This window comes from Lampetra fluviatilis, chromosome 3 (genome assembly GCF_964198595.1).
Source record: "Lampetra fluviatilis chromosome 3, kcLamFluv1.1, whole genome shotgun sequence".
Taxonomy (NCBI): Eukaryota; Metazoa; Chordata; class Hyperoartia; order Petromyzontiformes; family Petromyzontidae; genus Lampetra; species Lampetra fluviatilis.
In genome coordinates, this window is record NC_136277.1 from 14,132,326 (window position 1) to 14,203,637 (window position 71,312).

At 52.6% G+C, this 71,312-nt stretch overlaps 3 protein-coding genes across 4 annotated transcripts; 2 read left to right on the forward strand and 1 right to left on the reverse strand.

The window, feature by feature from the left end:
* The first annotated feature begins 7,451 nt into the window (after positions 1 to 7,451).
* LOC144953125 (uncharacterized) lies at positions 7,452 to 15,016 on the forward strand. Its single transcript, XM_078883682.1, has 3 exons — positions 7,452 to 7,612; positions 12,517 to 12,925; positions 14,875 to 15,016. The coding sequence occupies exon 2, from the start codon at positions 12,549 to 12,551 to the stop codon at positions 12,906 to 12,908; it is 360 nt and encodes a 119-aa protein (XP_078739808.1). The 5' UTR covers positions 7,452 to 7,612; positions 12,517 to 12,548; the 3' UTR covers positions 12,909 to 12,925; positions 14,875 to 15,016.
* On the forward strand, positions 14,168 to 23,424 carry LOC144948448 (uncharacterized). Its single transcript, XM_078877935.1, has 4 exons — positions 14,168 to 14,181; positions 14,875 to 15,120; positions 16,455 to 16,608; positions 17,704 to 23,424. Exons 1-4 carry the CDS (start codon positions 14,168 to 14,170, stop codon positions 17,974 to 17,976), a joined length of 687 nt encoding a protein of 228 aa, XP_078734061.1. The 3' UTR covers positions 17,977 to 23,424.
* Positions 23,425 to 24,973: 1,549 nt separating this feature from the next.
* On the reverse strand, positions 24,974 to 52,301 carry CLCC1 (chloride channel CLIC like 1). Of its 2 annotated transcripts, none has more exons than XM_078883695.1 (12): positions 52,266 to 52,301; positions 49,616 to 49,820; positions 48,842 to 48,958; positions 47,384 to 47,491; positions 45,513 to 45,764; positions 40,938 to 41,078; positions 40,048 to 40,144; positions 39,442 to 39,539; positions 37,680 to 37,826; positions 35,725 to 36,012; positions 34,822 to 35,307; positions 24,974 to 27,252 (listed from the first exon to the last, which is right to left on the reverse strand). In XM_078883695.1, the coding sequence occupies exons 2-12, from the start codon at positions 49,814 to 49,816 to the stop codon at positions 27,091 to 27,093; spliced, it is 2,097 nt and encodes a 698-aa protein (XP_078739821.1). In that variant the 5' UTR covers positions 49,817 to 49,820; positions 52,266 to 52,301; the 3' UTR covers positions 24,974 to 27,090. The 2 variants fall into 2 exon arrangements, with proteins under 2 accessions (XP_078739821.1, XP_078739830.1); XM_078883704.1 differs by having other exon boundaries at positions 27,091 to 27,252; positions 34,872 to 35,307.
* Between the last annotated feature and the right edge of the window lie 19,011 nt (positions 52,302 to 71,312).

Consider the following 71,312-nt stretch of genomic DNA (forward strand, 5'->3'; position numbering starts at 1 on the left):
GGCGTTTGAACATCTTAACCCCTCCTGTTTTATTGCCACAAAGGGTAAACACCTATTCTGATTTTGCTCATGCCTGCTTTATATTTGGAGTTTCCGTCTCTATCTTTCTCTCTCTCTCTGCGGTCGCTTGGATTTTTCTCCGTGTCCTTCCGATTGTCACCCCTCCACATTTTAGCAATCAACGCGCTCGGCTTTTCCGCCGTCACGGTGACGATTCACCGACCGCTTCGCCCAACGATCGTTTGCGATGGGCACGAACGCGAACTCGGGTGGGACACTCGGAGGTTCCTTTATTGTTTCTACCACCACCTCTACGTAACAAAAGGCTCAGTCCCATTTACACGCACCTTTACATCAGCCGCACCTTAACAACTCTTGGAACCTCCGAGTTCAACCAGTCTACACAACAAAGGCTCATTCCTAACAGCGTGCTTCAGCCGCACCGAACCTCACAAAAAATTAACCCGTAAAAACAAAGTTTCTCACTCTAAATCCTTTATATGCGTGGCGGCTAGAGTCCTCTCATCCTCTGGCTTGAGATGGCTGCCACCTATGGGTCAGATGATTGTCTGCCAGCATTAAGCAATTGGTAATTAAATATTTTAAAAAAATTCCCTAAACAGTGTAAAATTTTGGAAAAAAATTTTCACGAAAATTAATTGTCACACACAACGAGTCTGTGTGTAAAATGTCAGCTCGATTGGATCACGGGAAGTGGGTTAAAAAACGACCGAAAGATTTACACGGTCGTAAGCAAGCAAGCACGCAAGCAAGCAAGCGAACTTAATATAAAGGATTTAAAAATAATATCCAGGGCCTACCTTGGCTCCTTCCACCCTCAACCAGTATATATACAAGGACTGTTTTCTTGGAATTTCTCTCACTTGATACAGCAATCGTGCTGTGACGGTTCCACCTGAAGACGGAAGCTTGTGTTGCCTCCGAAACGTCGTGATTTTTATTTTATTTTACTTTTATTAATTTTAATTTTATACCTACGTGACTTTACCGAAAAAAACTAAGAATATGAATCCTTTATTGTTGTTCATCGGCATCCACTGCGCAGGGGATCTAAAGAGTGTGGGGGGGGGGGTGACCCGTGCAGTGGCGGACGGACGAACCCAGACCACCCACGGTCCACCGGTCATTTAGTTCGCGGGGTAGTAAAACTAAAACATCCGAGCTGAGCCAGCGGATCCGGATTCCGTTGAGCAAGAGGGGCGGGGAGTGGGGGAAGAAAATAAATCTGTTCACGAGCAGACCGGACAAACAACACGGTCAAAGTTGTGACTGATCAGCTGTTCCCAGCCATTTGGTGGCGATGCTGCTGCTGCTGATGGTCAAACAACAAAAAAAACATTTTTTTCTGGCCTGGACTTTTGCAGCTGTTTTAGACTAATTTCAGGGTGCCGATTCCAAATCTGATCTCAGATTTGCTCTATCACATCTCATTTTTATGCTATCGGCATACCCCGTTTTCATTGATTTTACCCGAAATTAACTCTGTCACTTATGATTGCAAGTTGTTGCGAGTCAGTGACTGCTTTAGTGTTAAAATATGGTGCTGTATTTTTTAGGATAGTGTGTTTATAATATCATTTTATGTAGATATCCACATTTATTTAATATTTTTCTTCTGCAGTTTTTATTGAAAATGCAATATTTGATATCTCAACAACCTGATGTGATAGACAAAAACTGATGCCAGATTTGGAATCAGCACCCCAAAAAGAATCCATCCGACTGCCCCTTCACCACCGCTTGTTTTCTTATTTTGCCACGTGCAAGGGCTCCGCTTGAGCTGCTACGTCGCTCAATTTCTTTCAGACGCTCAACCAAGTTGGGGCTTAGCAGCATCATCGTCGTCGTCGTCGCGGCCAAATAGCTCTACTGACACGCCGTGATGTTGATTAGAAATGTGGAGGGGGCGGGGGGGGGGAAACCGGAGGAGCCGGAGAAAAATGCATGCGACCACATGTAGAGAGAGAGACGCAAACTCCAAAGATCCAACAGGAATTGTCAGGGCCGGGATCGGACCTACGATCACCTGTATACCAGGCGAGGTAGTTAACATCTCGCCTCTACGCGACCACAGGGAGAGACTTGACTTTTAAACAACTTTTATTGCCGCCAGCAGCAACAGCACTGGAGGCGATTTCGATATGAAACACACAAAGTCACCAGCAACACAAATAAACAAACACGATACATCCACGCGCTGTGGCGCTAAATGCACCGCGCACAACACGAAAGGAAAGTCACGTGGTGGTGGTGGTGGTTGTGGTGGTGGTGGTGATGATTGTGGTGGTGGTTGTGGTGGTGGTGGTGGTTGTGGTGGTGGTGGTGGTCATCGCACACGCCACGGTGACGAGCGAGCGCTTCAGAAGGTGAACATGAGGGTGCCGTCCACGCTGGTACAGAGGACCACAGGGAGAGAGAGACACGCAAACTCCAAAGATACAACAGGCATTGTCAGGGCCGGGATCGGACCTACGATCAGCTGTATACCAGGCGAGGTCGTTAACATCTCGCCTCCACGCGACCACAGGGAGTGAGAGACACGCAAACTCCAAAGATACAACAGGCATTGTCAGGGCCGTGATCGGACCTACGATCACCTGTATACCAGGCGAGGTCGTTAACATCTCGCGTCCACGCGACCACAGGGAGGGAGAGAGAGACGCAAACTCCAAAGATACAACAGGCATTCTCAGGGTCGGGATCGGACCTACGATTACCTGTATACCAGGCGAGGTAGTTAACATCTCGCCTCTACGCGACCACAGGGAGAGAGAGTTCAAAGTTAATTTATTAGGTATAGCCCTGTGAGCCATTCGGCTCTTGAATCGGGTGCAACCGCAACAAACAAAGAGAGAGACACAAACTCCAAAGATACAACAGGCATTGTCAGGGCCGTGATCGGACCTACGACCTCCTCCATACCACGAGGGAAACAAAGGCGGTCGGGCGTGGTGCTGGCCACTCGCTCAGAGCACTTGCCCCCAAACGTATATGAAGGCTATACGGAGGAATATTTGCCTTTGTCTTTGGCCTGATTGATTGTTATGAACAATATTATGAACAATCAATCACAATTATGCTGTCACTACACTCGACGGGTAACGAACGTGCAGTATTTTTGTTCTCAACAAAGTCAAAGATCTTGGTTCTTTCGGTAAAGTCACGTAGAATGGAAATAATAAAATAATAAAATTAAACATAATAAAATTATTCTCACGACGTTTTGGCCACAACGCAAGCAGCCGTCCTCAGGTGAAGACCACCTGAGGAAAGAACCAAGAAGATGAATCCCAGGTCTTCACCTGAGGAAAGAACCAAGAAGATGAATCCCAGGTCTTCACCTGAGGAAAGAACCAAGAAGATGAATCCCTGCAGTCACGAAAGCTTTAAATCGAAAGTCAAAGATCGCCCGTATAGCCTTAGCAGACCCCGGTGTTGATGTTCACGCACGGCACCAGGTATTCATTGGTGGCTGAGTCGCCGGGTGTTGGTGGTGGCCGTGAGCGGGAATCGAACTCGGGTCGCCGGGTTCGCGGCGCGACGCGCTAACCGCCGCGCCACCGCTCCCCCTGTTTACCGCACAGACAGACGCACGCGCCCACACACACGACTCTTCACCTCCGTGTAATCAAGCGAGCCATAGAGGGCAAATGTGTAAACCGGTGCAATGGACCCGTGACTTCAGTGCTTAAGCTCGATAAACAAAGGCACGCGTGGGTGACGTGATGGTGGGGTTGGGTGGGGTGAGGTGGAGGGGGGTAAGGAAGGAGGAGGAGGGGGGGGGATTCGTTTCGCTGAGTAAGGGGGGCATTTTTATACCGTGAAGTTTGCCAGAACCACAAGGAAGGGGCTGTACCAACTCGAGTTGGATGGGGCGGGGGTTATCTCGTGATGTTGTTAGTAGCAGCAGCAGCCGGACTGTACCAACTCGGCTTGGAGGGAGAGAAAATAGTTGAACTCGTGAAGTTTGCCAGAACAACAAGGGCTGTACCAACTCGAGTTGGAGAGGGGGGGGGTTTGATCTCGTGTTGTTTGTCAGTCACATCAGTAGCAGCAGTAGCCGGACTGTACCAACTCGACTTGGAGGGAGGGAGAAGAGTTGATATCGTGAAGTTTGCAAGAACAAGGGTTGTACTAATTCGAGTTGGATGGGGGGTGGATCTCGTGAAGTTTGCCAGAACAAGGGCTGTACCAAGTCGAGTTGGAGGGGGGGTGGAGTTGATATCGTGAAGTTTGTCCGTCACCTCCTCAGCAGCAGCCGGACTGTACCAACTCGAAGTCGGGAGGGGGGGGTTGGTCTCGTGATTTTTGCCATAACCACGTGCGCTTAACCAACTCGAGTGGGGAGGGGTGAGGGGTTCAGGATAGATCTCGTGATGTTTGTCAGTCTCCGTAGCAACAGTTAAAATATTTTATTTAATTAAAAACATTTTTTTTAATAGATTGTGGTGGGTGGGACACCAAGAGGCTGTTTTGTGGCACGAAGGGAGGGAGTCAAATGGGTTCGGTCGCGTTGTTGGGGCGGGCAGGGGAGAGGAGGCGGCGGGGGGGTGGGGGGGCAGAGCGGGTTGGACTCGTCCAAGTGATGAACCACAAACAGGGGGGGGGGGGTTGTGGATGGTGGCCTCAGTCGAACGCGTGGGAGGGTTTCGTGACCAAATTGTCACGCGTAATAATAGAGGGTTTTTTTTTGGGGGGGGGGGTTAGATCGCGTAAATATTTTAATGTTGCACCCTATGAAGGCCGGCATAGGGTGCCAGCAAACACGCACCGACCGCCTTTGTCTCCCCCCCCCCACCAGTGGCGATGTTTACTACATAGGTTAACTCATTTGAGGCTGAGTCGACCTAGGGGGGAGGCCCGCGACCGATTCAAATAATCGTCACCGGCGTTGGCCGTGAGCGTGTAATCGAACTCGGGTCATCGCCGGGTTCGTAGCGCAGTGCGCTAACCACTACACCCCCCCCCCGTCCCACACACACCTTCTTAGCAACTACGACACGTCGCATCAGGTTTACTCATTTGAGGCTGAGTCGACCTAGGGGAGGGCCCAGGAACCGCGTCAGATGAATCGCTGTCACTGGTGTTGGTGGTGGGCGTGAGCGAGAATTGGAACTCCAGTTGAGCAATCGTGATTTGTTCGCGCAGCGCTAACCGCTGCACCACCACTCCCCCGACAGCAGCAGCAACAACAACACACGCGCGTGCACACACATTCATCACATCCGCAGATGTAACACGCACCACACACGCATACATATCTCACACACACACATGCCTCACACACACGTACACATTGCAACACACACATCACTCACACACACAGGCATAAAAAAAGACAAAGATCGCCTGTATAGCCTTCACATACTCTTGGGGCAAGTGCTGTTAGCGAGCGCCGGTTCTGTGCTGGGGTTTGTAGTTAGCGTAGCGCAGCGCTAACCGCTGCACCACCGTTCCTCCACCCCACTCGTCCGTCCCACGTTCTCCCCAACGCCCCCCCACCAAGATAAATAGACTGTCCCACACATCTCCCACTCTCATAGAGAGGGAGGGAGATCCCCCCCCCTCCAAGATAAATAGACTGTCCCACACATCTCCCACTCTTAGAGAGAGAGAGGGAGGGAGCTTCCCCCCCCCCAAGTTAAATAGACTGCCCCAAACATCTCCCACTCTTAGAGAGATAGATGGAGGGAGATACCCCCCAAGATAAATAGACTGCCCCACACATCTCCCACTCTCATAGAGAGAGAGGGAGGGAGATTCCCCCTCCCCCTGCCGAGATAGACTGCCCCAAACATCTCCCACTCTCATAGAGAGAGAGGGGGAGGGAGATCCCCCCCAAGATAAATAGACTGCCCCAAACATCTCCCACTCTCATAGAGAGAGAGAGGTAGATTCCCCCCCCAAGATAAATAGACTGCCCCAAACATCTCCCACTCTCACAGAGAGAGGGAGGGAGATTCTCCCCCCAAGATAAATAGACTGCCCCAAACATCTCCCACTCTCATAGAGAGAGAGGGGGGGAGGGAGATCTACCCCCCAAGATAAATAGACTGCCCCACACATCTCCCACTCCCATAGAGAGAGAGAGGGGGAGGGAGATTTCCCCCCCCCAAGATAAATAGACTGCCCCAAACATCTCCCACCATCATAGAGAGAGGCAGGGAGGGAGGGAGATACCCCCCCCCCCCAAGATAAATAGACTGCCCCAAACATCTCCCACTCTCATAGAGAGAGAGGGAGGGAGATTTCCCCGCCCAAGATAAATAGACTGCCCCACACATCTCCCACTCTCATAGAGAGAGAGGGAGGGAGATTCCCCCTCCCCCTGCCGAGATAGACTGCCCCAAACATCTCCCACTCTCATAGAGAGAGAGGGGGAGGGAGATCCCCCCCAAGATAAATAGACTGCCCCAAACATCTCCCACTCTCATAGAGAGAGAGAGGTAGATTCCCCCCCCAAGATAAATAGACTGCCCCAAACATCTCCCACTCTCACAGAGAGAGGGAGGGAGATTCTCCCCCCAAGATAAATAGACTGCCCCAAACATCTCCCACTCTCATAGAGAGAGAGGGGGGGAGGGAGATCTACCCCCCAAGATAAATAGACTGCCCCACACATCTCCCACTCCCATAGAGAGAGAGAGGGGGAGGGAGATTTCCCCCCCCCAAGATAAATAGACTGCCCCAAACATCTCCCACCATCATAGAGAGAGGCAGGGAGGGAGGGAGATACCCCCCCCCCCCCCAAGATAAATAGACTGCCCCAAACATCTCCCACTCTCATAGAGAGAGAGGGAGGGAGATTTCCCCGCCCAAGATAAATAGACTGCCCCACACATCTCCCACTCTCATAGAGAGAGAGGGAGGGAGATTCCCCCTCCCCCTGCCGAGATAGACTGCCCCAAACATCTCCCACTCTCATAGAGAGAGAGGGGGAGGGAGATCCCCCCCAAGATAAATAGACTGCCCCAAACATCTCCCACTCTCAGAGAGAGATAGGGAGGGAGATTCCCCCCCCCCCAAGATAAATAGACTGCCCCAAACATCTCCCACTCTAAGAGAGAGAGGGGGAGGGAGATTCCCCCCCAAGATAAATAGACTGCCCCAAACATCTCCCACTCTTAGAGAGAGAGAGAGGGAGGGAGATTTCCACCCCCCAAGTTAAATAGACTGCCCCAAACATCTCCCACTCTCATAGAGAGAGGGAGGGAGATTCCCCCCCCCAAGATAAATAGACTGCCCCAAACATCTCCCACTCTCATAGAGAGAGAGGGGGAGGGAGATCCCCCCCCAAGATAAATAGACTGCCCCAAACATCTCCCACTCCCATAGAGAGAGAGGGGGAGGGAGATCCCCCCCCCAAGATAAATAGACTGCCCCAAACATCTCCCACTCTCATAGAGAGGGCGGGAGATTCCCCCCCCACCAAGATAAATAGACTGCCCAGACAGCTCCCACACTCAGACAGGCAGAGAGAGTGGAGAGAGTGAGTGGGAAATCCCCACGTCTCTCTCTCTCTTTGATTTTTGTTTTTCTCTAAAGAGAGTGAGGACACGAACAGCCGTGCTGAAGTCGCCCTCGCTTGCGGGTGAGTTGAAAAAAGGGGCCCGAAACGTCGACGATTATTATTGTGGTTGTTGTAGAATGTTCGCGTTGTTTGAGTGGTTTGCGTATGTTGATCTTCTTTCGCACCGTACGTAGCTATCCGTACTCTTCGGAGGAGCAGTGTTGAGTCTGTGGGCAGTGTTGAGTCTGTGGGCAGTGTGGAGTCTATGGGCAGTGTTGAGTCTATGGGCAGTGTTGAGTCTATGGGCAGTGTTGAGTCTGTGGGCAGTGTGGAGTCTATAGGCAGTGTTGAGTCTATGGGCAGTGTTGAGTCTGTGGGGCAGTGTGGAGTCTATGGGCAGTGTTGAGTCTATGGGCAGTGTTGAGTCTGTGGGCAGTGTTGAGTCTATGGGCAGTGTTGAGTCTATGGGCAGTGTTGAGTCTGTGGGGCAGTGTTGAGTCTATGGGCAGTGTTGAGTCTGTGGGCAGTGTTGAGTCTGTGGGCAGTGTTGAGTCTATGGGCAGTGTTGAGTCTGTGGGGCAGTGTTGAGTCTATGGGCAGTGTTGAGTCTGTGGGCAGTGTTGAGTCTATGGGCAGTGTTAGTCTATGGGCAGTGTTGAGTCTGTGGAGCAGTGTTGAGTCGATGGGCAGTGTTGAGTCTGTGGGGCAGTGTTGAGTCTATGGGCAGTGTTGAGTCTATGGGAGGTGTTGAGTCTATGGGCAGTACTCTTAGGTTTTTTCAAATCTAGAATCTATGGGCAGTGTTGAGTCTATGGGCAGTGTTGAGTCTATGGGCAGTGTTGAGTATATGGGAGGTGTTGAGTCTATGGGCAGTACTCTTAGGTTTTTTCAAATCTAGAATCTATGGGCAGTGTTGAGTCTATGGGCTGTGTTGAGTCTATAGTGCAGTGTTGAGTCTATGGGCAGTGTTGAGTCTGTGGGCAGTGTTGAGTCTATGGTGCAGTGTTGAGTCTATGGGCAGTGTTGAGTCTATGGGCAGTGTTGAGTCTATGGTGCAGTGTTGAGTCTATGGGCAGTGTTGAGTCTCATGGGGCAGTGTTGAGTCTATGGGCAGTGTTGAGTCTGTGGGCAGTGTTGAGTCTGTGGGCAGTGTTGAGTCTATGGGGCAGTGTTGAGTATATGGGCAGTGTTGAGTCTGTGGGCAGTGTTGAGTCTATGGTGCAGTGTTGAGTCTATGGTGCAGTGTTGAGTCTATGGTGCAGTGTTGAGTCTATGGTGCAGTGTTGAGTCTGTGGGCAGTGTTGAGTCTGTGGGCAGTGTTGAGTCTGTGGTCCCTTGACTGGCCCACACTGGGGCAAGCGTGAAGGAATCGGACAAATAGGGGGGGGGGTGGTTGGTGGTGTCACTCCGCCAACTCTGCCAACCAGGATGCACAACACAACAGGATGCACAACACACACGACATCTCTGTGCGTGTGTGGGCATGTGAGTGTGTATGTAGCGTGTGTGTGCATGTGTGTATGTAGCGTGAGTGTGTGCAGTGTGTGTGTGTAGTGTATGTGCAGTGTGTGTGTGTGTGCATGTGAGTGTGTGTTTGTGGTAGTGTATGTGCAGTGTGTGTGTGTAGAGTGTGTGTGCAAGTGTGTGTGTATGTAGCGTGTGTGTGTGTGCAGTGTGGGTGTATGTAGTGTATGTGCAGTGTGTATGTAGTGTGTGTGTGCAGTGTGTGTGTATGTAGTGCATGTGAGTGTGTATGTAGTGTATGTGTGCAGAGTGTGTGTGCAGAGTGTATGTGCAGTGTGTGTGTGCAGTGTGTGTGTATGTAGCGTGTGTGTGTGTGCAATGTGTGTGTATGTAGCGTGTGTGTGTGTGCAGTGTGTGTGTGCATGTGAGTGTGTGTGTGTGCATGTGAGTGTGTGTGTGTGTGCATGTGAGTGTGTGTTTGTGGTAGTGTAGCGGTTAGCGCTACGTTGCGCTATGAACCTGGCGAGCCGAGTTCGATTCCCGCTCACGGCCAACACCGGTGGCGATTATCTAAACCGGTCCTGGGCCTCCCCTAGGTCGACTCAGCCTCAAACGAGTACCTGGTGCGGTGTGTAAACACCGCCACTGGGGAGACAAAGGCGGCCGGGTGTGGGTGTTGGCCACCCATCCCCTCGTGTGCCGTGCCGGCCTTCATAGGTGCTCGCAAACAGCACTTGCCCCAACAGTGTTACAGGCTATACGGGGGATCTTTGTATTTGCGGTATTTGCATTTAATGTGGCCTTACAGCTTTTAAGATTATAAATAAATAAAAATACAACTGCAAAGTACATTGAAAACCGATGTGTACGTGTGTTGTCAACCGCTCCAACAATTACTGATGTTAACTACCTCGCCTGGTGTACAGGAGGTCGTGGGTTCAATCCCGACCCTGACGCCTGCTGCTGTATATTTGGAGTTTGCGTGTCTCTCTCTCTCATCATCATCACGGTGGCTAGGAGATGTTAACTACCTCGCCTGGTGTACAGGAGGTCGTGGGTTCGATCCCGACCCTGACGCCTGCTGCTGTATATCTGGAGTTTGCGTGTCTCTCCCCTCCACCAACTCCCCCCGTGGTCGCGTGGATCTTTGTCCGGGGTCGTCCGGTTTCTTCCCCTCTTCACATTCAGAATCAACATCACGCGTGTTAGAGCGTTGTTTGGTGACTGTTATAAATGTCAACACGACGACGATGACGATGATGATGCTAAGAGCTCACATCGCCAAGCTCTCACTTGCGATGGCGAGGCCGCTTCTGAAAAAAAAAGAGCAAACTGTCCGACAAGCCCAGTGGGGCTTTCCCTGGCACTAGAATAAAAAAACATGTTTTTGTTGTAAAAAAAATGTTTCGTTGTAAAAAAAATTGATAAATAAAGGGTGACTGTGAAGCATCGCTTCCTCAACTCACCGGCGAAGCTGAAACAACCGTCCGTGGGGTGACATCGTCACACACTGTGGCGGAGGGGGAGATCCAGAGGTGTGGACTCGAGTCATGTGACTTGGACTCGAGTCAGACTCGAGTCATGAATTTGATGACTTGCGACTCGACTTGGACTTGCATAACAATGACTTTGTCCCACCTATGAGATGTGGACTCGAGTCATGTGACTTGGACTCGAGTCAGACTCGAGTCATGAATTTGATGACTTGCGACTCGACTTGGACTTGCATAACAATGACTTTGTCCCACCTATGAGATGTGGACTCGAGTCATGTGACTTGGACTCGAGTCAGACTCGAGTCATGAATTTGATGACTTGCGACTCGACTTGGACTTGCATAACAATGACTTTGTCCCACCTATGAGATGTGGACTCGAGTCATGTGACTTGGACTCGAGTCAGACTCGAGTCATGAATTTGATGACTTGCGACTCGACTTGGACTTGCATAACAATGACTTTGTCCCACCTCTGGGGAGATCCTCACGACCGCAGATTTGTCCCATAGCTCAAATGTCGCGTGCGTGGCCTGTGACCCCGTAACCCCCTGACCCCAGCGGCCCCCAACATTTTTGGCACCAGGGACCGGTTTCGTGGAAGACAATTTTTTTCACGGATCAGGGGGGTGGGGGGGGCGGTGTCATCATTGGGTCTTTCCAGCGACGTTTGTTTTTGACTCACCGCTCACACCTCCTGCTGCTACCGTGCGGCCCGGGTCCTAACAGGCCACGGACCGGTACTGTGGCCCGGAGGTTGGGGACCCCCTGCTCTAACCCCAACAACAACAACACAAGTGGTGGAGAAGGAACAGCAGGGGCCACACGAACGCTCTCTCTCTCTCTCTGCTGCTGATCCTGAAGCCCTCAGTAGCATCAGCAGCAACAGCAGCATCATCAGCAGCAGCATCAGCATCATCAGCAGCAGCATCAGCAGCATCAGCAGCAGCATCAGCATCAGCAGCAGCATCATCAGCAGCAGCATCAGCAGCATCAGTAGCAGCAGCAGCATCAGTAGCATCAGCAGCAGCATCAGCATCATCAGCAGCAGCATCAGCAGCAGCATCAGTAGCATCAGCAGCAGCATCAGCAGCAGCATCAGCATCATCAGCAGCAGCATCAGCAGCATCAGCATCAGCAGCAGCATCATCAGCAGCAGCATCAGCAGCAGCATCAGTAGCATCAGCAGCAGCATCAGCAGCAGCATCAGCATCATCAGCAGCAGCATCAGCAGCATCAGTAGCAGCAGCAGCATCAGTAGCATCAGCAGCATCATCAGCAGCAGCATCAGCAGCAGCAGCATCAGCAGCAGTATCAGCAGCATCAGCATCAGTAGCAGCAGCAAAATCTGGACATCCACATTGAGCAGCATCGAGTTCCTGAGCCGCCTTGCCGCTGCTGCTGTTGCTGCCCGTCACGTGGCCAGGGTTTAGAACAGAAGCACCGTCTCCACCCCCCCACCACCACCAAAAAAAATGTTCAATGACGAATTCAAAAAGATCGGCCCCGTTAATCCAAGCGTCCACCATCAATCACCGATGTCTCTTCATCTCTCTTCATCTCTCTGTCGCACGGCCAAGGTTTAGAACAGAAGCTCCCTCCCTGGCCGCCCTCCCACAAAAAAACTAAATCCAATCGCCTCAATCCTCGTGTCGGCATCCACCACCAAACACATTCCTCCTGCGGAGGGAGCTGGTAGGAACGTTGGGTTGCTCGGTCAATGGCCAGGGTCAACGGCGGCGTGGTGTATTCCGCAAATATGCCCGACTGTGAGGGCGGGCACAAGCCGGCGTGAGTAGGTGAAACGTTGAGTTTTATAAGGGCACCACGGGGTGACCAGCCCCTCCCCTCCCCACCCAGCCCCACCCCTCCCACCCCCCACCCAGCCCCTCCCCACCCTCCCCTCCCCACCCAGCCCCTCCCTGCACGACGGACACAATAATCCCCAGTGGGCTGGTGTAACCAGGAGGTTCCTACCAGTATAATCACCCATGTCTCTCTCATCTCTCTTCTCTCTCTCCGGCAGCGCGTTGAGGCGCCAGGCCTCCCGGCGGGGCCATGGGGCCTCAGCCGTGGGGCAAACCCCCGGGGCGACCGCCACCGCCACCGTCATCACCGCCACCACGGGCGGTGACGGTGACGGTGGCGGTCGCGTTCCTGGCCCTGTTGGCCGGAGCCGCGTCCACGCTGGCGGCTAGACCTCGGCACGCCGCAGCCGCGGCGCTGGCGTCTGTCCCGGCCGGGGGAGGAGGAGGAGGAGGAGGGGACGAGGTGGGGAGGGTGGACGAGGCGAAGGACACCCTCGCGCTCTGCCGACCGGCGCCCCTCTGGAGGGACGCGGACGGCGTCGACCCGATGGCTGAGCACGCGGGCTGCGTGCGCGTGCTGGCGCTGCTGGCCGGGGGCTGCCGCCTCTGACGATCGCAGGCCACGGAGTGAGTGGTGGTGGTGGTCGCCTTAACAGAATGTAGGGGGCAAGTGCTGTGGTGGTGGGTGGTAGTGTTGGGTGGGTGGGTGGTGGTGGTGGTGGGTGGTAAGGGACATTTGTTACATTCGCACCATCCCATCAGCACTGGTTGGCTATGTACGGTGCAAAAAAATGTCATCGTACGTACAAACGTACCACCACCAAAGATCCCCCCGTGGAACCTAAACAGACTGTCGGGGCAAGTGCTGTTAGCGAGCTCCTGTGAAGGCCGGCACGGCACACGAGGGGGGTGGGTGGGCAGCATCCCCACGCCCGGCCGCCTTTGTCTCCCCGGTGGCGATGTTTACACACCGCACCGGGTACTCATTTGAGGCTGAGTCGAGCTAGGGGAGGCCCAGGACCGGTTCAGATATTCGTCACCGGTGTTGGCCGTGAGCGGGAATTGAACCCGGGTCGCCGGGTTCGTAGTTCAGCGTAGCGATAACCGTTACCACTACCGTTCCCCACAGTCGGGGACACACACACTCGTACACACGCACACGTACACACACACGCACGTACACACACACGTATACACACACGTACACACACACATATACACACACACGTACACACACGTACACACACACACACGTACACACACACACACACTCGTATACACACACACGTACACACACACACACACGTATACACACACGTACACACACACGCACACACACACGTACACACACACACGTACACACACACACACGTACACACACACTTACACACACACGCACACACACACGTACACACACACGTACACACACACACGTACACACACACACACGTACACACACACTTACACACACACACACGTACACACACACTTACACACACACGCACACACACACGTACACACACACGTACACACACACACGTACACACACACACACGTACACACACACGTACACACACACACACGTACACACACACTTACACACACACGCACACACACACGTACACACACACGTACACACACACACGTACACACACACACACGTACACACACACTTACACACACACGCACACGTACACACACTCGTATACACACTCGTATACACACACACACACACGTACACACACACGTACACGTACACACACACATGTACACACACACACGTACACACACGCGCGCACGCGTGTGGGTCAGGTTGCGGTGTTGAGACGTCGTGGAGCTTTGGGGGCAATTGTCGGCGCACATTCTCGGATGCGAACGCTTCTGTATTTTAGACCTTTCATAGTTGCCACCGCATTCACTCGCGATGGCCGTGGCGAGGATTCCCACTCACGAATTGGCCCCCTACTCAGCCATTCCAGGCGTCACAACCTCCCCCGACAGTTGACCCCGCAAGGCGCTAAAACGAATTGTTACCCGAGACACACAGGCCTCCATCATTATGAATTGTTATTGTCGTGCATTTATCGCACACACGCAAACCCACACATTCACACCTACACACGTGTACACACACACACACCTACACACACACCTACACACACATTCACACCTACACACACGCAAACCCACACATTCACACCTACACACGTGTACACACACACGCACATCCACCCACGTACACCTACACACACACACCAACACGCACATCCACCCACGTACACCTACACACACGCACATCCACCCACGTACACCTACACACACACACCAACACGCACATCCACCCACGTACACCTACACACACACACACACATCCACCCACGTACACACGTACACGTACGCACACACGCACATCCACCCACGTACACCTACACACACACACCCACACGTACACCTACACACCCACACGTACACCTACACACCAACACGCCCACCCACATACACCTACACACACACACGCCCACACCTACACACACGCGCCCACACCTACACACGCGCGCGCACGCACGCACACGCAGGCTGGACAGGCTGCGCGCACGCCTGGACGCGCGCGGCTTGAGCGACGTGGCCTACGCGCTGCTCAGCGAGCGCGGCCCTCACTCGCGCTCCTCCGCCCGCCGCCTGGCACGACGCCTCCCCACCCCATCCTCCACCTCCTCCTCCTCGTCGTCGTCCGCAGTGACGGTCCACGCGCAGGCCTCGTCCGGCCCCGACCTGTGGACCTTCTTGGGCGGGCAGCGCAACGACATCTTCGTCTACGACAGGTCGAGGGGCCGGGGGTGGGGGGGAGGGGGGGGAGAGGGGGGGCTCTCGATGGGCACACCGCGTCCAGTAATTGCCGTGCACGTGCGCTGGTTGATCTGTGGGTGCTGCGGTGATGGTGATGGTGGTGATGGTGGTGGTGATGGTGGTGGGGTGGTGATGGTGGTGGGGTGGTGATGGTGGTGGTGGTGGTGATGGTGGTGGTGGTGGTGATGGTGGTGGTGGTGATGGTGGTGGTGGTGATGGTGGTGGTGGTGGTGATGGTGGTGGTGGTGATGGTGGTGGTGGTGGTGGTGATGGTGGTGGTGGTGGTGATGTTGGTGATGGTGGTGATGGTGGTGGGGTGGTGATGGTGGTGGTGATGGTGGTGGGGTGGTGATGGTGGTGGTAGTGATGGTGGTGATGGTGGTGGGGTGGTGATGGTGGTGGTGGTGGTGATGGTGGTGGTGGTGATGGTGGTGGGGTGGTGGTGGTGGTGATGGTGGTGATGGTGGTGGTGGTGATGGTGGTGGTGATGCACCAGCCGTGCCCCAGTCATCCTCAGTTCATCAACCCATGGCACCACCTGGATCTGTCCCGTGAACCTCCTACTCCTGCACCTAGCCTGGCACAGCAGTACAACCCATGGCATCACCTGGGTCTGTCCCGTGACCTCCTCCTCCTGCACCTAGCCTGGCACAGCAGTACAACCCATTGCATCACCTGAGTCTGGTCCCGTCACCTCCTCCTGCACCTAGCCTGGCACAGCAGTCAACCCATGGCACCACCTGGGTCTGCCCCATGACCGCCTCCTGCACCTATCGGGGCCTTTATCCTGGTAGTTAAAAAACAAAAGGTGTCAGTTTTGTTGCCAGGTAAAAGGGTAAAAAAACAATTATCATATTTTTACTGGCAAATGAGGTTCCAATGGTGAAAGTTTAAATAGTTCAGAGTTGCATCATGGGACCTCCTTTGCCAGTACCAAAATATACGAATAGGGTTTTTTTCCCCTTTTTTTTGTGTGCGCCTTTTGTGTGCGCCTTTTGGCGTCATCTGGTCGAACGCCATATGAGACTAGGCTCTAAAGAAAGCTGTCTCTGGTGTGGACCAATCAGTTTCAAGGACAATGCATACATTATCAGAGTATTGTTTTTTGTTTGCATTTGACTGCAAGTATTGTGGTTAATGTAAACATGATTCCTTGCGAAAGGTGTCCGTTTTGTTGCCAGAAAAAAGGGGAAAAACCCCCTATTAGTTCAGAGTTGCTTTTATCTTGAGCGGCTCCGTCAAATTGTCTCCCCCCTCGTGTGTCTCCTCCTCATTTTCCTCCTCCTCATCCTCCTCCTCCCCGGTGCAGGTGCGGTCGCCTAACGGTGCGCCTTTCGCTGCCCTACTCCTTCCTGGACTTCCCCTACGTGGAGTCGGCGATCGTGGCCACCCACGCCAAGGAGGTGTGCGGGGCCTGCCCGCCCAGCGGCGAGGCCCCCGCCACCGCCACCGTCGCCACCGCCGTGAGTGCAGTGACCAGCGCGGCCGTCACCGCGATCGTTCCAGCCGAACGATTTTTATATAAAAAATAAATTGTTTTTACCTGCAGCCTGCTCGCAAATTATGATATTTTTACTCGCAGTTTCAGTAGTAGGAGACGCCTTTTGGCGTCATCTGGTCCAACACCACGTGAGACTAGGCTCTAAGGAAAGCTGGCTCGGGTGTGGACCCATCAACTTCAAGGACAGTGCATACATTATCAGAGTTGTGTTGTTTGTTTGCATTCCGACCGCAGGCAGGTATTGTGGTCTATGCAAACATGACTCCTTGTAAAAAAGGTGTCAGTTTTGTTGCCAGATAAAAGGGTAAAAAAAACAATTATAGTAGGAGACTCGTTTGTGAAAAAGTGCCGCGTGAAAGGAATGACGCCACCACGATCGTTCCAGTGATCTATGTATACGTTTTAAAATTGTTATTGGTTTTGCCTGTAGCCCGCGCGTTCCCCGCCGCGCACGTGGCAACCGTCGTAGTAGAAGACGCGTTCGTGAAAAGCGCAGCGCCCCGAGCCGAAACGACGTGTCTGTAAACAACGTAGCAACGCTAAAGTTCGCCCAGATGCCATGTCACTGTGACCACTGCGATGACCGCCACCACCACCGCCCTCGCCAGCACGTCACCGTGTCGTTCCGCGCGCGCCGTACGAAGAAATCGGTTTGTTGTCGAGCGCTCAGAAGCGGCGTTATCACGGTGCCGCACGTCCCGAGTCGTGTCAAAAGTATCTCCCCGACGTGACGGATTTCACCGCGTGAACGTTCACGTGTCGTTCAACCCGCCACCGCCCACCGGGGCCAGTTTAGCGAGGCGGTTGGGCCGCGTGAACAAAACGTGGCCCAAACTCGTTGCTGGTTGGGCACTGAGCGTTTGTCGCGCGTCGGAGAGAGTTAAACCGGCAGCGACATCTACGGTCCGAGTGACCGTGACGTTTCGCCGGTGATCACGACCACCGGCACCGTCGTCGTCGTCGGAAGAAGGAGGACCTCAGCGCGGAACGCGTCGCGAGCTCTTTACCGCTCGCTCGCCACAAACCCTCCCGCCCGCTCTGCCCCGGCCCCCCGCAGGACGTCGCGAAGGTTCGCCCTGACGGCATCGTCGGAGGAGGTGGGGAGGAGGAGGAGCGGCCGGCGATCGTGGACTACGACTGCAGAGACGACGACGACGACGACGACAAGAGAACCGAGGCGCACGGAGAAGAAGACGCGGAGACACGCGGCAAGATCAACGCGCTGCGACGGCAGCTCAAGAAGTCGCCTCCAAACCACCACGGCCACCACGGCCACCAGCACCACGGCCACCACCACGGGGACGGCGGCGCCGGCAGCGGTAGCCGGTGACCGCTGCCGCCCGGTCGCGTTCGTTTCGGCTACCGGTGAGCGATGGAGCGCGCGGGCGGCGGTGGCGGTGACGGTGACGGCGGTGACGGCGGTGACGGTGACGGTGACGGCGTCGCGTGACGGTGACACTGACGGACGCTCGGCCCTGCGGCCAAAGCGACGCCGGCCGCGGTCGTCGTCGCGACCGTCGGCTGACGGTGCCGTGGGGCGACGCGGCTGCCGGCGTCGTGCGCCTGACGGGGCGGTGACGTCGGCGGCGACGTCACCGGTGACGTCACGGAGGGGGAGGAGACGTGACAGTGACGGCCCCGGGCGACGGTCGCTGACTGACGCCGGACGGGCAAGCGGCAGCAGTCGTGACGCTGAGAGGTGGCGGCGGCGGTTGCCGCGGGGCGGAGCTCCGTGTGACGGTGAGCGGCGGCGGGGGGCTGTCGGGAGGAATGAAAGGCGGCGACGAAGGACTGACGGTGACTGACGAGCGAATGAAAGGAGGGAGTGAAGGGATGAAAGTGACTCACCGCTGAGTGAACGGCGGGGACGAGTGGATGAAAGTGACTCACCGCTGAGTGACAGGGAGGAGTGAAGGAATGAAAGTGACTCAGCAGTGAATGAAAGGTAGGAGTGAAGGAATGAAAGTGACTGACGAGTGAATGACAGGAAGGAGTGAAGGAATGAAAGTGACTCAGCAGTGAATGAAAGGAAGGAGTGAAGGAATGAAAATGACTCAGCAGTGAATGACAGGAGGGAGTCAAGGGATGAAAGTGATTCACGAGTGAATGACAGGAAGGATTGAAGGAATGAAAGTGACTGACAAGTGAATGACGGGAAGGAGTGAAGGAATGAAAATGACTGACGAGTGAATGAAAGGAAGGAGTGAGTGAATGAAAGTGACTCACCGCTGAATGACAGGAAGGAGTGAAGGAATGAAAGTGACTCACGAGTGATTGAAAGGATGGAGTGAAGGAATGAAAGTGACTCACGAGTGAATGAAAGGAAGGAGTGAAGGAATGAAAGTGACTCAGCAGTCAATGACAGGAAGGAGTGAAGGAATGAAAGTGACTCAGCAGTGAATGACAGGAAGGAGTGAAGGAATGAAAGTGACTCAGCAGTGAATGAAAGGAAGGAGTGAAGGAATGAAAGTGACTCAGCAGTGAATGACAGGAAGGAGTGAAGGAATGAAAGTGACTCACGAGTGAATGACAGGAAGGAGTGAAGGAATGAAAGGAAGGGACGAGTGAATGAAAGGCAGGAGTGAAGGAATGAAAGTGACTCAGCAGTGAATGAAAGGAGGGAGTGAAGGAATGAAAGTGACTTAGCAGTGAATGACAGGAAGGAGTGAAGGAATGAAAGTGACTCAGCAGTGAATGACAGGAAGGAGTGAAGGAATGAAAGTGACTCACGAGTGAATGAAAGGATGGAGTGAAGGAATGAAAGTGACTGACAAGTGAATGACAGGAAGGAGTGAAGGAATGAAAATGACTCAGCAGTGAATGACAGGAAGGAGTGAAGGAATGAAAGTGACTCACTAGTGAATGACAGGAAGGAGTGAAGGAATGAAAGGAGGGGACGAGTGAATGAAAGGAAGGAGTGAAGGAATGAAAGTGACTCACGAGTGAATGACAGGAAGGAATGAAGGAATGCAAGTGACTCACCGCTGAATGACAGGAAGGAGTGAAGGAATGAAAGGCGGGGACGAGTGAATGAAAGGAAGGAGTGAAGGAATGAAAGTGACTCAGCAGTGAATGACAGGAAGGAGTGAAGGAATGAAAGTGACTCACTAGTGAATGACAGGAAGGAGTGAAGGAATGAAAGGAGGGGACGAGTGAATGAAAGGAAGGAGTGAAGGAATGAAAGTGACTCACGAGTGAATGACAGGAAGGAGTGAAGGAATGAAAGGAGGGGACGAGTGAATGAAAGGAAGGAGTGAATGAATGAAAGTGACTGACCGCTGAATGACAGGAAGGAGTGAAGGAATGAAAGGAGGGGACGAGTGAATGAAAGGAAGGAGTGAAGGATTGAAAGTGATTAACTAGTGAATGAAAGGAAGGAGTGAAGGAATGAAAGTGACTCAGCAGCGAATGAAAGGCAGGAGTGAACGAGTGAAAGTGACTCAGCAGTGAATGAAAGGAAGGAGTGAAGGAATGAAAGTGACTGACGAGTGAATGACAGGCAGGAGTGACGGAATGAAAGTGAATGACGAGTGAATGAGAGCGAGGAGGGGTCGCGGCTGAGGCCGGGAGAGGGGGGGGCTCGCCTCTGACCTCTGACCCCGCCAACTAAGCCGCCCCTCCTCCTCCTCTGAATCTCGCGAGATGTTGACTCCCTCGCCTGGCACGCAGGAGGTCGTGAGTTCGACCCCGACCCCTCACGACGGACGCCTGCTGTATGTGTGGGAGTTTGCGGGTCTCTCTCTCTCTCCCCACGCGGTCGCGTGGATTCTTCTACCGGGGTCTCCGCGCTTAAAGAGTATTTGTCGGCTGTGAATTTGTCGGCGGGCTTTCATTTATTTGACCCGGGGAAGGCCCCCCCCCCCCCCCGACCCCAACTCGATTTTCAGAAGCGAACTTGCCCACCGCGAACGATCGCCCGGCGGAGCGGGCTCCCATCGCTCCCATCGTTCAAATTCGTTGCGACCCGCCGAACACTGTCAACGCAACGTGGGCCGTCGATTCGTGCCGTGGAAGGGGGGAAGGCACCGGACGAATCCACGCGTCCCACGGGCAGAGAGAGCGGGAGCCACGCAGACCCCCAAATATACAGCGGGCAACGTCAGGACGGGTCGGTCGGTCGTGATCGAACCCACGGAGACCTCCTGCGCACCAGGCGAGGTAGTTAACATCTCGAGCAAATGAACGAATGGGTGGGTGGGAACGGAGCGGATGACGGTCGGACGAATGGACGGACCACTCAGAAGTTTGGGTGAAGTTTTGGGATTTTTTTATTATTTTGCTGCCCCCCCATTTGGTTACTCGGGGTTAGCCCCCCCCACCTTCATCCCTACCCCCCCGCGGGGGTCGCGCACATGAAGGGGGGAGCAGAAACTACGCCGTAGGGGCTCTTGCTGGAACGAGGAGCGGTCACGGCGGGGGTTGGTCTGTTGGGGGGGGGGGGCGCCTTGGGTTATGGGCAGAGTGGTCGAGTCGGGCCACGCACACTCACACGTACACACACATGTACACACACACGCACACTTACACATACACGCACACTCACACACACATGTACACACACACGCACACTTACACATACACGCACACTCACACACACATGTACACACACACGCACACATACACGCACACTCACACGTACACACACGCACACACTTACACATACACACTCACACGTACACACACGCACACACACACATGTACACACACATGCACACTTACACATACAAGCACACACGCACACATACACACACACACACTTACACATACACACACACGTACACACACATACACACATACGCACGCACTTAAACACACACTTACACATACACACACTCACAAGCACATGTACACACACACACGCACACACTTACACATACACACACACGCATGTACACACACGCACACGTACACACACACACTTACACATACACACACACTTACACATACACACACACTCACACGCATGTACACACACGCACTCACACACGCGTACACACGCACGTACACACACGCACACACTTACACACGTACACACACACACCCATACACGCACGCACACGCGCACACACACACGCACACATACACACACGCACACTTGCACATACACGCACGTGCGCACACACACGCACGTACACACACGTACACACGCACACACACGCACACAGGCACACGCACGCACATACACGCACGCACATACGCGCATGCACACACGCGTACAACGGACACGCACACGCAGTATGTGACCGAAGGTCGATGTTTTTTTCTTTCTTAATGTTGATCTTGTTTCCTAGATGTAGTTCGCGCTGTCGGATGTGAACCGTTACTCGTGTTGTGAGAGGCTGTCGTGGGGATTGTGTACACACACGCACGTGCACACACGCACACACACGCGTACACACACACGCACACGCGTACACACACGCGTACACACACACGCACGCACACACGTACACACACACGCACGCACACACGCACACACGCGTACACACACACGCACACACACACGTACACACACACGTACACACACACGCATACACACACGTACACACACACGCACGCACACGCGTACACACACGCACACACACAAACCACAACGCACACACAAACTTGCCAGTGTCACGCGTACACACACACACACAAACCCGCACGTGTCACACACACATGTACACACACACAAACCCACGTGTCACACACACATGTACACACACACACGTGTAGACACACACGCGTACACACACACGCGTACACACACACGCGTCACACTCGCGTCACACACACATGTAGACACACACACACAAACCCGCACGCGTCACACACACATGTACACACACACACATGTACACACACACACACGCGTACACACACACACACATGTACACACGCACGCGTAGACACACACACACAAACCCGCACGCGTCACACACACATGTACACACACACACATGTACACACACACGTGTACACACACACACATGTACACACACACATGTACACACACACACACATGTACACACACGCGCACGACCGCTCCCCACGACATCCCAGCGGACGACGCGTACAACTTGTTCTTAATTCTCTCTCTCTAGTCCATGAAGTGGTTTAAACATTTAAAAACAAAATAAAAAGTTAGTGGGCGACAGCGACGGCTTTCTTCTCGCCCCCCCTCCCCCCCATCGTGGGGGTGCGGAGCGGGGGAGGGGGTCACACCAAAATCGTGCGCGAGCCACAGCGGCGAGGAAATGTTAACTCCCTCGCCTGGAGTGCAGGAGGTCCGTGGCTTCGACGCTCGATTCCTGACCCTCCCCCCCCGCTCCCCCACGAGACGTTGACCGCCCGTTTCCAGCCTGGGTTCGATTCCCGGCGGGCAGGAGGGGGGCAGGCGAGAGGGAACCGGTGAAAGGTAGCGTCGACACACGTCGCGATCACGCGTGCCGAGGATGAACCTCCGAGCGGTCGGACGGGACGGGACGCGACGGGACGCGACGGATCGACTGAACTTGACGGATTCGACCGTTCGAGTCGCGGACGCGGCGGCACCGGCGACCTCCCCACGTGCATGAAGGGCTCCCGGGAAAAGCGCGACCACGTTACCGGGACTCCGGATGGCGAGCGAGTGAGTCGCGATGGGCTCGCCGTGCCGCCGTGTCCGTGGTGGTGGTGGTGGGAGGGCGGCGATGAAGAGACGCGTGTTAGAGACTCCCACACCGCCGTGCGGTTGTGTGTGCGGGTGGTTGTTCGGACTGTGTCGGGGGGCCTCAATAAAATCTTGAGACGCTGAGCGTTTGGTGAGCGCGTGTTTATTTCGCGACGCGTTGGCGTTGTTTGTTGGTGTTGTTGGTTGTGGTTTGTTGTTGTTGTGTGTCCCAGTGCTACGCTGCGCGACGAACCTGGCGAGACGGGTTCGATTCCTGATCACGGCCAACATCGGTGACGATTATCCGAACGGGTCCTGGGCCTCCGCTAGGTCGACGCAGCCTCAAATGAATACCTGGGGCGGTGCGCGAACATCGCCACTTGGTATAGCCATGGAAAGCGTCTCGAACTACGTGGTCAAAGATGATGTTAAGAAGTGTGGGAGCCGGAGGACATCCCTGTCGCATCCCGAAGGTGTACAGGGAATGGCTCCGACTCCTGGCCACGTAGATCTACCCGGACCTGCCGTGCCCACCATCACGAAGGCCCTTTAATGATTGCGAGCAGAGAGTCAGGGACTCCGAAATCACGAAGAATTGCCCACAATTGTGGCCTGTTGATGGTATCATAGGCCTTGACCAGGTCGATAAAGCAGAGGTGTAGGTCTTGTTGGAATTCCCTACACCTCTGCTGGAGCAGATGGAGAGTGAACGTGGCTTTTGTGGTCTGAAACCGCATTGGGGCTCCGCAAGCCTCTCCTCAGCGTGCCTGGCAAGGCGATGTTGAATAATCCTTGCCAGGACCTTTCCCGGCACAAGACAAGACACACACACATATAAAAAACATTTCACTCAAGCTCGCCGTTAATCAGTGGGCCAACGCGGCAGCGAAAATGAATCGGGGTTCAAGTTCATTTATTAGGTATAGCCCTGTGAGCCATTCGGCTCTTGAATCGGGTGCAACCGCAACAAACAAAAAACAAAAACATGAACAAGAAAACATCTTAAAGTGAATATGTGACTGAGTGCAAACAGAAAATCCAAGAAAAGACAGCAAAATGTTGCAGAAAAAATCACCGTACACCAACGCTGTGTGCACAAATCCCAGTGGGATGCAAGTCAAACAACAACAACCACAAGGCATCTTCTTGGTTCTTTCGGTAAAGTCACGTAGAAGGGAAGTAATAAAATAATAAAAATAAAACATAATAAAAGAATTATTTTATTATGTTTTATTTTTATTATTTTATTTTATTACTTCCCTTCTACGTGACTTTACCGAAAGAACCAAGAAGATGAATCCCTGCAGTCACGAAAGCTTTAAATCGAAATTTAACCACAAGACAACTTGGATTAAGGCCATCAGTCTAACTCCGTACTACAACAAACAAACGTGGCCAAACCAGTAAACTTTTGGGGTTGGTGGACCACACAAACTCATGAAACTCTCTTGCCATAGGAGTCGAGGTAGCCATCCCCTGGCTTGCCCGGGGGTATGATGGCGGTACAGTGAGTGGATTCATACTGGTAGGAACCTCCTGGTTACACCAGCCCACAGGGGATTATTGTGTCCGTCGTGCAGGGAGGGGCTGGGTGGGGAGGGTGGGGCTGGGTGGGGAGGGGAGGGTGGGGAGGGGCTGGGTGGAGAGGGGAGGGTGGGGAGGGGCTGGGTGGGGAGGGGCTGGGTGGGGAGGGGCTGGTCACCCCGTGGTGCCCTTATAAAACTCAACGTTTAACCTACTCACGCCGGCTTGTGCCCGCCCTCACAGTCGGGCATATTTGCGGAATACACCACGCCGCCGTTGACCCTGCAGGCCATTGACCGAGCAACCCAACGTTCCTACCAGCTCCCTCCGCAGGAATGTGTTTTTCATCTTTTCGGGGATTGTTTGGAACTCACCACCTTAACATCTGTGGGGCGTCCATGGGTACCGCTGTTTCCCAAACGTTCGTGAATGCAGCTGACCAAACATCCCAATAATATAGGACCACAGAACTTGGGAAATTGCTGGCGCCGGTTCTGGCTGCCTTCCCGGCTTCTCTGTGGTTTCCCACAACCGTGAATCATTCTCTGCTTCTGCGAGTGAATGATTACACAATTGTGAATTATTTTGTATTATTTTGGTTTAACGCGTACTCCGATTGTAAATGTTGTGGCTTGGCTCTCCAACGCACCGGTGTGCTGTACTCGTACACTACACTATACACTACACTGCTATACACAATACACTATACTATACACTACTATACAGAATACACTACACGCCGTCTTTCCGACAGACCTGTTCTTCACCTGAGGACGGCTGATTGCCTTGTGGCCGAAACGTCGCGAGAATTGTATTTTATGTTTTATTTTATTTATGTTATTATTTTCCTTCTACGTGACTTTACCGAAAGAACCAAGAAGATGAATCCCTGCAGTCACGAAAGCTTTAAATCGAAGCGTAAATGTGAGTCGCTAAACCCCGCCGCCACCACCACCACCCGACGCAGCCAATTGCTAAGGGGTTTGCGACACATAAACAAAACTTGCCAATTCGTTATCTTCATGTGTGGCCTCTGAAAAAGAGTTGATAGTTCAGTGGGCCTCACTTGGCAAAATAAAAGCTTCAAGCGTTGCCTCCGAAACGTCGTGATTTTTGTTTTATTTTATTTTAATTAATTTTGATGTTTTACCTACGTGACTTTACCGAAAAAACCTAAGAATATTTCAAGCGGTCTCTCGTTTTAAAATTCCTGTTGCATCTGTCCGTGGCCCTTCGCTGCGCTTTCAAAAACGATCGCAACTTCGCACCGCACGGACACTCACACGCCGTCATTTTAGCTCATTATTATTTATTTAACACACACGATACATATACAATCGGACACATTTACAAAGATTACAGCTCTTCATTTTACTCTTTTTTTAGAAAATATCGCAGAGCCACGGTCGTGTAAAAAAAATGAAAGAAACGCCGGGCGGACCCAACGCCGTTCCTCCCAAAGTCCGCGGAGTGCCGTCGCGCGCCCAAAGTCCACCCCCCCCCCCCGCCGGGCGCTGCTCGTTATCGGCTGACGGGTTTTCACGACCGCGCCCGGCTCAAAGTACAAAATATGTAACGCTTTGAAGTTTCGCGTCGGCAGGCTTTCAAAGCTGTAGGTTACGGTCGCTCGCTCGCCCGCCCGCCCGCACGCGTCTTTGCGGGTTCGTTTCACGGGATACTTTGCGAGTTACACACTCGCCGCTTCTCGTCCGCACAGTCACGAAGCCTCAGGCCGGAGGGCAGCCATAAACTTGCGTCGCTCTCTCCACGATGGATGTGTTTTCATTAACTTTGCGGGCTTCCCGAGCCCCGCTTGGGGTCCCTACAATTTGACTTGGTTGTGTCAGTGCGGTAGGTACCCGGTGCCGCCCCTGGTGATGGACGGTGGTGCTGCCCCGGTCATGGTCATGTGACCGAAACTAAACAAATGTTGGCATTTTGCTGACGGGGGAAAAATAGAATCCGAGCTGACCCAGCCGATCAGATACGGGGCGAGGTAGTAAACATCTCTCCACCGTGGCGCCCCCTCTTGCTATCACTCCCCGACGCTCAATAAAACACTCGCTCTCTCATTCGCCTCTTCCTTTTCGTTATAATGGCCACTCGCTCGACATCCAACTTTTGTTGTCGCGCCATCATCATTCATTCTCATTCACTCTCCCCAGGCCTCATTCCCTCTCTCTCTCTCTCTCGTGTCACACTCAAAACACAACACACTCACCCTCTTTCTCTCCCTCTTCCTCCGTGTTTCTCTCCGCTCACTCTTTGGCCGCGGCTAACGCTGCTTCATTCATTCATTCCCCCGCCTCCCTCCGTCGCTCGGCGCGTCTCCCCCGTGAGGCTGTGCGGGCGACGTGGGCGGGGGATGCCGGGCGGGGGATGCCGGGCGGCCACGATCACAGAGCCGGAGGCGACCTCCTCCACCACCGCCACGTCAACACCGGCGCCCTGCAACGAGATGGAGCAGCGCCACACCGTGACGTCACACAAACACACAAAGACAAAGATCCCCCCCCCCCCCGCATAGCCTGAACAGATTGTTGGGGCAAGTGCTGTTAAAGAGTGGTGGCACCTGTGAAGGCCGGCACGGCAACACGAGGGACGCGGCGATGTTTACCACACCGCACCAGGTACTCATTTGAGGCTGAGTCGAACTAGGGGAGGCCCAGGATCGGTTCAGATAATCGCTGTCATTGGTGTTGGCCGTGAGTGGGAATCGAACTCGGGTCGATGGGTTCGTAGCGAAGCGTGCTAACTGCTTCACCACAGCTCCACACATCACAAAACAAAAGATCCCACGCCATACAGCCTGAACAGGCTGTTGGGGCAAGTGCTGTTAGCGAGCACCTATGAAAGATGGTACGGCACACGAGAGGGTGGGTGGTCAGCACCACGCCCGGTCGCCTTTGTCTGCCTATATCGCGATGTTTTACACACCGCACCAGGTACTCATTTGAGGCCGAGTCGACCTGGGGAAGGTCCAGGACCGGTTCAGATAATCGTCACTGGGTGTTGGCCGTGAGCGGGAATTGAACTCGGGTCGCCAGGATCGGAGCGCGGCGCGCTAACCGCTGCGCCACCACTCCCCACGTCACACACACACGCACGCTCGTGTGCGCGCGCCCCAACCCGGCAGCTCCAGGGTTTGATCGCGTAAATGTGCGTCGTTAAACCCGCCACCACCACCACCACTCGCCACAGCCAATCAGCGAGGGGTCCGTCACGTAAACAGAACGCGACCAAATTCGTTCCGAGTTCAGCACTAACCGGTTTGCGTGCTGGGAAGAGTAAAAACCCACGGGAACATTTTACACGATCTGAGCGCCGTGACGTTTCGCCGGCGATCACAGCCAGCCTCATGAGGCCAGAATTCATTTAACGGCACATTTATACGAACGCGATCTAACCCGGCAAAAAAACAACCTCTATTGTGGATATTGGTCGCGAAAGCCTACGAGTTAAAACGGCCGCCACCGCCGCCCGCGTGAGCTTCTCTCGCTCCGTACGGAGCCAACCGAGCTCATCGGAGACGATGCCAAGACGGTTGCCGACACGCGGCCCCCCTCATCGTTTAGCCGGAACTCTGGCGAGATGTTAACTACCTCGCCTGGTATACGGGAGGTCGTGGGTTCGATCTAGGCCCCGACGCCTGCGGTATATTTGGGAGTTTGCGTGTCTTTCCATCTCATCGTCATCACGGTGGCTAGGAGATGTTAACTACCTCGCCTGGTACGCAGGAGGTCGTGGGTTCGATCCAGGCCCCGACGCCTGCTGCTGCTGTATATTTGGGAGTTTGCGTGTCTCTTTCTCTCTCTCCCTCTCCCCGTGGTCGTGTGGATTCTTCTCTTATCCCCCCTCCACATTTAGAATGAACATCACGCGTTCAGAGTATGTGGCTGCTGTAAACCTCCACGTGCTGAGCTGTAATCATGCAGCGAGGTCGCTTCTGAACAAACAGTGGGGGGGGGGGGGCGCCTTATCTGGTGAAATAAAAATACTTTTCATTTTGTGTAATGCTGTGCCAAGTCTAAACTAAGACTACGTTGCTCTTTTTCAGAAGCGACCTGGTCATCACAAATGATCGCTCAACAATAAATGGCTCGCCGTCACGTGGAAATGTGTGGCCAAGCCGCCGACGTTGCTCGTAGTAGCAGCAACGCGGGGGGGGGGGGGGGTTAACGCATCGGCGCTAACGGCGTGTAGAATTGGAATCTCTGCTCAATGACTGGAGGAGGAGGAATCCAATGGGCTACGAAGCTTTTTGTTACAGGTAGGAAACAACAGGTTCCACACTGCCCACCAGGGATTATTTGTCTGTCTGTCTGTCGTGCACGAATGCGCTGTCCAACCAAGTTCCTAACCTGCCCACTCCGAAGGAACGTGTTTCACAGGTGTCCATGCGGGGGGCGGGGAGGGTTTGAGCGAGTTACAACAACTACAACAAAAACTGATATGAATGGTCCTGTCCTGAACCGGTCCTGTTGCCCCTCTCTCTCCCCCCTTCCCCTTACCCCCAACACCAAAGACAAAGACACCCCCGCCTCCGTATAGCCTAAACAGACTGTTGGGGCAAGTGCCGTTCACGAGTAGCACCTATGAAGGCCGGCACGGTGGCACACGAGGGGGTGGGCGGCCAGCACCACGCACACCGTACCAGGTACTCATTTCAGGCTGAGTCCACCTAGGGGAGGCCCAGGACGAGCTCAGATATCCGTCACTGGTGTTGGTGGTGATGAGCGGACATCGAACTCGGGTCGCCGGCTTCGTAGCGCAGGGCGCTAACCCGCTTAACTACCCCGCTAAACTAACGCGCGGCGGCGGATTGACAAAATGGCACGCAGGAGACTATTATTACACTAGTCAACACACTTTTTCTGGCATAAGGTATTCCAACGGTTTCAATGCAATTTTGGGGTGCTGATTCCAAATCTGGCATCAGTTTTTGTCTATCACATCAGCTTTTTGAGATATCAAATATTGCATTTTCAAAAAAAAATGCAGAGGAAAAATGTTAAATAAATGTGGATATCTACATAAAATTATATTATAAACGCACTATCCTAAAAATACAGCACCATATTTTAACACTAAAGCAGTCACTGACTCGCAACAACTTGCAATCATAAGTGACAGAGTTAATTTCGGGTAAAATCAATGAAAATGGGGTATGCCGATAGCATAAAAATGAGATGTGATAGAGCAAATCTGAGATCAGATTTGGAATCAGCACCCTGAAATTAGTCTAGAACAGCTGCAAAAGTCCAGGCCAGAAAAAAATGTTTTTTTTTTGTTGACCAGTGTTATCATCGTTATAAATATAAAAAAATCTTAAACACAAGATCCAGGTCCGATTCAATACAGTACACAAAATCCGTGATCTAATCCCATCTGTGAAGGAGGTCATTCCTGACATGCAAAATCCTGGAGTCTACAAACTGAGTTGCGTCTGCGGTGGCTGTTACATTGGAGAAACGAAATGTCTCGGACCGCGTCCGCGAACACAAGGCAGATCTGAAACACGGCAGAGCCAATACCTCTGCCGTGGCTGACCAATTTCTATAACGCTGTGGGCTCGCGTGATATTGTTTTTTTTCCGAGACCAAGATACTCTGCAAACCTTTGGGCAACTATCAAAGGTTTGTACATGAAGCCATCCAGATATATGAACATAACTTCAAATTGAGCAATCATTGGAAGGATGTTATTAACCAGGTAAAGCCTTAACTGGTTGTGGTTGTTTCCATCATACCCCCTGGGTACTAGTCTATTTTACACGCTTTCTTTTAACTCACTCCCCATCTGTTGTTGTCGTTGTTGTATCCTCAAATCTTGTAGCTCAATTTTAACCCACTTCCCAATGTGCTATCGACTGCAAACTTGGTATACTTATGTCATACTGAAAATAAATATATTTTTAAACATAATTTAAACATAATTTTTTATATGTTATGTTTCGGCTTGGGTCTAACTATCCACGCTCAACTAACGTTGGCTGTAAATCACCACGGCCCCCTTACGTTATGGCAAGCTTTGCGGCCACTTCCTGGAGTCGTGGAGTTGTGCCATTACGAGTAGGGTACCTTTCACTAAAGCGTGTTTAAAAAAAAAAAGTATTTTTAAATATTTATTATTATCTCAGCTTCCCACTTCTAGCCCAGCCTACTCCCCCCCCCCTTCCCCTGCTCCCCCCCCCTCTCTCTCTCTCCCCCCTTGCTCCTCCCCCCTTTCTCACCTACATAACCTCTTTCCACGGCAACTCTCTCGCCCTCTTCAGCATTTTTTCCTGCTGTGGTTGTCCCACCTGATGAAGATCGCTTGTGTTGCGATCGAAACGTCGTGATTCTTTTGTCAAGGCGCTCTTCGCCTCTCCATCCCAGCTTAAATAGTCGCTCCAAGCCTGGGGCTTGTCATTCAGACGCTGTCTTCTCGACAGACCTGTTCTCCACCTGAGGACGGCTACTTGCGTTGTGGCCGAAACATCGTGAGAATTATTTTATCATGTTATATTTTTATTATTGTATTATTTCCATTCTACGTGACTTTACCGAAAGAACCAAGAAGACGTCGTGATTTGTTTTATTTAATTTCTACCTACGTGACTTTACCGAAAGAACCAAAGTGTATAAGTATTAAAATTCTCAAACGGCAATGGAAAGCGCGTTTGCAATTGCACGGCATCGTGTTTAATCGATATCTGCTGGGCGGTAATCAGAGCTGACAAAAGTTGCCGGTTGAGATGATTTCTCTTCTGTTGCTCCAGGCGGACAGTTGATGAAACAAAAACCGCAACGAGCTCCAGGTGACGGAGGGCGCTGTGTGACCAAACTCGCCGGACAAACGCTGCGCTGACAGCGACGTGATTTGGGGAACGTTGAACTTCTTTTGCACCGTACACAGCCGAGAGCGTTAATCGGAGGTGCAGTGTTGAGTCTATGGGCAGTGTTCAGTCTATGGTGCAGTGTTGAGTCTATGGGCAGTGTTGAGTCTATGGGCAGTGTTGAGTCTATGGTGCAGTGTTGAGTCTATGGTGCAGTGTTGAGTCTGTGGGCAGTGTTGAGTCTATGGGCAGTGTTGAATCTATGGGCAGTGTTGTGTCTATGGGCAGTGTTGTGTCTATGGGCAGTGTTGAGTCTATGGGCAGTGTTAGTCTACGGGCAGTGTTGAGTATATGGGCAGTGTTGTGTCTATGGGCAGTGTTGAGTCTATGGGCAGTGTTGAGTCTATGGGCAGTGTTAGTCTACGGGCAGTGTTGAGTCTGTGGGCAGTGTTGAGTCTATGGGCAGTGTTAGTCTATGGGCAGTGTTAGTCTATGGGCAATGTTAGTCTATGGGCAGTGTTAGTCTATGGGCAGTGTTGAGTCTATGGGCAGTGTTGAGTCTATGGGCAGTGTTAGTTTATGGGCAGTGTTAGTCTATGGGCAGTGTTGAGTCTATGGGGCAGTGTTGAGTCTATGGGCAGTGTTGAGTCTATGGGCAGTGTTAGTCTATGGGTAGTGTTAGTCTATGGGCAGTGTTGAGTCTATGGGCAGTGTTAGTTGATGGGCAGTGTTAGTCTATGGGCAGTGTTAGTCTATGGGCAGTGTTGAGTCTATGGGCAGTGTTGAGTCTATGGGGCAGTGTTGAGTCTATGGGCAGTGTTAGTCTATGGGCAGTGTTAGTCTATGGGCAGTGTTGAGTCTATGGGCAGTGTTAGTTGATGGGCAGTGTTAGTCTATGGGCAGTGTTAGTCTATGGGCAGTGTTGAGTCTATGGGGAGTGTTAGTCTATGGGCAGTGTTGAGTCTATGGGCAGTGTTAGTCTATGGGCAGTGTTGAGTCTATGGGCAGTGTTGAGTCTATGGGCAGTGTTGAGTCTATGGGCAGTGTTGAGTCTATGGGCAGTGTTGAGTCTATGGTGCAGTGTTAGTCTATGGGTAGTGTTAGTCTATGGGCAGTGTTGAGTCTATGGTGCAGTGTTAGTCTATGGGCAGTGTTAGTCTATGGGCAGTGTTGAGTCTATGGGCAGTGTTGAGTCTATGGGCAGTGTTGAGTCTATGGGCAGTGTTGAGTCTATGGGCAGTGTTGAGTCTATGGGCAGTGTTGAGTCTATGGGCAGTGTTGAGTCTATGGTGCAGTGTTAGTCTATGGGTAGTGTTGAGTCTGTGGGCAGTGTTGAGTCTACGGGCAGTGTTGAGTCTATGGGCAGTGTTAGTCTACGGGCAGTGTTGAGTCTGTGGGCAGTGTTGAGTCTATGGGCAGTGTTAGTCTATGGGTAGTGTTGAGTCTCGGGGCAGTGTTAGTCTATGGGCAGTGTTAGTCTATGGGTAGAATTGAGTCTATGGGCAGTGTTGAGTATATGGGCAGTGTTAGTCTATGGGTAGTGTTGAGTCTATGGGCAGTGTTAGTCTATGGGCAGTGTTAGTCTATGGGCAGTGTTAGTCTATGGGCAATGTTAGTCTATGGGCAGTGTTAGTCTATGGGCAGTGTTGAGTCTATGGGCAGTGTTGAGTCTATGGGCAGTGTTAGTTGATGGGCAGTGTTGAGTCTATGGGCAGTGTTGAGTCTATGGGCAGTGTTGAGTCTATGGGCAGTGTTGAGTCTATGGGCAGTGTTGAGTCTATGGGCAGTGTTGAGTCTATGGTGCAGTGTTAGTCTATGGGTAGTGTTGAGTCTGTGGGCAGTGTTGAGTCTACGGGCAGTGTTGAGTCTATGGGCAGTGTTAGTCTACGGGCAGTGTTGAGTCTGTGGGCAGTGTTGAGTCTATGGGCAGTGTTAGTCTATGGGTAGTGTTGAGTCTCGGGGCAGTGTCAGTCTATGGGCAGTGTTAGTCTATGGGTAGAATTGAGTCTATGGGCAGTGTTGAGTATATGGGCAGTGTTAGTCTATGGGTAGTGTTGAGTCTATGGGCAGTGTTAGTCTATGGGCAGTGTTAGTCTATGGGCAATGTTAGTCTATGGGCAGTGTTAGTCTATGGGCAGTGTTGAGTCTATGGGCAGTGTTGAGTCTATGGGCAGTGTTAGTTGATGGGCAGTGTTAGTCTATGGGCAGTGTTGAGTCTATGGGCAGTGTTGAGTCTATGGGCAGTGTTAGTCTATGGGTAGTGTTAGTCTATGGGCAGTGTTGAGTCTATGGTGCAGTGTTAGTCTATGGGCAGTGTTAGTCTATGGGCAGTGTTGAGTCTATGGGCAGTGTTGAGTCTATGGGCAGTGTTGAGTCTATGGGCAGTGTTGAGTCTATGGGCAGTGTTGAGTCTATGGGCAGTGTTGAGTCTATGGGCAGTGTTGAGTCTATGGGCAGTGTTGAGTCTATGGTGCAGTGTTAGTCTATGGGCAGTATGTACGTGTGTATGTTGAACTTATTTCGCACCGTACACAGTCAACCATGCTAATCGGAGGTGCGAGGGGAAGGACAACTAACTCACCTTGAGCACAAAACAACAAAACTAGAACACGATTACGCTCGCGAAGCAATTGGCAATTCGTAGCGAGCACACCATTCCACTGGCAGAAATCCCTAATCGCAAATGTTCGTTTATATCGGATGAGGAATCCCATGAGCCAGTAAGCGGGGGGGGGGGGGGGGGCGCGGTGGGTGGGGGGTCAGAATATTACAAATTTACCGTGGGCAGCCAAGCAGGTTGCCACTCGAAAGCCGGGTGAGAAAGAGGTGGGGGGTGGCTGGGGGGGGGGCCACTGCTTCAAGTGCCCCCACCCCCCCCCCCTCCCTATGAAAAGGTGCAAATTTCACGCCGGCCGCGATCGTGCAGATGAAGGTTTGGTGCTACGGAGGAGCGGTGCCTACGCCGGAGCAGAGGTCGCAACCGGGTACCCGATGCCCGTACCCTACCCGATACCTGGCTACCCGTACCCGGCCAGGTACGGGTACCCGTTTGCAACCCTGGTGCGGCCGGGTACGGGTAAGGAATCAAAACCCGTTTGCGACTTCTGCGCCGGAGGAAGAATATCCCAGAGCCGGAACCCCCCACCCACCCAACCACACCACCTCCACTCTTGCTGATCTCGTCAAGGAGCGCGAATTACCATCGCGCAATCACCGCTCATCCCCGCAGCGGAAAAGCCATTTGACCAACCACTTTGCCGTCGGCCCAGGGGTCGCCCGCGCGGCGTCCATCCTTGGGCTCCCCGAAGGTCACGGGGTCGCGCTCGGCAGCGTTGGGGAGCTCCGCTCTCCGGAGCGACGCGGCGGCGGCTGCCGGAGAGGAGGGCTCCGTCTCCTGGACAGGCGCCGAGTAATTCACGGAGCGGAACGCGTCCGGCGCGGCATCGCCCCCCTCCTCCCCCCCCCCCGCCGCCGTCGTCGTCGTCGTCGTCAGCGCCCGGCGCTTCTGCCCCTCCGCCCGGCGGGTCCCTCGGTTCCATCCGTCGTTCATTCTCTCTGCCTGGCCAAACCCGCAATTTTGCCGATGCCTCTCTCAATTTAATTGGTGGTTCCCTGTTTCCATCCGGTGCTTCCATCCTTTCAGTCGGTTCTTCTCTTTTGCTGACATTTCTCCTCCGGAGCGCTGGCTGTCACATCATGGGGGTGGTGGCAGAGGGGGAGGGGGTAGGGGGGGTGGCAGAGGGGGCAGAGATTCAGGTGCAGTTTTAGAGCGGCTCCTTGCGTCTGCGTCTGGACCGAGCGATTAACTGCGGCCGACTATTTGAGTCGCGAGTAAAATCTCGGGCGAGGTCACTGGCGTAGTGACGCCACGGTGGTCAGGCCCTTTCTCAGAAAAAAAAAAGAAAGAAAGCCACGTAGCTCAGTGTGGCCTCTCACCTGGCCAATGGAAATCAATCAGTTCCCAGCTCGCCGCCAATCAGAAGCTATAACCGTCTGCGAGACCACAAGCCGATCGGAACCACCAAACCTATCGGAACCAAGCTCGCAGCCAATCCACGGCTCGTTAACCTGAAGACTTTAAGCGCGACCTGCGACCCGGTCACCTGCTGCTCCACGTCCTGCACGCGACCTCCACCTCCTCCTCCTCCGTCCGGTCGCTCGTCCTCATCCGACAGAGGCTCCTCCTCGGCCTCCGCCTGGGCCCCCGGGTCGCCCCTCGCGCCGATCTTCCGCTGCCGGGCCCTGTCCCCGGGTGCCGCCCTCAGCTTGGGCGTGGGCCGGCTCCCGAGCCGAGGCGCTCCTCTGGGCCCCTGCGGCTCCTCGTCCTCCAGCATGGGCAGCCTCCTCTCCCTGGGTTGCCCCCTGCCCTGAGCCATGCACCAGAACATGCCCTGGGCAAAGACGACGGCACACGCACGCACGCGCGCGCGCGGGTTTTAGATCAACGCAGCGTTCTTCATAGTGTAATAAAGGTCGTTGAGGCGACTTCTGGAATCCGGTCTTTTATTCAACTTGCATTACAGCTTTCCTTCACGCTGCTGACAGGCAGCGTGAGAGGGGTAGATAGAGAGAGAGACGCACCGCCACGTGGCAACCCGGAGCCCGGCTCACGCGTGGCCCCCTTCCCTCCGTTCGTTCCCGTTCTGACCACGTGTCGTTCGTCTCCACCCCTATTTAATACCCGGGTCACGTGGTACGTTTCCACCAATCCTGGTTAGCCTCCATGGAATATTCCAGGCTCCCTCATCTCCCCATTGGCTGTGGCCAAAGCCAGCAGAACCAATCCTCTACAACCAGCTGTCACCTTTTCATTACGTCAGGGCCACGCCCCTAGGCTTCCCCCCATTGGCTATAAACCAGGACCGGCAGAGCCAATCATCGTGACGAGTTGTGATACGTCAGTGAGCCGGATATATCCTCACGTTACAATAGCAAGGCCCGCGCGGAGAGGGGGCTAGTGGCCTCAGCCTCCTCCCTGGTTGCCTTTTAGTGCGGCCCCTTCTGACGTGCGCAACCCCACCCCCCCCCCACGCCCCCCACCGTTTCTCCGTGTCAACCAACCTCTAACCGTTAAAATGTAACGGTCACGTTCACGTTACGTGCGTGCACGCGATGGCGCCAATATCGGCCAATCCGAGAAGCTCGTTAAGTGGGGCCGTGCCACGCCCTTAGCCAATCGGCGACGCCAATTGGAAACGGCGAACAGTCGTTTTCGTGGAACGCATTTAAAAACGTTAATCGAGGGACCACAGCGTAAACGAATATTCGCGATTCTGAATTTCTGGCGACGATGCCGCCGTGTGTTTATTATAAATATTGAAACTTGATTTGGAGGTTTCGTGACTGCGGGAATTACTCTTTGGTTCTTTCACGTAGAAAGAAGAATAAGTTAAATAATCGCATACGACGTTTCGATTGCAACACAAGCAATCATCATCTCAGGTACGAATGAATGAGAAAAGAAACCTAGTAAACTTAGAAATTGCATTATATTTCTAAGATTACGAGGTTTGTTTTCTCATTCATTCTTACCTGCTGACGATTGCTTGCTCTTGCAATCGAAACGTCGTATGCTATTATTTAATTTATCTTTCTTTCTCTGTGACTTCACCGAAAGAAGCAAAGAGTATCAATATTTACTCATAAAGATATTATTTTACTGGTAGGAACCTCCTGGTTACACCAGCCCACAGGTGATTATTGTGTCCGTCGTGCAGGGAGGGGCTGGGTGGGGAGGGTGGGGCTCGGTGGGGAGGAGAGGGTGCGGAGGGGCTGGGTGGGGAGGGTGGGGCTGGATGGGGAGGGGCTGGGTGGGGAGGGTGGGGCTGGGTGGGGGGTGGGAGGGGTGGGGCTGGGTGGGGAGGGGCTGGTCACCCCGTGGTGCCCTTATAAAACTCAACGTTTAACCTACTCACGCCGGCTTGTGCCCGCCCTCACAGTCGGCCATATTTGCGGAATACACCACGCCGCCGTTGACCCTGCAGGCCATTGACCGAGCAACCCGACGTTCCTACCAGCTCCCTCCGCAGGAGGAGGAATGTGTTTTTGGGAGCCGTACGGCGATGCAGGTCAAGATGATGATGGTGGCCAGCAGCTGCAGGTGCAGGGGCAGGTTGCGGTAAGTGGCACGCAGGAAGTCGCTCAGCGCCTGCCCAAAGTACTTGGCTGGCTCCAGCACAAACGTCACCAGCGTGACCATCAGAGCCTGCGCAGAGAGAGAAGAGAGACTGATCGTCGGAGGCGGCGCCGGATTTATTGGGGAGGGCGTTGTATATATCGGCCTTTTTCCCAAAAATTAATATTAAGAATAATTCTGCCAATATTTTTTTTTTATAATTGATCGGGGCGAGCATGGGACATGAAAGGGTGAGGCACACCCCTCCACCCCTCACAGCAGATGCCTTTCACAGTCAGGACCAGGCAGCCAGAGATAAGCTACAAAAGGTAATAAAAAAAACCCTAAAACAAAAGAAAAGGGGGGGGGTGGTTTGCTAATGAGATTCTGGAAATCTCTACACGGCTATGAAACAGGCGTCGCCAGCTTCCCGGGCGGCGAAAACCGAACGGACAAGTTTTTTTTAAAGGTTATTTTAGTTAACGGAAAAGTCCAAAAACTCAGCTACAACAATGAGTCGACATCATAGTCTACACACACTCACCCAGTGAAGGAACCAGAATGCAGTCACTGGGTGTGTAGACTATGATGTCGATGACGAGTCACTCCGTTCAACTATCGTTTGCGATGGTCAGGCCAGCTTCTGAAAAATAAGGTAATAAGCTGAGTGGGCTTTATCTGGTAAGATAAACATTTTTTTTAGCAAAATGCTTACCTTTACGAGACCTCCTTTGCCAGTAGCAGGATATAGTAATAGGTTTTTACCCTTTTATCTGGCAACAAAACTGACACCTTGATACAAGGGATCATGTTTGCATTAACCACAACACTTGCGGTCAAAATGCAAACAAAAAGACAACTCTGAATCAGTTTTGTTGCCAGATAAAAGGGTAAAGACCTATTACTAAAATGCTCAACCCTTTCCTATTCTTTGCACTCTGTGGTTTTTTTGACAATAGGTTTTTCCCCTTTTTTCTGGCAACAAAACAGTTGTTAACATACTAATAGGGGTTTTCCCCCTTTTTTCTGGCAACAAAACTGACACCTTTTGCAAGGAATCATGTTTACATTAACCACAATACTTGCAGTCAAATGCAAACAAAAAACAATACTCTGATAATTTATGCATTGTCTTTGAAACTGATTGGTCCACACCAGAGACAGCTTTCTTTAGAGCCTAGTCTCATATGGTGTTAGACCAGCTTAAATATACGCTGCCAAGCCTGGTGGTGCTCATTCAGACGCTGTCTTTCCGACAGACCTGTTCTTCACCTGAGGACGGCTGCTTGCGTCGTGGCCGAAACGTCGTGAGAATTATTTCATTATGTTTTATTATTTTATTATTTCCCTTTTACGTGACTTTACCGAAAGAACCAAGAAGATGAATCCCAGCAGTCACGAAAGCTTTAAATCGAAATCTTAACACCTGTTTTGTTGCCTGGAAAAAAGGGGAAAAACCTATCATCATATTTTGGTACTGGCAAAGGAGGTCCCATGATGCGTTTTTTTTCCGTATCATTCTTTTTTTCTATGTTGCTAACCCCGCCCCCACCCACAAATAAACAATCTCGATCCCCGATGAATTCAGCGCAAACAGGGCCCACGTTAAACACCACACGGGGGGGGGCACCCAACACAAACGAGCGATAAACATTCGGACGATTCCGACGGCGCCGATTGCGGTCGTCGCCAGGTACGAGCTCACCTTGGTGGGCGGCACCTCCAGGAAGGGGTCAACGATGAGGTCACGGTGGTAGGCGAAGCAGGGGTCGTCTTGCAGCGTGAAGGTCTGGCGGCTCCACTCTGCGCGCACAGGGGGGGGGGGGTGGAGGGAAGGAAGCGGAAACCCGAGGGTTCGGGCGAGGGGGTGATAGGGGTGAGGGGGTGAGGGCGAGAGGGGGTGAGGGGGTGAGGGCGAGAGTGAGGGATGAGGGTTTGAGTTTTGGTGAGAGGGTCCCCCCACCCACGGTCCCCTCAACCCGGATCACCCCACCCACCCCCGCCCCTCCACCCCCTCTCCACCCCCGCCCCTCCACCCCCCTCTCCACCCCCGCCCCTCCACCCCCACCACTCCAGCCCCGCCCCTCCACCCCCGCCCCTCCACCTCCCTCTCCACCCCCCTCTCCAACCCCCTTTCCACCCCCGCCCCTCCACCCCCGCCACTCCAGCCCCGCCCCTCCACCCCCGCCCCTCCACCCCCCCCTCCACCCCCGCCCCTCCACCCCCGCCCCGCCCCTCCACCCCCACCCCTCTACCTCCCCGTGCCCTCTGCGTGCACCGCCCCCCCCCCGCCCAATATCTGGGATCTCACCTGAGAGGCTGTCCAGCCAGCTCCTGGGCCCGCTGCCCGTGCACTGGGCCGGCGGGGGGTTCAGGCTGAGCCGCGCCTGCCGCTCGGCAAACGCCACCTGCGGCGCGGTGAGACGCGAGACTCGAGGCCGGGACCTGAACGTCGCGGACCCGACCGCCACGCCGCCCGCCGTGACCGCCCCCAACCCGACTCCCTCCCCTCGCAGAGGAGGAGCGGGCCCCCCCCCCGTGGAAACAGACGCCCGCTCACTTCTGCGCTCGCTCCCTTCCTTCTCTCTTCACTCCTCTCTTAGCCTGGTCATTCTCCCCCGCTCTCATCCTCCCCGCCTGCCCGCCTCCTCCCTCATTCTCCTCCTCATCCTCATTCTCATCCGTTGCCCTCCTCCTCTTTGTCACTCACGGGGACTTCCATCCCTGCCCCCCCGCCCCCCATCCGCTACCCTTCTGCGCAAGTGACACTACTCTCGTTCCCGTGGTGAAACTTTTTTTAACCGAAAGCAAAGCATTACTGTAATTATCACTGTCATGCTCGCAGCAGCAGCGGCGGCGGCTTTTGGGCGGCCGTCGAACATAGACGGCACTTCCAGATGCGCTTCTGCGGCCGTCTGGAATGCTCTTCCATTCGATGATAGGAAGGCACTGGAGCTATACACTTTGAAATCTAGATTGAAATATAATTTCTTTAGAACTGGCTTTTTGTGTTTAGTCCTTCCCCTCCCCCCTGCATCTACCGATTAGCTGCCGTTGGCTACGTACGGTGCGAAAGAAGTTCATCATTTGGTTAGCATTAACAAGCTAACAGATTCCGAAACGCAAGCGTGAACCGCCGCGCCGAGGGCAAACGACACCGCCTCGTCGTGCGATCGAGCCGGGCGGCGTCGGCACGGCTACCTTGTACAGGTGAAGCCAGGTCCAGGGGATGCTGAGGAAGAAGATGACCAGCATGAACCTCCACATCTGTGTCAGCCAGGACACGTAAGACCACAGCTCCGTGGCGACGATCATCACGACCGCCAGCAGCGCGACCAACACCTTCGCACGGCACGCGACGGGACGGCACACGGCGACAAGCGTCGTCAATTTTTGGCAGTGAACGAACGCGAGCGAGCGTTGAAAAGGCGCGGTTTTTGTAAAAAGGCACAATGCGTGAATTGGTCAAGGTTCATGAGGAATTGAATTAGGGCTGCGCGGAGGCGCGGAGGCTCGGAGATGTTAACTACCTCGCCTGGTATGTAGGAGGTCGTGGGTTCGATTCCGACCCTGACGCCTGCTGCTGTATATTTAGAGTTTGCGTGCCTCTCTCTCTCATCATCATCACGGTGCCTAGGAGATGTTGACTACCTCGCCTGGTATGCAGAAGGTCATGGGTTCGACCCCGACGCCTGCTGTACATTTGGAGTTGGCGTGCCTCTCTCTCTCCTCGTGGTCGCGTGAATTTTTCTCTGGGTCCTCCGGTTTTCCCCTCCACATTTAGAATCGATGTGGGTTATCGAGTATCTGGCTACTGCTATGAATGTCCACGTGATAAGCCACTTCGGTGAGCTATCATTTGTGGCTAGGTTGCTTCTGAAAAAGAGCTATACAGCTCAGTGGGCCTAACCTGGTAAAATAAAAAGAAATTGTTTAAATCATTTCGTTTTATTATTGTCACGCGTGTTTACCCAGGAACGACTCGCCCGAGTTAATTATTTAGTGCGACTTTTATTTAATCATAATAATAATGATGTACACTTGTAAGGGGCATTTAATTCGTTGATCCCACCAATGCGCCACCGTGTATTGAGAGCAGCAAATAAACAGAACCAGCTGGGTAAATGGGCAGAAATAGGCGAGAGCTGAAGGACAATTTACCCTCTCACTCACCCGTTCACTCATTCACTCACCCTCACACTCATTCACTCACCCGCTCACTCATTCACTCACCCGCTCCCTCATTCACTCACCCTCACACTCATTCACTCACCCGCTCACTCATTTACTCACCCGCTCCCTCATTCACTCACCCGTTCACTCATTCACTCACCCGCTCACTCATTCACTCACTCATTCACTCATCCGCTCACTCATTCACTCACCCGCTCCCTCATTCACTCACCCTCACACTCATTCACTCACCCGCACACTCATTCACTCACCCGCTCACTTATTTACTCACCCGCTCCCTCATTCACTCACCCGTTCACTCATTTACTCACCCGCTCACTCATTCACTCACCCGCTCCCTCATTCACTCACCCTCACACTCATTCACTCACCCGCTCACTCATTCACTCACCCGCTCACTCACTCACTCATTCACTCATCCGCTCACTCATTCACTCACCCGCTCACTCACTCACTCACCCACTCACTCATTCACTCACCCGCTCACTCACTCACTCACCCGCTCACTTATTTACTCACCCACTCCCTCATTCACTCACCCGTTCACTCATTTACTCACCCGCTCACTCATTCACTCACCCGCTCCCTCATTCACTCACCCTCACACTCATTCACTCACCCGCTCACTCATTTACTCACCCGCTCCCTCATTCACTCACCCGTTCACTCATATACTCACCCGCTCACTCATTCACTCACCCGCTCACTCATTCACTCACCCGCTCCCTCATTCACTCACCCGCTCACTCATTCACTCACTCATTCACTCATCCGCTCACTCATTCACTCACCCGCTCCCTCATTCACTCACCCCCACACTCATTCACTCACCCTCACACTCATTCACTCACCCGCTCACTCATTCACTCACCCGCTCACTCATTCACTCACCCGCTCACTCATTCATTCACCCGCTCACCCACACACTCATTCACACACCCACTCACCCGCTCACTCATTCACTCACCCACTCACTCACTCATTCACTCACCCGCTCACTCATTCACTCACCCGCTCACTCATTCATTCAGTCACCCGCTCACTCATTCATTCACCTGCTCACTCATTCACTCACCCGCTCACTCATTCACTCACCCGCTCCCTCATTCACTCACCCTCACACTCATTCACTCACCCGCTCACTCACTCATTCACTCACCCACTCACTCATTTACTCACCCGCTCCCTCATTCACTCACCCTCACACTCATTCACTCACCCGCTCACTCATTCACTCACTCATTCACTCATCCGCTCACTCATTCACTCACCCGCTCCCTCATTCACTCACCCCCACACTCATTCACTCACCCTCACACTCATTCACTCACCCGCTCACTCATTCACTCACCCGCTCACTCATTCACTCACCCGCTCACTCATTCATTCACCCGCTCACCCACACACTCATTCACACACCCACTCACCCGCTCACTCATTCACTCACCCACTCACTCACTCATTCACTCACCCGCTCACTCATTCACTCACCCGCTCACTCATTCATTCACTCACCCGCTCACTCATTCATTCACCTGCTCACTCATTCACTCACCCGCTCACTCATTCACTCACCCGCTCCCTCATTCACTCACCCTCACACTCATTCACTCACCCGCTCACTCATTCACTCACTCATTCACTCATCCGCTCACTCATTCACTCACCCGCTCCCTCATTCACTCACCCCCACACTCATTCACTCACCCTCACACTCATTCACTCACCCGCTCACTCATTCACTCACCCGCTCACTCATTCACTCACCCGCTCACTCATTCATTCACCCGCTCACCCACACACTCATTCACACACCCACTCACCCGCTCACTCATTCACTCACCCACTCACTCACTCACTCACCCGCTCACTCATTCACTCACCCGCTCACTCATTCATTCAGTCACCCGCTCACTCATTCATTCACCTGCTCACTCATTCACTCACCCGCTCACTCATTCACTCACCCGCTCCCTCATTCACTCACCCTCACACTCATTCACTCACCCGCTCACTCACTCATTCACTCACCCACTCACTCATTTACTCACCCGCTCCCTCATTCACTCACCCTCACACTCATTCACTCACCCGCTCACTCATTCACTCACTCATTCACTCATCCGCTCACTCATTCACTCACCCGCTCCCTCATTCACTCACCCCCACACTCATTCACTCACCCTCACACTCATTCACTCACCCGCTCACTCATTCACTCACCCGCTCACTCATTCACTCACCCGCTCACTCATTCATTCACCCGCTCACCCACACACTCATTCACACACCCACTCACCCGCTCACTCATTCACTCACCCACTCACTCACTCATTCACTCACCCGCTCACTCATTCACTCACCCGCTCACTCATTCATTCACTCACCCGCTCACTCATTCATTCACCTGCTCACTCATTCACTCACCCGCTCACTCATTCACTCACCCGCTCCCTCATTCACTCACCCTCACACTCATTCACTCACCCGCTCACTCACTCATTCACTCACCCACTCACTCATTTACTCACCCGCTCACTCACTCATTCACTCACCCGCTCACTCACTCATTCGCTCATTCATTCACTCACCCGCTCACTCATTCACTCACCCGCTCACTCATTCACTCACCCACTCACCCGCTCACTCACTCATTCACTCACCCGCTCACTCACTCATTCACTCACCCGCTCACTCATTCATTCACTCACCCGCTCACTCACTCACCCGCTCACTCATTCACTCACCCGCTTACTCATTCACTCACCCGCTCACTCATTCACTCACCCACTCACTCATTCACTCACTCACTCACTCATTCACTTACCCGCTCACTCATTCATTCACCCATCTCACTCATTCACTCACCCACTCACTCATTCACTCACCCGCTCACTCATTCACTCACCCGCTCCCTCATTCACTCACCCTCACACTCATTCACTCACCCGCTCACTCACTCATTCACTCACCCACTCACTCATTCACTCACCCGCTCACTCACTCATTCACTCACCCGCTCACTCACTCATTCGCTCACTCATTCACTCACCCGCTCACTCATTCACTCACCCACTCACTCATTCACTCACCCACTCACCCACTCATTCATTCACTCACCCGCTCACTCATTCACTCATCCGCTCGCTCATTCACTCACCCGCTCGCTCATTCACTCACCGACTCACCCGCTCACTCACCCACTCACTCATTCACTCACCCTCACACTCACTCACTCACCCGCTCACTCACTCACTCACCCGCTCACTCATTCACTCACCCACTCATCAACCAGCTGGGTAAACGGCCAGAATTAGATAGGGGGGGGGAGGTGTGTGAAGGCCAATTCAAAGAGGTGATCATTCAAGACGAAACTTAAATATAGCCACCACGACTCTGATTGTCTCATTAGCAAAGGCGCAAACTGTTGTTCCAAAAGTTGGGAAGCTGCACTTTCGCTCACCCCCGTTCTATACTCACTCGACGACTCTCATCTCTCCTGCTCACGCTCTTTCCCTCGCTCTCTTTCGTTCTCTCTCTCACTCGCCCCCCTCCTTCCCCCCCCCCCCCCGGTCGCCTCACCCACGCGACGGTGGCCGCCTCCACTCCGAAGCTGTTGGCGAAGCTCCAGAGCCAGCGCTGGGGGTCGTGCTCTCGCAGACGCACGGGCGCCCTCTCCAGCAGCGCCGAGACGGCGTGCGCCGGGAACTCCCCGTTGTTGGTGGCGGTGGCCCCGCCGTTGGAGTCGAGCGTGAAGGCGGCGAGCGCGTGCATGTCCTCCAGACGCACCTCGAAGTGCCCGTCGTAATGCAGCTCCGGCTCCGAGTAGCTGGGCTGTGCGCCCGGGAGCGCCGACGCGAGGATGAGCGGGGGGCGGAGACGGAGGGGATTGTTACGTTTGGTTGGTTGGTTGGTTAGTTAGTTAGCGAGGTGGTTGGTTACGGAGGGTGCGAGGTGGAGGGTTGCTGAGGGGAGCAGTTCGTTAGTTTTAGCTTAGTTAGTCATGGAGAAGAGGTTTTCCCCTTTCGTCTGGCAACAAAACAGCTGTGCTAAGATGCTAAAACACCAAACTGAAATCTTTTACAAGGAATCATGTCTGCATTAACCGCAATGCTTGTGGTCAGAATGCAAAAAAAAACGTACTCTGATAATCTATGCATTGTCTTTGAAACTGATTGGTCCACACCAGAGACAGCTTTCTTTTGAGCCTCGTCTCAAACGGTGTTAGACCAGCGGACGCCAAAAGGCGCCTTTTTTGTTTGCATTTTGACCACAAGCATTGTGGTTAATGCAGACACGATTCCTTGTAAAACGTTTCAGTTTGGTGTTTTAACATCTCAACACACCTGTTTTGTTGCCAGAAAAAAGGGGAAAAACCTATTCTCATATTTGGTACTGGCAAAGGAGGTCCCATGATTAGTCACGGAGGTTACAGAGGGGGCAGGGGGAGAGGGTGGATAATTCGTTAGTTTAGTTGAGTTAGTCAAGGAGGGTGCGGGGAGGGGGGATCGTTCGTTATGGAGCGTGCAGGGCGGGGGGGGGGGGCGATCATTTATTAGTTCGGGAATTTATTAGTTAGGGAGGGTACGTTGCGGTTCGTTAGATATGCAATTACGCAGGGTACAAAGGGAATCGTTAGGGAGGGTGCTGGGGGAGGAGGGGGGTAATTAACGAGTTAGGAAGGGTACGGAGAGGGTTGTTAGTCTAGTTACTTGGTAACTTACTTAATTAATGAGTTACACGGCACAATTATAGCCCCGTCCATGGCTGAGCGATCGGTGCCCACGCTCTTGACAGCAGCCTCAACATTTTTCAACGGTTTCACTTCACTTGATTCCTCTGTTTGTCGTGGTCAAATCTTGCAATCAAAATTTCGTCCACTTGCCGTCGTAAAATCAATTCCACATCGTGCACACGTACTCAGATGCGGTGACAATGCATGCCTGTATCAAAATCGGCATAATTTAATCAATTAGTTCGCTACTTTAAAGCAATTAATATTTTGTATGGACACCATATTATTTATATATTTATTTGTGGAGGTCAAAAAACGCCGCGGGTCCCTAAACTTTGGAATCGGCTCGCACAAGAAGCAGGCGCCACGTGTCTCAGACGCCATTGACGTACTTCTCGGCCGCCGTGAGTTAAACGAAGTTGTTAATAAAACCGTTGTTTTATTTCTATTATTATTTCTATCATTTTATTATTTATTTTTATCATTTATTTTTACCGTGACTTTACCGAAAAAAACCTAAGAGTATGAATCCTTGCAGTCACGAAAGCTTCAAGTCTAGAAATAAAACCGTTGTTTTTTAAAAACTTTTTTCAACGAGTTTATTTTCAGTTATCTCCATCCTCCCCTCCTCCATCCCCCCCCTCCACCCCCAGCTCCACCCACCCCTCCACTTCCCCCTCCACCACCCCCCCCCCATCGCCGGAGAGCCGGGCCTCACCTGACCGACGCGCGCGATCTCCTTGAGCAGGCGGCGCAGGTAGCGAGTGAGCGTGGAGCGGGCCCGGCTGTCCAGGTCTGGCGCTCGCTGCCCACGGCACTCGTGCAGCTGGGCCACGCGGCGGGGGAGAGACGTGGACCGTTCAATCACGGGTTCAGACGCTCGTCGTCACGCACAAGTTGGCGAACGACCGTCGCGTCAAAGTGTGACCTCGAGCGACAGCCATTCGCAAAAAAACCAACCTGATCTTGCTGCCGTCTCGACTGATTTGTTTGCTACGCGGATCACGGGGGGGGGGGGGGGGGGGGGAGTGGCCGGGGGGCAACTACGGCAGGCAGCGCCGTTCTCTAAGAGGGTCGCGGATTGTTCCCAACGTTGACCACCAAACCGGAGGGGCGCAAATCAAATTTGCTGCGAGAGTTTGCGCATCAAGACGGGGTGGGGGGGGGGTAGTGACATCGCAGCCGTCTCTCTCGCTAGGAGACCCTAGGCCCTTTAAGGCAGTGGTTCTTAATCTATACTGCAGCCTTGCACCCCCCCCCTTTTGGTTATCAATCGTAAAAAATATAATATTAATAAATACATAGGGTTTGATGAAACAAAGCAGTTGTTGCTTATGTGCCCGTGCTTAGTTTGTGTTTCGATGATTTACCTTCTAAAAACAATCTGGCCACGTCTCGCACCGCCAGGTTAAGAAGAACCACTGCTCTAAGGACTGAAGTGTGGCTCGTGGGGAAAAAATTAACCCGTAAAAACAAAGTTTTTCACTATAAATCCTTTATATGCGTGGCGGCTAGAGTCCTCTCGTCCTCTGGTTTGAGATGGCTGCCACCTATGGGTCAGATGATGGTCTGCCACCATTAAGCAATTGGTAATTAAATATAATGTATTTTTTCCTAAAAAGTGGAAAATTTTGGAAAAATGTTTTCACGAAAATCAATTGTCACGCACAACGAGTCTGTGTGCAAAATGTCAGCTCGATTGGATCACGGGAAGTGGGTTAAAAAACGACCGAAAGATTTGCACGGTCGTAAGCAAGCAAGCAAGCACGCAAGCAAGCAAGCAAGTGAACTTAATATAAAGGATTTAAAAACAAGGCTCTTCTTGTGAATTTGGTTTCTGACCCTTGACCTTGAAAGTCCAGTTCACCATCGAAGTCCAGTGTACCATGGGACAGCGGTCAGCAAACCTACGGCTCATGTAGGAGCTGCTTCGTGACATTATCTATCAAGGACTACCGACTCACGTGCGTTGCGGCTCTCAAAGCGTCGATTTTTTTTTTACCGAATTCGACGAAATAAATACGGCTCTTCTTGCTGTTTCGATTGCCGACCCCCCCCCCACCGTCCCTCCCTTGCCTCAGGCGGTCGCAGATGCGACGGTAACGTTTCTGACCAAGCCAAAGCATCGGTTATCTTTGAGAACGAACCGCGGGTCGGAAAGGGGGCACGCACTCACCTCGTGACGGCATCGCTTCTCCTCGTCCGTCGCGCTCGTCTGGGCGAGGCAGGAGGACAGCTCGCCCCCCACGGAGAGCAACTCGTCCTGGAGCTTCTGCAGAGCCTCGTCCTTGGCCTGCAAGAACACAGAGGCCTCCAGCACCTCCCCTCACCACCTCCCCTCACCACCTCCCCTCACCACCTCCCTCAGCTCCCCCTCCACCGCCCCCCTCACTCCCTCCCTCACCGCCCCCCTCACCGCCACCCTCACCGCGCCCCTCACCGCCCCCCTCATCCCCTCCCTCACCGCCCCCCTCACCACCTCCCTCACCACCTCCCTCAGCTCCTCCCTCACCGCCCCCCCTCACCGCCACCCTCACCACCTTCATCACCGACCCCCTCACCGCCACCCTCACCACCTTCATCACCGCCACCCTCACCGCCCCCCTCACCACCTCCCTCACCACCTCCTCACCGCCCCCCTCACCGCTCCCCTCCCTCACCCCCCTCACCACCTCCCTCAGAACCTGCCTCACCACCTCCCTCAGCATCTCCCTTACAACCCTCCACCCACCTTCCTCAAGCACTGTGACGATCCTCAACACCTTCTCGAATACCCAGCACCACCAGCACCACCTCGTCAAAACGACACCCCCTTCCCCACCCCGTCCCCCACCCCGTCCCCCACCCCCTTGCCCACCCCCTTGCCCACCCCCTTGCCCACCACCGTCCCTCACCCCCTTCCCCACCCCGTCCCCCACCAACCCCGCACCAGAGCAGCGGGGACCCTGACCTGCGCGGTGCCCGCCGGCTTGCCCTCTCCACGGCGCATGGTGCGCGAGGTGGGGTTGTAGTTGACCATGTCCATGGGGTCGAGCCAGTCGTCGGGATAAGGAGGATCGGCCGCCACGCTCACCCCGCACGCGCACGCCAGCACGACGCACGAGGCGGTCAGCAGCAGCCGCAAGGCCCTCGCCATCTTCCGCCCCCCCATCCCCCTGTGGGAGTACATTTTAAAAAATCTATTTTCATTTTTTCCCAGGCAAGGCACCAACTGAGCTGAATAGCTCTTTTTTTCAGAAACGACCTGGCCACAAATGATAGAAGTTCCTACATCGGTTTATTGTATGTATGGTAGTAGGGTAGTTGCAGTTGTTTAGCGTCAATATGCTAAATTCCTCTGTTCATATGTAAACTCCTTTGTCAATGCGCACTGCTCCTCCCACGCAGCTTACAAAATACGCTGCCAAACTTAGCGGTGTTCGTTGGGACGCTGTCTTTCCGACAGCTCTGTTCTTCACCTGAGGACGGCTGCTTGTGTTGTGGCCGAAACGTCGTGAGAATTTTATTTTTATTTTATATTTTATTATTTCCCGTCTACGTGACTTTACCGAAAGAACCAAGAACACAAATGATAGCTCAACGAAAGCGGCTTATCATCGCGTGGAAATGTATAGCAGAAAAATAATCTGAACGCCTGTTTCTAAATGTGGAGGGCAAATACCGGAGCACTCGGGAGAAAATCCCCCCCCCCCCCCCCGAGAGAGACACGCAAACTCCAAATATCAAACCCACGACCTCCTGTGTACCAGGCGAGGTCGTGCACATCTCACCATCGCGGGGCACGCTAGGAGAGTGTGAATGACACGTGCGACAGTCACAGGCGGGTACAAAGGCTGGCTGGCAGGCAGACAGGCACGTTGGTAACGCTCGTGCCTCGCAGCAAGACAGGCCTGGATTCAATTCAGATTCCCGACCCGGGCTACTTTGCTACGTGGGGTGCCGCGGTGATGAGATGTTAACTACCTGGCATGGTATACAGGAGTTCGTGGGTTCGATCCCGACCCTGACGCCTGCTGCTGTATATTTGGAATTTGCGTGTCTCTCTCTCATCATCATCACGGTGGCTAGGAGATGTTGACTACCTCGCCTGGTGTACAGGAAGTTCGTGGGTTCTATTCTGACCCTGATGCATGCTGTATATTTGGAGTTTGCATGTCTCTCTCTATCTCATCATCATCACGGTGGCTAGGAGATGTTGACTACCTCGCCTGGTTTACAGGAGGTCGTGGGTTCGACCCTGACCCTAATAGGCGCCTGCTGTATATTTGGAGTTTGCGTGTCTCTCTCTCATCATCATCACGGTGGCTAGGAGATGTTGACTACCTTGCCTGGTTTACAGGAGGTCGTGGGTTCGATCCTGACCCTGATGGCACCTGCTGCTGTATATTTGGAGTTTGTGTGTGTCTCTCTCTCTCTCATCATCATCACGGTGGCTAGATGTTGACTACCTCGCCTGGTTTACAGGAGGTCGTGGGTTCGATCCTGACTCTGATGGCGCCTGCTGCTGTATATTTGGACTTTGCGTGTCTCTCCCTCTCCACCGTGGTCGCGATTTTTCTCCGGGTCCTCCGGTTTTACCCTCCACATTTAGAAACATGGGTTTAGAGTAGTTGGCTGCTATAAATCTTCACATAAGCCACTTTGTTACGCCATCATTTGTGGCCGGATCGCATCTGAAAAAGAGCTACATAGCTCAGGGGAGCCTTACCTGGGGGAAATAAATAAATAAAAAGTTGAAGAGTTTAAAGTTTATAAATATGTCAAAACCGGTCTAGAGTTGATTTCGTTCGACAGAAGCTGCTGAATAGTATTGTATTGGTCTGGGAAGCCATGAGGCTGATGGACTATACTTTTTGGCTTTTTCGGCAAAGTTAGGTCGGTGAAAACAAAATAAAAACAACTAAATTAAATCACGACGTTTCGGAGGCAACACAAGCTTCTGTCTTTAGGTGGAACAGCCACAGAGCTGATGGACTAAAACATTTTTCAGATTTAGACTTTTGGAAGTGACCGTCCGTCCGGATATGACGTCCAGCCAGCCAGCAAAACTTTTTTTTTTCTTCAAAACACCGAATAGAATGTGGAGATACAGAATTAAGTCCTGCTATTTTCTCAATACGTGGCATTTGCTTGGTTGTATCTCTGCTGCCACCGCCTTCACCAGCGTGGTGAAGTATGGTCAAAGAACACCCCACGAAACTGTCCGGGCATGGGGATGGCCCTCTCGTCAGCAATGGATTTAGCGAGGCCTTTATCCAGCGGTGGATTGGAGAGGCCTTCATCCAGCGATGGATTGAAGAGGCCTTCATTCAGAGGTGGGTGGAGGGATTGTGGGTTTGTGTTGCCAAGCTTAGCAGTGGATCGATCATGGACAGGAGCCGATGACTGGCGGCCTACCGGTTTTGGGGAAAGCCTCTTTCCCGCTAACCCGAATGCCTGCCGATTCGCCTCACGTTTTTAAAATAAAATTAAAAAGCAGCGGCAGCAGCAGCAGCAATCGCCGACAACGGCAGCTACCAACAATAATCATCTTCATAACGAGAACAACAAGAATTAGAAATTACAAAATCGTCAACATCTGGGGAAGGGGGTAAACTCACCAACAACTCCGTACAGCTGAGCCAGATCGTGACGTAATGGGGATGGGGAGTGGGGGGGTTATCCGTGACGTCATTGTTGAGCTTCGTGTAGCTAGAATGACGTCATCGTCGAGTTACGATGAAGCCTCCGAATACGTCATAGCTGAACAAGAATTTAGCTCGTAATGACGTCATTGTTGAGCTACAATGAAGCTTTAAATTACGTCATTGTTGAGCTTCAATGCAGCTCGCAATGGAGTAATTGTTGAGTTACAATGTAGCTCGCCATGACGTCATTATTTACCGACAATTTATGAATTCCTGCAGGCACGAAAGCTTTAAGTCCATAAATGACGTCACGCACCTGGGGGAGGGGGGGGGGACGTTTGTGACGATGTGTGACGAGGGAGGGGGGGTATTTAAGAACTGTGACGTCACATCAAAATGCGCAACTTTAAATAAATATAGACAACACGTTCTACTTAATTAAATAGACGTTTTAATAAATGTTTTCTCCTACAACATCAGAGTGCAGCGCCACATTAAATACGCACTACAATGACAATAGTTTAAAGCGATTTGAAGCATGTTTCATATTTTTTTGGGGGGGGGGGGGGCAGAGCTTTGTGACGTCATATTTGAGGGGAAGGGGTCTGACTTTTTGTGACGCCGTGTGACGAGGGGGGAGGGGGGGTCAAAAATCGTCCAAAATCGCGTGACGTCATTTATGGACGGCCCCTTGGACCCACCTGTGCATCATCTACATCAGCAGCCGTACGACAAGAAGAATAAGACGATCATTAGGGTTGGTGGCAGTGGGTGGGGGGGCCGCATTCGATTTGTGTGAGTCGTCCTCTGTCGTCACAGATCTCTTCACGTGACTTCGCATCCATCCGCAGCAGGGGGCAGCACTTGCCCGCACGTGGCCCGCTCACTGAGAGTCCAATGCCCCCCAGTTCGTCGGGCGATATGAGAGTCAAACCGATTATATACACTGGTCAACACACTTTTTTCTGGCATAAGGTATTCCAACGGTTTAAGGTAATTTTGAGGTGCTGATTCCAAATCTGGCATCAGTTTTTGTCTATCACATCGGGTTTTTGAGATATCACATATTGCATTTTCAATAAAAACTGCGGAAGAAAAATATTAAATAAATGTGGATATCTACATAAAATTATATTATAAACACACTATCCTAAAAATACAGCGCCGTATTTTAACACTAAAGCAGTCACTGACTCGCAACAACTTGCAATCATAAGTGACAGAGTTAATTTCGGGTAAAATCAATTAAAATGGGGTATGCCGATAGCATAAAAATGAGATGTGATAGAGCAAATCTGAGATCAGATTTGGAATCAGCACCCTGAAATTAGTCTCAAACAGCTGCAAAAGTCCAGGCCAGAAAAAAAAATGTTTTTTTTTTGTTGACCAGTGTTATTATTTTTTGTTCAATTCGCAGAAGCTGGAATTTTGCCCATTGCACATGATGGGCTTTGTGTGTGTGTGCGCGTGTGTGGGGAGCGGTCGTGTAGCGGTTAGCGCGCTGCGCTACGAACCCGGCGACGCTGGTTCAATTTCCCGCTTACGGCCAACACCGGTGACGATTATCTCCCCTAGGTCGACTCAGCCTCAAATGAGTACCTGGTGCGGTGTGTAAACATCGCCACTGGGGAGACAAAGGCGGCCGGGCGTGGTTTTGGCCACCCACCCCCTCGTGTGCCATTTCGGCCTTCATAGGTTTACTGGTTTGGCCACGTTTGTTTGTTGTAGTACGGAGTTAGACTGATGGCCTTAATCTAAGTTGTCTTGTGGTTGTTGTTGTTGTTGTTTGACTTGCATCCCACTGTGATTTTTTCACACAGCGTTGGTGTGTAACGGTGTTTCTTTCTGCAATATTTTGCTGTCTTTTCTTGGATTTTCTGTTTGCACTTAGTCACATATTCACTTTAAGATGTTTTCTTGTTCATGTTTTTGGTTTGTTGCGGTTGCACCCGATTCAAGAGCCGAATGGCTCACAGGGCTATACCTATTAAATGAACTTGAACTTGATAGGTGCTCGCTAACAGCACTTGCCCCAACAGTTTGTTCAGGCTATATGTCAGGGGATTTTTGTTTTGTGACGTGGGGAACGGTGGCGTAGCGGTTAGCACGCTTCGCTACGAACCCATCGACCCGAGTTCGATTCTCGCTCACGACTCAGGCGAAGTGAGTCGCACGGGCTGGGTAGAAAAAAAATGGACTGACGCGGTACAGGAGGTAGTGGAGCTGAGTGTACTTCCTGAGTGGATGGGCGAGTGAGTTGGTGGGTGAGTGGGAAGAAGAGGTGGACTAATGCGGTCCAGAAGGATGTGGCGCTGAGTAGACTTGCCAATGACTGATGCCAGCGGTGTTAAGATCGGCCTCTGTGGAGGAGGAGGCTCGTGAAGAACGCATGGGGAGGCAGTCGCCCTCCAACAACAGTGGAGGGCAAAGGAGCGACGCTCACAACAACAACCGGAGCGCCGGGTGGCTAAAACGCATCAAGTTGGCAAGGTGGAGGGCACAGGTGGTGCATCTGCCAGTCAGCTCAGTCAGTCAACCCATGGCACCTGGATCTGTCCCGTGAACTCCTACCAGCAGCAAAAGCCTTCCAAACTTCATGTGACGGCCTCAAAGTGCACCTAGCCTGGCACAGGTGCGCTGGTGACGTTACTGCCACTTAGTGGCAAACGGCGCTCGTTTTGCTGTTATTGCTATTGTAGCAGTCATTGGTAAACTGGCCAGTAATAATTGTGCCGCGGTGGTGAGATGTTATCTCCCTCACCTCGTATGCAGGAGGTCGTCGGTGTGTTTAACACGTAGGCTTTCTCGACCAATATCATCCATAATATAGTTTTTTTGGGGGTTAGATGTCGTGAGTTTGGTCCCGACCCTGACGCCTGTTGAAGATTTGAAGTTTGTGTGTCTCTCTTTCTCCCCGTGGTCGTGTGGATTTCATCTCCGGGTCTTCCGGTTGTTTTCCCCCTCCACATTGAAGCCCCACTTCATTGTGGCCAGGACGCTGCTGACAAAAAACGAGCCGTATCGCTCAGCGGAGGCTTTTTACCTTGGTAAAATAAAGTAGTAGAGTTTTAGCTGACCAATCGCTTACCACTGGCGATATAACGATATGGAGTCTGGCCCTCCGACCGCCACGTGGTTCTCCCCCATTAAGGGACAGAAAGGATGATATTTCAGAGTGATTCAATTCCAAAGAAATTCGACCGTGTTCTCTGGTGCCGGTGATAATTCAGGAAGGTAATAGACCACCCTCCCTCCCCTCTACCGACTGTCGGGGAGGGATCGCTGCGTGTCATGGGTGGTGGTTTTAGGGCGCTGCGGTGGCGAGATGTTGACTACATCGCCTGGTATACAGGAGGTCGTGGGTTCGATCCCGACGAAGACGATGCCTGCTGTATATTTGGGGTGTGCAGTGTGTCTATCTCTCACTCTCTCTCCCCGTAGTCGCGTAGTTTGCTGTCCTTCCCCCGGGCCTCCAATTAGCACGGATGGCTACGTACGGCGCGAAAGAAGTTCAACATGCGGTACATTACCTATGCAACGACCGAGATAACAGACCACTCACCTGACACAAGTGTACGGTCAGACAGTCAGGACGTATTTCGATTTAAAGCTTTCGTGACTGCAGGGATTCATCTTCTTGGTTCTTTCGGTAAAGTCACGTAGAAGGGAAATAATAAAATTATAAAAATAAAACATAATAAAATAATTATCACGACGTTTCGGCCACAACGCAAGCAGCCGTCCTCAGGTGAAGAATGAAACACCATCATGCTTGGAGCTTAAATAAACGCTCCAAGCCTGGTGGTGTTTCATTCTTCACCTAAAGACGGCTGCTTGCGTTGTGGCCGACACGTCGTGAGAATGATTTATTGTTTAATTTGTATTATTTTATTATTTCCCTTCTACGTGATTTTACCGAAAGAACCAAGAAGAGTCAGGACGTAGGCCAAGGCCTCCCATTGGTGCAGAGAGGCCTCCACAGTGATTGGTCGGGATGTCGAGATTCAAAGGGATTGGAGGAGAGATTTGAAAGGTAAAAAGGCGGGAAAAGCAGAAGGACGGTTGAGAACCGTTGGTGGGGAAGGGTCAGGATTGGCCGAAGGGAGTGAGGGTGATAGAAGCTTCCAGAGAGGGGGCTTGCGAGGTATAAAAGGAGACAAGCACAGGAAGAGGGAACGTTCGAGAGGGAGACAGAGATAAATCCTTGGGCATCGTTAGCGCTGTGTCTGGATAAAAGGCCCTTAAAGTCGCAACACGTGTCAGCGTCAACTACACGTACGATCAAATATCAGCGCGGCCCAATTATTTTCGCTTAGCGGCGGTGACGGCAAACATTTTCCACGTAAATTCACCTTTTCTTTTTAAACCTCTTCTCTGAAATTCCTCACAAACGCGTTGGGGTAGTGGAGTGCTTAAACGCAATAGTCAAATTGCAAAATCATCATCATCATCATCATTGCAGAAGACGGGTTTAATAAGCACGCGAAATTAACAATAACCGTGCACACGCGAATATCTTCCACCGTGTGGTTGATTATTTGCTTTCTATGGGCTCATCAATTAGGGGATTTTGAGAGGCCCGGGCTTTTTTGCGTTTAACGAGTTCCACATTTATAGACGCTTCCATTGCCTGGGGCTTCCCCGTCCCCAAATCCCCCAGAATCTTCAGCCCAGGATCAGAATCTTGAATCGTCCTGTCAATGTGTGCGCCCACCTTCGGTTGGTCAGTTCGACGATCGAAGCAGACCGCGACCCTCAAAGGGACGGAATTCAGCCCCGGCCAGCACATAGTGCTGTGGTGTCTCCTTGGTGTATGTGTTGCGCGCACTCAGTTGCAGACGAGGTAGTTGCAGGAGGCACCTTCTCTCTCTCTTTATTTCCGTTACACCAACTCCGGCCTCCTATCTCGACCACGTTGCCGTGCAGCCCGGCCTAGACACAACCCTGACCGCGTTGCACCGACGGCGTCGACCGAGACGGCCAACTACTGTCCGGCCGCGCAATGATCGGGCGAAGGTGGCGGCGGTGACGGCGGCGACGAGACGAGTCCACTCCCAGAACCGGCAGCCCGGAGCCCTCGCTCTCCGCTGCTTTTATTCTACTCGGCGCCGCCAGGCTCCGCCCTGGCCGCGCCTCCCTTCTCGAACCCACCAGAGGGTTCCAGGGGCCTCCCCACGAGGTCTTCCGTAACCCTTGCCCCAGTTCCTCCGCCCTGCCGGCACACACACACCGTGTTTATGCTCGACGGCGTGTGCGCGAACTGCCCACCGCAGTTGCCGCTGCTGGGCAGCAGTCGGCGCTGTGTCACTACACATGCGTATGTGTGTACTGTGTGTTGAACTTCTTTCGCACCGTACGTAGCCAACCGTGCCAATTGAAGGTGCGGGAAGAAGGGACATTGCTCGAAACGTCGCCTATTATTATTATTATTATTAATTTACACTTCTATAGCGCCGCCCACCCGGAGGTCACAAGGCCACTTTTCCTTGGAATACAAAGTCAAAGATCCCCCCCATTAGCATCCTTGTGATTGTTGGGGCAAGTGCTGTTAGCGAATAGCACCTATGAAGGCTGGCACGGGCATACGAAGGTGGGCCAATGGGGGGGGGGGGGCTTGATAATTACATCTGGAGAGGGTGGGAAGGGTTGGGACTCATTTAAACGGCTCCATTAAGTTAATGCGCCCATTTAAAGTATGGATTTTAGGTTTGGGGATAATGGTGGCATTTAGAGCCACTCGGAATCGTTTAAACTGGGAGAATGGAAGAAGGAAGATGATGATAAAAATAACACCACCACCACCACCACCGACCACGATCAAAATATCATCACAGCTGGGCCACTGGTGGAGCCAGTGGAGTGGCGGGGGGGGGGGTACGTGCCCCGCCCAATGATCTAATCGAAATCACTCATTTTGATCGGATTATTGGGGTTTATTAGTAATAAATCGGCATTTTGCCACCCCCACTGCCACTGTGTAGCATATTATTACGTGCCAGGGACTCGATGAGATGATAGGACATAATTGGCAATAAGTAAAGGCAAAGCGGTTATAAGTGACTCACAGAATTGTGCGCAGTTGCGTATACAGAGTCCACGACTTCCCTGAAGGCAAACACCTTCAGCGAGCGCGATGCCGATCACACGACGCGGTTCGAATTCGACCCTCGATCGATGGCTGCGCCATCGCCGCACACGCGTCGAATAAAAAGCAAGGGACAGGTCCTTACTCACTAACAACTCCTCTATCATTTCGATGTTAAGCTTTCGTGACTGCAGGGATTCATCTTCTTGGTTCTTTCGGTAAAGTCACGTAGAATGGAAATAATAAAATAATAAAAATAAAACAATAAATCATTCTCACGACGTTTCGGCCACAACGCAAGCAGCCGTCCTCAGGTGAAGAACAGGTCTGTCGAGAAGACAGAGTCTGAATGAGACACCCCAGGCTTGGAGCGTCTATTTAAGCTGGGTTGGAGGGTGGAGAGCGCCTTGACAAAAGAATTTGCATATCAATAGGAATTTAGCATATTTATGGAAAATGCAGATATGCGATTAGTACTACTTGTGAAATGCGTTTTTCATTGCTGGAGGGGTTGCCCCCCCTACCTGATAATCCTGGCTCCGCCATTGGCTGCTGGGCCTGCCTCTCATCCTGCTTCACCTGGATCCTGCAGAGCACGGGAGCCAGAGACGGGAGGGAGGGAGGGAGGGATGGGGGAAGAGTTTACGAATCTGTGGTTTGTGCTGTACAAGTTAAATGCCCCCTCCACCCACCACCAATGTCTCCCCCCTCTCCCCCCACCAACGTCACCCCCTCCCCACCAACATCACCCCTCCCCACGAACGTAGTCTCCCCCTCTCCCCCCACACCGTCCCCCCTCCCCACCAACGTCCCCCCTCTCCCCACCAACATCCCTCCTCCCCACCAACGCCCCCCCCCCCACCTTTCCCAGTGTGACGAATTTCCATTTAATTTGACAGTCCCCCACCCCCCAGCCCCCACCACTTCTGTTTGTTCTCCACTTCGTCGTCGTCGTTGTTGTTGTGAAGCTTTCCTTTTGCAGCTGAACTGACGGCGATGATGCATTGGCTCTGTCCGCCCGTCCGTACGTTTTGTCTGCCTGTCTGTCCGTCCGCTCGTCTGTCCATCCGTCTGTCTGTCTGTCGGTCTGTCCATCCGTTTGCCTATTCGTCTGCCCGTCCATCTGTCTATCTGTCCGTCCGTCCGTCTATCCATCCATCCATCCGTCTGTCTTTCTGTCTGTCTGTCCGTATGTCAATACGTTTGTCCGTACGTCGGTCTGTCCGTGTGTGTGTCTGTGACTCATGTAGCCCGCATGCCCAGCCACCGCATGCCTAAACAGCTTTTGTTCGGCCGGATCGAGGGGGCTAAACGGGCGAAGCACGGGCTAGAGAAGAGATGGAATGATGTGGTACAGGAGGACGTGGAGCTGAGTGGACTTGCCGATGACTGGTACCAGCGGTGTCAAGATCGGCCTCTGTGGAGGAGGCTCGTGAAGGACGCTACTGGGCAGTTGGAGGCAGTCGCCCTCCAACAACAACGGAGGGCGGAGGAGCGACGCTCACAACAACGAGCGGAGCGCCGGGTGGCTAAAGCACAGCAAGTTGGCACAGTAGGGGCACAGGTGGTGCATCAGCCAGTCATCTCGGTCATCTCGGTCAGTCGACCCGTGGCACCTGCTGGGTCTGCCCCGTGACCTCCTGCCAGCGGGCGTTCGACACTTCACGTGGCCTCAAGGTGCACATGGCCTGGCACAAGCGTCGTGGTGACGTCACCGCCACTTAGTGGCGAATGGCGGCTGTTGTTGTGTCTGTGTATGTGTGTGTGCGTTTTTGATCCGTGTGTCAAAGCATGGTTTAGAGGAAATGTGAATAACAAACTGCATTATCCACTGCCTTTGTAGTTCATGAAGGGGGTGGGGGGGGGGGTGGAACCTTGGCCCCCGGACATAACAACAACAACAATCACCACCACCACCACAATAACGAAGAAACAAATACGGTTCACAACGCACGCTCATTGTTGTCCGGAACAAAATGCATTCAGTAGCCTCCTTCATCTATACATGTATTAACATTTATATATTAAATATATTTATTTATATATACATGTTAATATATGTACTTATACGTATTTTTCTGTGCCTACACATGTTGACACGTTGCCTCAACCACACGCACACACAGGCCCCTCTTGCCCGTGTGAGTCTGTTTGGGTCTCTATGTGGGTCTCTGTGTGGGTCTGTGTGGGTCTGTATGGGTATCTATGTGGGTCTCTGTGGTCTCTGTGTGGGTCTCTATGGGTCTCTGTGTGAGTCTGTGGGTCTCTGTGTGAGTCTATGGGTCTCTGTGTGAGTCTATGGGTCTCTGTGTGAGTCTATGGGTCTCTGTGTGAGTCTCCATGGGTCTCTGTGTGAGTCTATGGGTCTCTGTGTGAGTCAATGGGTCTCTGTGTGAGTCTCCATGGGTCTCTGTGTGAGTCTATGGGTCTCTGTGTGAGTCTATGGGTCTCTGTGTGATTCTCTGTGGGTCTCTATGTGAGTCTATGGGTCTCTGTGTGAGTCTATGGGTCTCTGTGTGAGTCTCCATGGGTCTCTGTGTGAGTCTATGGGTCTCTGTGTGAGTCAATGGGTCTCTGTGTGAGTCTCCATGGGTCTCTGTGTGAGTCTATGGGTCTCTGTGTGAGTCTATGGGTCTCTGTGTGATTCTCTGTGGGTCTCTATGTGAGTCTATGGGTCTCTGTGTGAGTCTATGGGTCTCTGTGTGAGTCTCTGTGGTTCTCTGTGTGAGTCTATGGGTCTCTGTGTGAGTCTATGGGTCTCTGTGTGAGCCTATGGGTCTCTGTGTGAGTCTATGGGTCTCTATGTGGGTCTCTATGGGTCTCTATGTGAGTCTCTATGGGTCTCTGCGTGAATCTCTATGGGTCTCTGTGTGAGTGTATGGGTCTCTGTGTGAGTCTATGGGTATCTGTGTGGGTCTATGGGTCTCTATGTGAGTCTATGGGTCTCTATGGGTCTCTATGTGTCTCTGTGCTAGTCTATGGGTCTCTGCGTGAGTCTCTCTAGGTCTCTGTGAGTCTCTATGGGTCTCTGCGTGAGTCTCTGTGGGTCTCTGTGAGTCTCTATGGGTCTCTATGGGTCTTTGTGTGAGTCTCTGGGTCTCTGTGTAAGTCTATGGGTCTCTGTGTGAGTCTATGGGTCTCTGTGTGGGTCTCTGTGTGGGTCTCTATGGGTCTCGATGGGTCTCTGTGTGAGTTTATGGGTCTCTGTGTGGGTCTCTGTGTGGGTCTCTATAGGACTCTATGGGTCTCTGTGTGAGTTTATGGTCTCTGTGTGAGTCTATGGGTCTCTATGGGTCTCTATGTGAGTCTCTGTGGGTCTCTGTGTGGTTCTCTGTGGGTCTCTATGGGTCTCTATGTGGGTCTCTGTGGGTCTCTATGTGAGTCTCTGTGGGTCTCTGTGTGGGTCTCTGCGTGAGTCTATGGGTCTCTATGTGGGTCTCTATGGGTCTCTGCATGAATCTCTATGGGTGTCTGTGTGAGTCTATGGGTCTCTGTGTGAGTCTATGGGTCTCTGTGTGAGTCTCCATGGGTCTCTGTGTGAGTCTATGGGTCTCTGTGTGAGTCTATGGGTCTCTGTGTGAGTCTCCATGGGTCTCTGTGTGAGTCTATGGGTCTCTGTGTGAGTCTATGGGTCTCTGTGTGATTCTCTGTGGGTCTCTATGTGAGTCTATGGGTCTCTGTGTGAGTCTATGGGTCTCTGTGTGAGTCTCTGTGGTTCTCTGTGTGAGTCTATGGGTCTCTGTGTGAGTCTATGGGTCTCTGTGTGAGCCTATGGGTCTCTGTGTGAGTCTATGGGTCTCTATGTGGGTCTCTATGGGTCTCTATGTGAGTCTCTATGGGTCTCTGCGTGAATCTCTATGGGTCTCTGTGTGAGTGTATGGGTCTCTGTGTGAGTCTATGGGTATCTGTGTGGGTCTATGGGTCTCTATGTGAGTCTATGGGTCTCTATGGGTCTCTATGTGTCTCTGTGCTAGTCTATGGGTCTCTGCGTGAGTCTCTCTAGGTCTCTGTGAGTCTCTATGGGTCTCTGCGTGAGTCTCTGTGGGTCTCTGTGAGTCTCTATGGGTCTCTATGGGTCTTTGTGTGAGTCTCTGGGTCTCTGTGTAAGTCTATGGGTCTCTGTGTGAGTCTATGGGTCTCTGTGTGGGTCTCTGTGTGTGTCTCTATGGGTCTCGATGGGTCTCTGTGTGAGTTTATGGGTCTCTGTGTGGGTCTCTGTGTGGGTCTCTATAGGACTCTATGGGTCTCTGTGTGAGTTTATGGTCTCTGTGTGAGTCTATGGGTCTCTATGGGTCTCTATGTGAGTCTCTGTGGGTCTCTGTGTGGTTCTCTGTGGGTCTCTATGGGTCTCTATGTGGGTCTCTGTGGGTCTCTATGTGAGTCTCTGTGGGTCTCTGTGTGGGTCTCTGCGTGAGTCTATGGGTCTCTATGTGGGTCTCTATGGGTCTCTGCGTGAATCTCTATGGGTCTCTGTGTGAGTCTATGGGTCTCTGTGTGAGTCTATGGGTCTCTGTGTGAGTCTATGGGTCTCTGTGTGAGTCTATGGGTCTCTATGTGGGTCTCTATGGGTCTCTGCGTGAATCTCTATGGGTCTCTGTGTGAGTCTATGGGTCTCTGTGTGAGTCTATGGGTCTCTGTGTGAGTCTATGGGTCTCTGTGTGAGTCTATGGGTCTCTATGTGGGTCTCTATGGGTCTCTATGTGAGTATCTGTGGGTCTCTGTGTGGGTCTCTGTGGGTCTCTATGGGTTTCTATGTGGGTCTCTATGGGTCTCTATGTGAGTCTCTGTGGGTCTCTGTGTGGGTCTCTGTGTGAGTCTATGGGTCTCTATGTGGGTCTCCATGGGTCTCTATGTGAGTCTATGGGTCTCTGTGTGAGTCTATGGGTCTCTGTGTGATTCTCTGTGGGTCTCTATGCGAGTCTATGGGTCTCTGTGTGAGTCTATGGGTCTCTGTGTGAGTCTCTGTGGTTCTCTGTGTGAGTCTATGGGTCTCTGTGTGAGTCTATGGGTCTCTGTGTGAGTCTATGTGTCTCTGTGTGAGTCTATGGGTCTCTATGTGGGTCTCTATGGGTCTCTATGTGAGTCTCTATGGGTCTCTGTGTGAATCTCTATGGGTCTCTGTGTGAGTGTATGGGTCTCTGTGTGAGTCTATGGGTCTCTGTGTGGGTCTATGGGTCTCTATGTGAGTCTATGGGTCTCTATGGGTCTCTATGTGTCTCTGTGCTAGTCTATGGGTCTCTCCGCGAGTCTCTCTGGGTCTCTGTGAGTCTCTATGGGTCTCTGCGTGAGTCTCTGTGGGTCTTTGTGAGTCTCTATGGGTCTCTATGGGTCTTTGTGTGAGTCTCTGGGTCTCTGTGTAAGTCTATGGGTCTCTGTGTGAGTCTATGGGTCTCTGTGTGGGTCTCTGTGTGGGTCTCTATGGGTCTCGATGGGTCTCTGTGTGAGTTTATGGGTCTCTGTGTGGGTCTCTGTGTGGGTCTCTATGGGACTCTATGGGTCTCTGTGTGAGTCTATGGGTCTCTGTGTGAGTCTATGGGTCTCTATGTGGGTCTCTATGGGTCTCTATGTGAGTCTCTGTGGGTCTCTGTGTGGTTCTCTGTGGGTCTCTATGGGTCTCTATGTGGGTCTCTGTAGGTCTCTATGTGAGTCTCTGTGGGTCTCTGTGTGGGTCTCTGTGTGAGTCTATGGGTCTCTATGTGGGTCTCTATGGGTCTCTGCGTGAATCTCTATGGGTCTCTGTGTGAGTCTATGGGTCTCTGTGTGAGTCTCTGGGTCTCTGTGTGAGTCTCTGTGGGTCTCTGTGTGGGTCTCTGTGTGAGTCTATGGGTCTCTGTGGGTCTCTATGGGTCTCTATGTGAGTCTCTGTGGGTCTCTGTGTGGGTCTCTGTGTGAATCTATGGGTCTCTATGTGGGTCTTTATGGGTCTCTTTGTGAGTCTCTGTGGGTCTCTGTGTGGGTCTCTGTGGGTCTCTATGGGTCTCTATGAGGTTCTGTGTGGGTCTCTATGAGTCTGTATGGGTCTCTGTGTGGGTCTCTATGGGTCTCTATGTGAGTCTCTATGGGTCTCTGTGTGAGTCTCTGTGTGAGTCTATAGGTCTCTGTGTGAGTCTATGGGTCTCTGTGGGTCTCTGTGTGGGTCTCTGTGTGAGTCTATGGGTCTCTATGTGGGTCTCTTTGGGTCTCTTTGTGAGTCTCTGTGGGTCTCTGTGTGGGTCTCTGTGTGAGTCTATGGGTCTCTATGTGGGTCTCTTTGGGTCTCTTTGTGAGTCTCTGTGGGTCTCTGTGTGGGTCTCTGTGGGTCTCTATGGGTCTCTATGAGTCTCTGTGTGGGTCTCTATGAGTCTGTATGGGTCTCTGTGTGGGTCTCTATGGGTCTCTATGTGAGTCTCTATGGGTCTCTGTGTGAGTCTCTGTGTGAGTTTATAGGTCTCTGTGTGAGTCTATGGGTCTCTGTGGGTCTCTGTGTGGGTCTCTGTGTGAGTCTATAGGTCTCTGTGTGAGTCTATGGGTCTCTGTGGGTCTCTGTGTGGTTCTCTGTGTGAGTCTATAGGTCTCTGTGTGAGTCTATGGGTCTCTGTGGGTCTCTGTGTGGGTCTCTGTGTGAGTCTATAGGTCTCTGTGTGAGTCTATGGGTCTCTATGGGTCTCTGTGTGGTTCTCTGTGTGAGTCTATAGGTCTCTGTGTGAGTCTATGGGTCTCTGTGGGTCTCTGTGTGGGTCTCTGTGTGAGTCTATAGGTCTCTGTGTGAGTCTATGGGTCTCTGTGGGTCTCTGTGTGGGTCTCTGTGTGAGTAGTCTATGGGTCTCTGTGCGATAAAGGCGGCCGTGCGTGGTTTTGCTGGCCGGTCACGAACCACCCACACCACCCACACCACCATCACCACCCACACCACCATCACCACCCAGACCACCCACCCCACCATCACCACCCACACCACCAACACCACCCAGACCACCCACACCACCCCTCGTGTGCCACTTCGCCGACCTTAATAGGTGCTATCGAGTATCGACTCACGAACAGCACTTGCCCCAACAGCCTGTGAAGGCTATCCGGGTGATCTTTGTCTTGTGTGTGTGTAGTATCGTGTCTGGCTAAACAGCACTTGCCCCAACAACCAGTGAAGGCTATACGGGTGACCTTTGCCTTGTGTGTGTGTCTGTGTGTTGTACGGTGGCTCGCCAAACAGCACTTGCCCCAACATTATTTTGAGGCTACCCGGGGGACCTTTGTCTCTGTGTGTGTTTTGGCGCAGGGGGGTGCGGCACGCGCCGATGAGATTGGTTCGTGGTGAGGCTACGGGCCCGGCTGACTTCGCATTGATCCTGGCGACCGCAAACGATTTCAAGTCGCTCGCAAATCAACAAAACGCAGATTTAACCCGCTCAGAGTCAGCCCATCGTGTGGGGGGTGAGGGAGGTGGGGGTGAGGGGGGGGGGGCAGGGGGGCGGGGCTATTGGGCGTATCAATCATAACACGCAATGTCGCCTGTCGTCATCATCGTCATCGTCGTCATCATCACCGAGGGAGGCAATGGGGCCACGTGCTTCCACAGCGGTGGTGGATGAAGGTGGAGGAGGTGGTGGTGGACGAGGAGGAAGGTGGTGGACGAGGAAGTGGTGGAGTAGGAGGTGGCCCGGCACACACACACTCACCCCACTCACACACTCACTCACACACGCACTCACACACTCACCCCACTCAGAACACTCACCCCACTCACCCCACTCACCCACACAAGCACTCACCCACTCACCCCACTCACCCCACTCACCCACACAAGCACTCACCCACTCACCCCACTCACCCCACTCACCCCACTCACACACCCTCACCCACACAACCACTCACCTCACTCACACAACCACTCACCCCACTCACGCAACCACTCACCCCACTCACCCCACCCACTCACACACTCACCCACTCACCCCACTCACCCCACTCACCCACACAAGCACTCACCCACTCACCCCACTCACCCCACTCACCCCACTCACACACCCTCACCCACACAACCACTCACCTCACTCACACAACCACTCACCCCACTCACGCAACCACTCACCCCACTCACCCCACCCACTCACACACTCACCCACTCACCCACTCACCCCACCCACACACACACTCACCCCACCCACACACACTCACCCCACTCGACGGGCCTGAACAGCTGCCCGTGACTTGTAACCCCCTGCGCAGTTGCACCGCCTGCGCACCCGCCCGCTGGGCCTCACCGCTGCCCGCGCGAGTGTTTGACGAGCACCGCGTGGCGCGGTGTCGATGCCCCCCTCGCGGGCGGAAGGGTGCGCGCGCGCACCCCTTCCACGCGCGCGCGCCCTTCCACGCGCGCGCACACCCTTTCACGCGCGCGCACCCTTCCACGCGCGCGCGCGCCCTTCCACGCGCGCGCGCACCCTTCCACGCGCGCGCGCATCTTCCACGCGCGCGCGCGCCCTTCCACGCGTGCGCACCCTTTCACGCGCGCGCACCCTTCCACGCGCGCGCGCATCTTCCACGCGCGCGCGCACCTTCCACGCGCGCGCGCACCCTTCCACGCGCGCGCGCACCCTTCCACGCGCGCGCGCACCCTTCCACGCGCGCGCGCACCCTTCCACGCGCGCGCGCACCCCTTCCACGCGCGCGCGCATCTTCCACGCGCGCGCGCACCCTTCCACGCGCGCGCGCACCTTCCGCGCGCGCGCGCACCCTTCCACGCGCGCGCACCCTTCCACGCGCGCGCACCCTTTATTATTATTATTATTCAATGTTGGCAGCTAATCTGATAGGATGAGTAATCACGTGGAAAGGTGTGTGCCCCCGAAGTGATCACAATCGTCACCACCACCACCACCATCAAACAAAGACAAAGATCCCTCTCCTTCCCCTCCCAGCCTGTAACAACAGACTGTTTGGGGCAAGTGCTGTTCGCGAGAAGCAGCGCCTATGAAGGCCGGCGCGGCACGCGAGGAGGGGGTCGGGTGGCCAACACCATGCCCGGCCGCCTTTGTCTTCTTCCCAGTGGCGATGTTTACTGCGCACCGCACCAGGTACTCATTTGAGGCCGAGTCGACCTAGGGGAACGAGGCGCAGGACCGGTTCAGAATCATCGTCACCGGTGTTGACCGTGAGCGGGAATCGAACCCGGTTCGCCAGGTTCGTAGCGCTAACCGTTGCACCACCGCTCCCCCACCATCATCACCACCACCATCATCGACACCATCACAGACAAAGACAAAACTCACCCGCATAGCCTTGACATACTGTTGGGGGCAAGTGCTGTTATGAAAGCCGCCATGGCACACACAGGTGTAGATGGGTGGGTGATCAGCACGTTAAACGAAACCTAAACTATAAAAAACATTCTTCATTTGAAGCTTTCGTGAGTGCAGGAATCCATACTCTTTGCTTCTTTCGGTAAAGTCACGTGGGTAGAAAAATAAAATAAATCACGACGTTTCGGGCACAACCCAAGCGTCCGTCATCAGCTTTTCTCTTTCCAGGTAAGGACCCACTTGGGCTGTGTAGACGTTTTAATTGTTGCCGAAGCGACCTGGCGACGACGAGCGACAAGCCCAATGAAGTGGCCCATCGTCACGTTCAAATGTACAGCAGCCCCGACTACTCGAAACGCGTCATGTCAAATCTCGATGTGGAGTAAAAATCCATCCACGCGGCCACTGCGAGAACGCGCACACTCCGAACGTACAGCGGGCCTTGTTAGGGGTCTGCATCGAAGCCACGACCTCCTTGTGGACCAGGCAACGCGGTTGCCGTCTCAAAAAAACACGAGGCTGAATCGACAAATGGGGAGGAGGCCCAGGATCGGTTTCGATAAATCGTCACTGGTGGCGTTAGGCGGTGGTCTTGAGTGGGGATCGAACTCGTGTCGCCGGGTTCGGAGCGCCGCGCGCACTACCCTCCATCAACACAACCACCACCATCATCATTACCACCACCACCACCACCACTATCATCAGCAACAACAGCAGCAGATGTGATCAATCAACTACTGGATAGATGATGATGACGATGACGTAATGCGGAGAATCTTTTGTGCATTTATTTTTGGGGGGGGGGGGGGTGGGTGGGGGGCGCTCTGTGCGCTGTCACGGGGTGCGTGACGGAATTTCGGAGCTTTACGATTCTGGCGTGCGCCTCGCTTTAATTACCACAATCTCGCCTATCGATCTACCCCTCCCCGCAGCCCGACGCCCCCCCCCCCAGCCACCCCAACCTCCCCCCCAGATGGACAGGGGCAACGCCGTCATTTACATCTCGAGGAATAGAGAAAGGCGGACGCGAGTGAAACGTTGAGCCGACGTTTAGAACCACGTTCGACTTAAGCCGTTAGACTATTTTTAAATCCTTTATATTAAGTTCACTCGCTTGCTTGCTTAGGACCGTGCAAATCTTTCGGTCGTTTTTTAACCCACTTCCCGTGATCCAATCGAGCTGACATTTTGCACACAGACTCGTTGTGCGTGACAATTTATTTTCGTGAAAATTTTTTTCCAAAATGTTCCACTTTCTAGGATTTTTTTTTTTCATATTTAATTTAAAATACCAATGTAATAAAAATGAAACTCTTACTCAAGAAAAACAGAAATGAATAATAAAATAAAACCGATGCCACGCATATAAAGGATTCATAGTGAAAAACTTTGTTTTTACGGGTTAATTTTTTTAATCCTTTATATTAAGTTCACTCGCTTGCTTGCTTAGGACCGTGCAAATCTTTCGGTCGTTTTTTAACCCACTTCCCGTGATCCAATCGAGCTGACATTTTCCACACAGACTCGTTGTGCGTGACAATTAATGTTCGCGTGAAAATGTTTTTCCAAAATTTTACACTTTTTAGGAAATGTTTTATATATTTAATTACCAATTGCTTAATGCTGCCATGCAATCATCTGACCCATAGGTGGCAGCCATCTCAAGCCAGAGGACGAGAGGACTCTAGCCGCCACGCGTATAAAGGATTTATAGTGAAAAACTTAGTTTTTACGGGTTATACTTGTTGTTGTTGTTGTTGTCGTCGTCGTGGTTTATATTTTGAACCGGGCGTAAGGCCCTTTGCTGAGCTACGCAATTGTCGGAAGAGACGTGGCCATCGCGAATGGCTCGACGAAGTGGACCGCGTGGGAAAGGTCGAGCAGGAGCCGATTGGCTCTGACACGCGTGGCGTTGATTCTAAACGTGGAGGTGGAATATCAAAATCGGAGGATCCCGGAGCAAAAATCCACGCGACCACTGGGAGAGAGAAAGACACACACACACAAAAACAAAATATACAGCAGCAGGCGTCAGGGTCGGGAACAAACCCACGACCTTCCTGTATTCCAGGCGAGGCAGTTACATATCCTAGCCACCGTGATGATGATGAGAGAGAGAGACACAAACTCCAAATATACAGCAGGCGTCGGCTGTGTCGAGATCAAACTCACGACCTCCTGTACACCAGGCGAGGTAGTTAACATCTCCTAGCCACCGTAATGATGATGAGAGACACGCAAACTCCAAATATACAACAGACGTCAGGGTCGGGATGGAAGCCACGACCTCCTGTACACCAGGCGAGGTAGTTAACATCTCCTCGCCACCGTGGCAACGTGACCGAGATCACAGTCCCAGTGAGACACCGCTACCCAGTAAACGGGGAGTGGGAGGGGGGGCAGGAGGGTGGGCATTTTAAGTGGCCACTGAACCGTGAAAATGGGCAAAGGTGACGTGTGTATGGTCTGAAACTACGAGTTCATTCATTAAAAATATACACACATAGCCCCCTCCCCCTCGCCCCCTCGCCCCCCCCCCCCCGCCCCCATTAAATATGAACTTGAAATGAAATAAGAGGAAAGTTTGCCATGCTTTATTTACCCAATTCATATTTAATGTTTCGGTTCGGTTCACGCTGGGTGCAATAAAAACAAACCCGCGCAAACAAAGACTCAAGACTCGCGCGAGCCTGCAACTGCTTTGCTCCCTCCACTGCTGGAGGAATGGGCCTTCGAGAGAGGCAGCTGCAGAGAGAGAGACAGATAGGGGGGGGGAGCCCCCCCTCTTCTACATCAGTAGTTCTAAACCTTTTCTGCAGCCGCGCACCCCTTTGATTCATTCTCAATCGGGCAACAAAACTGACACCTTTTTTACGAGGAGTCATGTTTGCATAGACCACAATACCTGCAGTCATAATGCAAACAAAAAACATAACTCTGATAATGTATGCATTGTCCTTGAAGTTGATTGGTCCACACCCGAGACAGCTTTCCTTAGAGCCTAGTCTGTCTCGGGTGTGGACCAATTAACTTCAAGGACAATGCATACATTTTCTTGGTTCTTTCGGTAAAGTCACGTAGAAGGGAAGTAATAAAATAATAAAATTAAAACATAATAAAATTAGTATTATTTTATTACTTCCCTTCTACGTGACTTTACCGAAAGAACCAAGAAGATGAATCCCTGCAGTCACGAAAGCTTTGAATCGACATTTAATGCATACATTATCAGAGTTATGTTTTTGTTTGCATTATGACTGCAGGTATTGTGGTCAATGCAAACATGACTCCTCGTAAAAAAAGGTGTCAGTTTTGTTGCCAGATAAAAGGGTAAAAAAAACAATTATCATATTTTTTACTGGAAAATGAGGTACCAATGGTGTAATTCTCACTTACGTGCTGAATTTGCATTCTCGATGTATTACCATGCAAAAAGTTATCATCTGGACATGTCTCGCAGCCCCAGAGAGGGCATCTCCCCACCCCCAGGGGCTGCGTGCACCCCCAGGTTAAGCAGAACCGCTACCCTTAGAGGCATCTTTGGGGGTTCATCTTCTTGGTTCTTTCGGTAAAGTCACGTAGAAGGGAAATAATAAAATAATAATAAAAACCATAATAAAATAATTCTCACGACGTTTCTGGCCACAACGCAAGCAG

Bases quoted from the DNA above. Each gene is read 5' to 3' on its own strand.
- LOC144953125 (XM_078883682.1), top strand. From the start codon at position 12,549: ATGGGGCCTCAGCCGTGGGGCAAACCCCCGGGGCGACCGCCACCGCCA.
- LOC144948448 (XM_078877935.1), top strand. The intron at 15,121-16,454 runs GTCGAGGGGCCG...TCCCCGGTGCAG, and splicing joins GACATCTTCGTCTACGACAG to GTGCGGTCGCCTAACGGTGC. The intron at 16,609-17,703 runs GTGAGTGCAGTG...GGCCCCCCGCAG, and splicing joins CCGCCACCGTCGCCACCGCC to GACGTCGCGAAGGTTCGCCC.
- CLCC1 (XM_078883695.1), bottom strand. From the start codon at position 49,816: ATGGGGGGGCGGAAGATGGCGAGGGCCTTGCGGCTGCTGCTGACCGCC. The intron at 45,765-47,383 runs GTGAGGCCCGGC...CCGGGCGCACAG, and splicing joins AGATCGCGCGCGTCGGTCAG to CCCAGCTACTCGGAGCCGGA. The intron at 37,827-39,441 runs GTGAGCTCGTAC...CTCTCTGCGCAG, and splicing joins TGGAGGTGCCGCCCACCAAG to GCTCTGATGGTCACGCTGGT.